The sequence below is a fragment of the Lygodium microphyllum genome, chromosome 25 (assembly GCF_053477565.2).
Source record: "Lygodium microphyllum isolate KBCC chromosome 25, Lygodium_microphyllum_v1.1.10, whole genome shotgun sequence".
Taxonomy (NCBI): domain Eukaryota; kingdom Viridiplantae; phylum Streptophyta; class Polypodiopsida; order Schizaeales; family Lygodiaceae; genus Lygodium; species Lygodium microphyllum.
The window spans coordinates 32,502,382-32,574,470 of record NC_141159.1 but is presented as its reverse complement, the minus strand read 5'-3'; the positions used below and the strand labels follow the sequence as shown (position 1 = coordinate 32,574,470).

Genomic DNA, 72,089 nt, shown 5'->3' with positions numbered 1-72,089 from the left:
GTCTTAAGGGGCAAATGGCCCCCCTAACCAAGGGTTTGAGCACAACACCTTGACCCGACAGTAATGGAAATATTCCCCTAGAATATTTCCTAGCTTACTAGGGAAGATCCATAATATGGTCGGACAAGTCAACTTGACTATCTCCTCATGCTATAAAAGAAAGATGCCTCCAAAGCCCTTGTCAATCTATCTCTTACCCAATCAGAGTTCCTCAAGCTACCCTTAAGCTCTTCACCTATTATCTTTTTGGATCACCATCTAAGCTTCACACTAGAAGTATATGGGTGGACAGAGCCATCATTTCATTTGAAACTAAAGTAGTTTTTAGTTCTTCTCATATTTGTTGTGTATTCTCTACTCATTGCTTACATTCTATCTACTACACCATGTAATTTTTACATGGTATCAAAGCTTGGGGGGAGTCTGAGTGAAGACTATGCAAGAGGCAAGGGCTTCAATACCAAAGAGGAGAAATGTTGTCTGTTGCATTAGATAACAGTGCTAGCACATCGTGGTGGTGCTATTATACTAACAATTCAAACGTTGAGGATTCATCCACCAACCTTCAACAAAGACAAGTTAGATTGTACAAACTACACTTTATGGAAGTTTACAATTACAACTACCCTTAATTCTTATGAGCTTCTAGAGGTGGCGTTGGAGACTGACACTCCTAACCCATCAAATTCAAGTGTTATAGTTCCTCCAAATGTGGATCTCCTCTACGGGCTTGGAAACAAAGAAACACATATATGTTATGTGCCTTAGTTAGAAGCTATTTTGAAAGTGTTTTGATCTTAATTCAACATCATACAATCAAGACATCAAAGTCTTGGAATGTACTAAGGAGTCAATTTGGAAAATCAACTACTGTAGAGAAATTTAATGAAGGAGAGACAACTAAAGCATTCATCACTCAAATCAAGAACTTAAATAATTAGATAGCTAGCACTAGGATACAAAAGAATAGTGAGGAGCTAACTCAGAGGTGTCTTTAGATTTGTCCACCAAAGTTTGATAAACTCATAACTTTCCTAAACACTTAGGTGAGACCCCAAATCTTGACGTTTGAGGAATTCTGTACAATGGAGGACGAGTTGCGACTTAAAGTCCAAGAAGGTAGTAGCAATGGAGATGTTGCATTCCTCACCAATGAGAAAGGTAAAGGAGTGGTTCCTCTACCAACGATGACAAAAAGAATAAGAGTGGTAAGAAAAAGTTTCAAGGAGAATGCTTCTACTATAAGAAGAAAGGACATGCAATTGTAGATTGTCGTGCTAAGAAGGCAAATGAAAAGAATTGTATTATGAAGACTAAAGGAAAGGAGACAACCAATATGGCTAAATTAGACTTGGAGTTATTTATAGTGACCATTGAGAAAGTATCTTCCTCGACAAAGAAATATTTACCACTAACTCATGGGTATTGGATAGTGGCACCTCTTGTCACATGACCAACAAGAAAGGTATGTATAGTTTTATGTAGCCTCTACAAGAATACATCACTACAACAGTTGAGAATGATGCAAAATACCCTGATGAAGACACATGTATTATTTTCTTTGTTGCTAAAAATAGTGAACTCAAAAATCTTTCAAATGCATTGTATCTTCCAAGGATTAAGAGAAATCTATTATCAATTTCTTATATAATCGATTTTGGCCATGAGGTGAGATTCACCATGACGAGTGTAGAAATTATCGACAATGGTGGCAAAGTTTTCAGAAAAGAAGAAAGAATAAACAACTTTTATGAGCTAAGTGCTCTTATAGCCATCACTAGTGTGGACACAAGTAAACTTTGGCATGAAAGATTTGGTCACATTGGTTTTGCAATGTTAAAGAAGATGCATAAACAAGGTATGGTTGCTCATCTACCTACAGTACTTAAAATGAAGAAGCCATGTGAAGCTTGTATGATGGGGAAGCAATAGAGAAATGTATTTCTACAAGAAAGCAAAAACAAAGCAAAGGCTCCTCTAGAGTTGGTGCATGATGCCTATGCAGTAAAATGCCTACACAAGTCTTGGGGGATCTCCTTATTTTATGTTGATCATTATGCTAGTAGCAACTCAAGGCAAATGCATCGAGTTGCAAGGTGTGGGAGATATTAGGGACCCCTATTTTGTGATTTGGGGGCTACGAAAATGGCTCTTGGTTAGGGGTCTCAAGGGAGCCAACAGCCCCCTGATGAAATTCTGGGGGCACCATCCCCCCTACCGGATAGTAAAGGGAATATCTCCTAAAAGGAAATATTCTTTAAAATAATTTCTAGAATATTCATTGGCTGACTAGGGAAGGTCCATAATATGGTCAAATAGGTGGACCAGACTACCTTCCCGAGCTATAAAAGAAAGACCCTTCTAAAGCCATTGTTAATCTCCAGTCAAAGTTCTTCCAACTAGCCTTAAGATATTTGCTTATCATTTATACAAATTACCATCTAAGCTTCACAATGGAAGCGCATGGGTGAACAAAGCCATGTTTATATCAGTTCATTTGAAATTAAAGCAGTTTCTATTCTTCTCATAGCTGTTGTCTATTCTCTACCCCTTGCTCAAATTGTGTTCTTCTCATATTTCTTGTGTATTCTCTACTCCTTGCTCAGATTTTGTCTACTATATCATGTAATTTTTACATGAAGCAGTAGGAGTTGTTCAAGAAAGCTATAATGACAACATGCATGACTCAACTAAAGAGAGTAGAACTCAAGGTTTGATTGGGATTGCTTTCCAACACTTTGGTAAAAATGGAGAAGATTCAAGAAATCAACTTCATAACACATGGTTCCAATCAAGAAGACTTAATCTAGTAGCTAATACAAAAGGGTTATTGTCATAATGAGAGTCAGGCTCCCTTTTGTGCATGTTGTACTCATGATTAAAAGACACTAAAATGCCAAGCATGTGCAAGATTGTTTGTAATTAACTACCCTAACTAGATATAAGAGAAATGACAAGTCACAAAGCTAAAAAAGGGGTTGGATACCCAAGGGAGATGGGAAATTTCTGAACCTTTAAAATTTTATTTAAAGGATGAGTTTGAATACAACAAGCTATTCATGTGTATGCAAACTTATTATTCTTACCTTCTTACCTTTTGTCATTATGAGAGAGGGAGGGAGGGAGGGTGAGATTGAGAGCAAAAGAGTGAGAGTGTGAGGATGAGGGACAAGTGATAAATCTGCCTTTCTTCTCTCTAGTGCTCTCTCATGCCTATGCCCATGCCCATCTCTTACATATGAAGGTCATAGAGGGTCTGAGAATCAAGGGAGTGCATTGTGGATTGTGAAGCTTGCAAAAGTGCATATTTCATGTTCGAAGGAAGGCCTTGCATGCTCACTACAAATGGATTGTGGCACTCGTGGCATATGAGAGGCTAAGTGAGAGATAGCCGTCAAGCTTTGTGATCAAAGCTTCTAAAAAAATAGGAGCATATCCAATGTCCCATTATTGAGCACATGTTGTCCAATAGGAAGGTTTGGGCTTATACTCTTCCCAAGAAGAGTGACTTTTTTGCATTTCAAAAGTTCTTGACATTTGTAGAGAATCGGTCTTGCAAGAAGCTTAAGTGCTTGATCATAATGATGGAGAATACACCTCATATACCTTTATAAACTTTTGTGCAAGCTATGGTAACAAGAGAGAGTTGACAACTCCTGATGAGAATCTTGCTCAAAATGGTGTGACTGAGAAGAGAAATAGGACCATTCACAAGAGGGTCCATAGTACGCTCTGTAATGCTGGTCTCACTAATGGATTTTGGGCTGAAGATGTAAAGATAGCAATGCATTTGATCAATAGATCTCCTAAAAAGCCATTGGATTGCAAGATACCATAGGAGTTATGGTTTGGAAAGAGACCTAGTTATGATCACTTGCTTGTTTTTGGCTGTGAGGCATTTATGCATATACACTAGGGATAAGCAGAGTAAGCTTGATCTTAAGTCTAAGAAATGCATTTTTCTTAGCTATAAAAAATCAATTGAAATGGGCTATTGCTTGTGGGATCCTAAATCAAAGAAGGTACGATGCAACCATGATGTTATCTTTAATGAGAATAAAATGCATAAGTAGCCCATTAAAATGGTTGAGATCCATGGAGTAGTGTTTTAAAACAATGGGCAACCAACATATAAGCAATTTATACAATCTATTCCACATGATGCATGGCTTGAAAAATTGGACAATGCTAATGGAAATGCCACGAGATGGTGGACAACCTCATGTTTTACAAGCTCCTATTGAACTAGTTTTACATAGGTCTACACCTCTAGATAGATACACTCCATCTCTAGACTATGTTAGGTCACTGATTGTGGTGAGCCTTCTTGTTATGAAAATGTTATAACTAGGTATGATACTCATAACTAAAAGAGGGCTATGCAATAAAGATGGATTCATTGAAAAAGAGTGCTACTTGAGAGCTAGTTTCTTTGTCTAAGGGCAAAAACATATTGCTATGTAAGTGGATCCACAAGTTGAAGGTATCTCCATCTAATGCATTGCCTAAATATGAGGCAAGATTGGTGGACAAAGAATTTGAGCAAGAGAGGAGGGTCGACTTTGATAATATATTTTCACCAATACTCAAAATGACCACCCTTCATATAGTTCTTACTTTGGTTGCTAGGGAGGCTATAGAGTTGGTTCATATGGATGTAAAGACCACTTTCATGCTTGGGGACTTGCATGAGGATATTTACATGTAGTAGCTTGAGAGGTTTGTTATGGAAGGCAAGGAGCAATTGGTGTGTAAGATAGATAAGAGCTTGTATGGTTTAAAATAGGCTCACAAGGAATGGTATCATAAGTTTGATGCCTTTATGCGGTCTCAAGGGTACACTAAGAGTGAGACCAATTATTGCCTTGATATGTACATTATGCAAGATTGAGACAAAAAGATACTCTATTCGTCTCAAAAGAAATACATTCACAAGGTATTAGAGGGTTTCAATATGGAGAGATGGAAGGCTATTAGTATTCCGTTACCTCCATATTTTAAACTTAGCTAAGAGGACAGCCCCAAATGAGCAGAAGGATGAAAATGGCCAAGACTTTATATGCATCTACAATTGGTAGCTTGATATATACTATGATTACTACATGTCCAAAAATTGCCTATACAGTGTGAGTAGCTACCACCAGAGAAACCCTGGCAAGAAGCATTGGGAGGTAGTAAAGAGTATCATGAGATACTTGAACAACACTAGGTCTATATACATATGCTTTGAAAGAAAAGATGCATCTATTCTTGGGTATGTAGTTGTTGTTTTTGTAGGGAGTGTAGACTTTAAGAGGTCTACTATAGGTTTTATCTTCACTTTCACAAGTGATGCAGTCTCTTGGAAATCTCGATTATAGCCATGTACAACTGTATTTACTATTGAGGCAAAGTATATTGCAAATATTGAGGCCTACAAAGAAGCTATAAGGCTTAGTTGTCTAGTGGGAGACTTAGGCATTGCAAAAGAGGTACCTACGTTACACTATGATAGTCAAAGAGCCATTCAATTCACATGGAACCCTATATTTTATATAAAGTCAAAGCACATTGAGGTGAAGTATCACATCATTAAGGAGGTACTCGAAGATAAGCGCATTGATCTTCTCAAGATCCATACAAATGATAACAATGTAGATCTTATCATAAAGAGATTACCTCCCGAGTGCTTTTCACATTGCTGAGTGCTAATGGGCATTGGATAGGATCTTTACTTTCTTTTTATACTCGCATAAAGGCACGTTGGCCATTAAATGGGAGGTTTTTGGGGTAGAGGCCAATAGCCAATAGTAGTCAGACAAGCATCCCTTATATATGTACACATTGTATAGTCATATATAAGTAAAGATAATAAAGAATAAGGACACCACTCATTTTGCACCCACATAACTCTCTTGTTTTCTTCTCTCTCTCAACCCTCTTACACTCCATAGTTTGTATCTCAAAACCCACCATTGCTTCCCTCTTAGTATATTGGCCACATCGCCATAATGTGTATCTTGTCTTGAGATGCAAGCATATTGAATTCTTTTTGCCAAGATCAAAACAAGCATACATTATGATAATATCTTCAATAGATTTGAAACCACAATAACCCCAATTATTATTATTATGATAGGTGCAACTCTACTAAAAAACCATACTAGCCATGCAAAAATAACCTCAAAGTGCTCCCTTAAGAAATTAACTTCATTGAAATGAGAACATTTGGGATTATCCCTACTATTGAAGCACAAAACCATTTTGGTTGTCCCTCTCCATGACTAGCATAAGCCTCTTTTAGTTCCCTATGGGAGCTTTCGCTCAACCGCCAAGACCCACGGACCGCTTATTGTTTCAAGCGTTCCAAGCGAGCTCTAATGGCTATCTCTCAACTAGCCGACGCGCCGTCGATCCTATGAGTGTAGTGAGCTTACCTTAGTGCCGATATGAGTTTCCTCCTCTCTTCCACACACCGGTAGCTCCACGATCCTAGATGCTAGCTCAAGCATCCTCAAGCCTCCTCCACCTCCAAGCTCCATCCTCCATAGCCCCGCGCGCAAGAAGAGGGAAGGGAAGAGAAGAACAAGAAGAGGAGATGGTGAAGAGCTTCACCCTTTGATCCCTCACTCTCTCACACACTCACTCCCTCACACTCTCACACTCCCTCTCTCAAGAGCACACACAAGCAAGAAGGTGAGAAGGAGAGAAGAAAAAGAAGACTCCTTTTGCCACACACCAAAGAATGATCTCTTATTCACTTTTTGAACTTTATATATACAAACCCTAAAATCCCATGGGCACCCATCCCTTTTGTGGGGGGACCTGAAAAAGAAGGTGCGGTGCGCTATTTAGGGGGGTGTTGTCCTCAGCGTGTTGGTGCAATGTGTTCGTGCTAGTGAAATGGGGAAGTGGGTCTAACCGCAGGCGAACCCGGGTGATGTCCCACACTTGAGGATCCCATTTGTGTTAAGGGGGTGGTGCCAGTGGCTTAGGGTGACAGGTCGAACCATAGGTGAGTGTTACCTCCCTAGGTTTGTCCTGCCGTTGATGTGCCCTAAGCATGACGTGGGGGATTAAAAAGGGCTAGGGGGTTAGGAGTGGAGCCAGCCAACCAAGGTCACTGGACACGCCTAACTTAAGGACCCCTAGGTGCAGTGATCGTGCATTTTTTTTTAAATACAGTTCAGGGTAGGATTACATGAGGAGTAGGACAGCCAAAGCTAGCTCTCATCGTCGAAATGAGGGGGGGAGGGCGGGCGGATGGATTTGCGTAAAAATTGATGGCTCTACATGTACCCTTTCAAGTTCATGCAGACATGGAGAGAGGTGGTGGATAGGAAGGGGTGATTGCACCTAGTGAATTGGCTATCGCTCATATCCTCTAGGAGTGCTAGGCAAAATGAAGGTAGAAGGCTAGCCGCATCATTAAGCAGGTCATAGCGCAACTATCGATAGCATTAGGATCAAAAAAAAGGGGAGGAAAGCTACTTTCTTGCGGTGCCAGATCTTGCTTAAGTAGGAGTTTAAGGAGTCTAAGATAATTACAGGTGGTTATGAATGCGGGATCTGGGCAGAAGGAGAACTTAGCAAGAAAATGCATCATAGAGACGGGCAGACTTCCTAGATCAAAAAGTCGAGAGTTCTCAAAGGAAGTGGTGTTGGCATTGTAGATGATGGGGAAGTCGTGCCTCCCATGGAGGGTGGCAACAAAATCCACACCTACCCTACGGGGATACACCATAAGCGTAGGGTCGTTCCGCTCATAGGGTAGGGTGTTACAAAAAGCCATCCAGGCAAGCATGTTGGTATTACATATTCGCCTCCTCCAGAGGGGTTGGCAGTCGTAGCCCCTTACAGTGTGTGGCATCTCGTATATCTTGTCTTGCCAGACTTCGGCCTCTTCTGTGCCCCACAAGGTGGGGGTCCCTGCCCTGTCCTCCAGCCATCTTTGGCCTAGTCAGCTGCCAGCCGCGATCACCTCCTCCATCACCTTGATCGGCAAGACCCTTCTCAGGCTATCAGGCATAAGGAAACTGAAGGAGAAAGGGTCCTTTTCCAGTTCTTGCCGTTCCTAGACCACCAATTCTACGTGGAATTACATAGGTAGGTCTTCGGGGCATGGTGGGAGGGGAGTGGATGGCTGCACGACGAGCTTGGCTTGCAGCCGTTTTCTGGCCTCTTCCACCAGCTTTTTCCGCTGCTCTTTAAGGATGGTCTATCTGTCCAGGGGCGGGTCGGGTTGTTGCTAATGTTGTTCGTGTGGCGAGGGGGGCTGCGGGATTACATCTTCTCTGAATCTGTTCATGTCAATTTTGAATTCGACTTTCTCCCCCTGCTGGTTTTCTTGTAGTGTTCTTTCCTCAAAGCCGAGGGCATCTACCTCCTGGGGGGTTAGGTTGGCTAGTAGTAGATACTTCCGCTACTCCTCTAGGCCCAGCCTTACCTCTGCAGGTTGGGGTGGCATCTGCAGCCCCGCATGCAGAGCTCTGTGTGCGATGCTTAATTTCTTCTTTACCATCTCTAATGGCTCCATTCCCTCTGGTTGAGTTGTATCCAGCAGCGTATTGAGGAAGGCTTGTTGTTGGGTGGTGAAAGGCTGTCTGGATGGCGCCTGCTTTGCTTTCTGCCAAGATTTTTTCCTTCTTCGCCAAGGCGAGGCACCGCGCCAGAGCCTTCACCGGCGCCTCATTCTGCGTAGCCCATTCCTCGGACCTTTTGCCCATTCCTTCCATGCTCTCCCCCTGCTTTTGAGCTAGGGTTACAAGCTTTGCTCCTGGGCCCTGAGCTCTTTGCTCATGTTGTCTTGTTCTGTCTTCCCGAGACCTAGCTGATCGGAGATAGACTTGATCTTCTTTCGTTGTTGCTCCCTCTCTTGGCTCCTCTCCTCTTCCTTGGCATTCAGCTCCTCCATCATTTGCTCAATGGTGGCGGTCTTTGACTCCAGTTCCTTATACTTTGACTGCAGTTCCTTATATTGCATCAGGAGGAGCTTGTACTCCCGCTGCATCTGCACGAGTTCCTGATTCTTGTCTTCCAGTCGCTGCTTGTAACTTTCTTCCTTATTCTCTTTGGCTTTCAACTCTTGCTTGAGTTCGAAGATTTGGCATTGCTACATGGCGATGATGTGGGTTTTTTTCAATTAGAAAGCCGCCACTTACTCTTTTTCTGCCATCAACTCGGCCATAGCCATCCTTTTCTCCTCCTTCGCTCTCTCCAGTTGGAAGAGCAGCTCAGCGACGTATTCATCGTAACCGGCCGGTGGCGTCATTGTTGTGTGGGTGGGGGTGGTTGAGGCCTCCATGTTGTTGTGGTAGGACTTCAGGAGCTTGCAATTGGGTCGCTGCAATGGAGGCTAGGTTAGCAGCGGCCTCGAGTGATGGCCTATTGCTTTCAGGATAGAGTTAGAAACCCGGATCGTTTCTTGCTTGTAATGATACTCGAGCTGACGGTTTGCTGATTGGTCTGACAGGCTTGGGTGATTCGTGTAGGTTCGCGTGTGGATGGACTCGATGGTTGCGGGTCGGGGAAGCTCTGCGGCTCGTGGTTTCGAGGTCTTACGATTTTTGGGATGATCGAGCTTGAGGTTGGCATACGAATGGTGCCTCTGGCCGTGTGGGCCTTAGGTATCCATAGCCAAGCATGGCCCTCATAGTAGCCTTGTACGCGCAAGAGAGCCTTGGGGGCCCATCTCTGACTGATTACATGTCTATTCCTGTGGTTGCATTTGGGCCTCCTAGGTTTAGAGTTTCTGGTCTTCTGAGGGTAGGAGTGTCGACTCCTAAGCGGTTGTTGAGGTTGTTTAGGCACCCATTGGAGGCAAGATTGTGGGGCCTTAGCTTCGGCTGATATGGATTGCGGGCGATGAGACTCGAGGAGTGGCGGCCGTACCCTACCCCCCCTAGAATTGCCTACAGGTGCTTCTATCGGTGGTTAGGTGGCCCGGGATGAGGTCGCGCAGCCCTTGCTAAAAGCTGTAACAATGCGAACATTGCCTATTGCTAGGTGGATGTGCTGCAACGCATAGTTGACATTGCAGTGGGTCTACTTTTTGAAGGTGCGCCCCAGCAGTGACTCTGTACCTGCGTTTTTAGCATTTGGCAGCACGTAGAAAAGCATTGGAACAGTCTCATACTCGATAGAAATGGTTGCCTTGCACTTGCTGAGTAGTGCATAGAAATGAGACAAATACGGGCTTAATATTGTAGTGGTGGGTTGAAGTTGTGGCTGGCAAAGTTGAGTCTAATGATCGTGGGTCAGGACGTTGAAGTCTGCTCCCTTGTCGATCAAGGCGATGAAAGCACATGTTTGTTTGACCGTGACCTTGATAAGAAGGTATGTGGGTTCCACGGCTTCCTCATCCTCGTCGTCGATTTCAGTGATTGTGGCTACTCAGACCTTGACAAGCAGTTCTAACATCGGTCGTTCATGCAAAGGATGCGTAGGAGGGTAGTACTTCTTGACACGGCTGCCATTAAAGAAGCCTATTCCTTCACCGTTTAGGGTCTCGAGTTTGATGTTGCCTGTTCGGCTGATTGCACAAACCTTAAATGGTCCAAGACCTCTAAATTTTATCTTTTGCTTATGCCCTTTAACTGAGTAGAGGAGCACTAAGTCACCCTGTTCGAACTCGCGCTGCTTGACGTGCTTGTCAAACCAGCTCTTGCGTCGGGCTTTTTCGCATATCAGTGCATGGGTGGCAAGAAGACGAGTCTCTAAGAGACGTTCGAGCTCAACTAGTCGTTGCATCCATGCCTCCTTCCCTTCCCATTGCTCTTGAAGCGCTATTCTCAAGCTAGGGACAAAGAACTCTACCGATAGAATCACTTCTGTCCCATATGTCAGCCTAAAGGGAGTTTGACCGACAGCCGTTTTATAAGCGGTTCGGTAAGCCCACAGAGCTGCCATCAACTTGTTGTCCCAGTCGCTGCGTGAAGCAGAGACGACCTTGGTTAGGACATTGATGAGAACCTTATTTGTTGATTCGGCCTGGCCGTTTGCCTAAGGGTAGTATGGCGAGGATTTGCGATGGATGATGAGGAAGGTGGACAAGAGGTACGCGATCACTTCATTGATGAAGTGCGTGCCTTGGTCATTGAGACCAGTTCGATGGGGCAACCGAATCGTGAGATTACTTTCTCCCATAAGAACTTAGCCATCGTTCTAGCGTCGTTTTTTCATGTGGCTCGTGCTTCTGTCCACTTAGTGAGGTAATCCGTGGCCACAATGATGTACTTAGCCTGCAAATACTGTGCTGCAGGACTGATGGGCCCAATGAAATCAATTTCCCATTTTTCAAAGGGTTGTCGAGCAATAACCGGGGTTAATTCCATTCGATCTTTGTGAATTGGGACCTTCGTCCGATCGCTGGCACTCGTCACAGTGCTTGACGAATCATGCTGCGTCGCGGAAAAGCGTGGGCCACCATAGTTGAGACTGCAACACTTTTTGTGTTGTCGTGTCTCCACTAAAGTGCCCCCCGACAATGCCGCCGTGTGCTTCTGAGAGCACATCGTGCATCTCATATTCGCACACGTATCTGTACAACAATCCGTCTTGCCCCAGCCTGTAGAGTTGGTCTGCAATCAGCTGATAGGGCTGGATCTTAAGTATTAATCGCCTAAGCTGGGCTTTTTCTATTGGTCGGTCAGGCAGTCCATGCTCAAGCACTTGGACTATGTCATCTGCCCAATACAGTGTTAGATCAGCCTTAAACAGGTCTCTCTCACTAGAGAGGTTAAATAGATAGGCGTCGAGCAGTTCATCAATAACACCTTGTCCAGCGGCTTCTCCGGTGGGAACGCGCGACATGTGATCAGCCATGTAATGCTACTTTCCCTTTCGTACCACTACAGAGAAGTCGAACTCTAAAAGCAGAAGGATCCATTGAGCTATGTGTCCTATAGCACAAGGTTTTTTTTACTAGATATAGCAAGGCTTGATGGTCCACAAAAAAGGTGAAGGGCATGGCCAAGAGGTAATGCCAGAATTTCTTCACTGCGAATACCATAGCTAGTCCTTCTCTTTCCGTCACTAAGTAATTCATTTCCGTCTTAGTGAGTTGTTTGTAGCAAAACTCACTGGATAGTCTAAATTGTGTTCGCCAGGCTGGCACAACACTGCCCCCACAGCAAACTTAGAAGCGTCGATATGCACGTAGAAGGTGATGGTCCAATCTGGGGCTCGTAGGATTGGTGCTGTGGTTAGAGCCTTCTTCAACTCTTCGTATGCCCTTTGGCATGCTTCAGTCCATTTGAAGACTATAAGCAGCTTGTACAATGGTCTGGCGATCAATGCATAATTGAGTACAAACCGCCGATAGTACTTGGTATGGCCTAGGAAGCATTGAACTCCTTTGTAGTTGCTCGGGGGTGGAAGGTCAACAATGACCCTGACCTTCGAGAAGTCAGTGGGCAATGCCGTTCTTTGACACCACGTGCCCTAGAATGCATCCATGCTTCACCCAAAACTGGCACTTTAAGGGGTTCAAGGAGAGGCGGTATAAACGACACCGCTTAAAGACTGCTCGGAGTTTGTCTAAGTGTTCGACCCACGTCGAGTGGACACAGAGGTCGTCGACAAAGACTTCTAACTCCTTACAAAGCATGTCCTTAAAGATGGTGCACATGAGGCATTGAAAAGTGGCAGGGGCATTAGTCAACCCAAAGGGCATGACTATGTAAGCAAAGATACCCCACTCAGTGGCAAAGGCAGTCTTATGCCTGTCCGTAGGATGCACTTGCACCTGGTTGCACCCTAAGAAGCCATCCAGGAATCTGTAGGCTTCCTTGCCTGCCACTCTCTCCAGCATGTGCTCGGTGTACGACAACGGATAGTTGTCCCTCTTGGTGGCAACGTTCACCTTCTTGTAATTGACGCACACTCGGATTTTTCCATTTTTCTTCATCACGATGACTATGGGCGATACCCAATCCATGTGCTCAATTTCATAAATGAATCCTGCTCTCATTAGCTTATCAATCTCCTCCTTGACAGCATGAGCATGTTTAGGATTCATAGGGTACAGTCGCTGCTTAACCGGTATTGCGTCCGGCGTCATGGGTATGTTGTGGGTCACGACACTTGGGTCTACCCCCTTAAGCTCTCCTAAGGACTAGGCGAACACGTCTATGTACTCTCGCAAGAGAGCGACAAGACTCATTTCTTCTTCATTAGTCAAATCATCAGCAATGAAGACTGGTCGGGGTGGTTTCCCCTCTTAGGCTAGGTCCACCTCCTTGATCCTGGCTGGTCCCTTGATTGGTTCCTTGTTTATGCTTGATGTTTGGCACCTAACAGCACTACCACCCTATCCCCCTTTTTGAATTTCGTGAATCGTTTAGGGAGGTCCTGCAATTTCCACTGTTCTTCTGTTCGGGCCTCCCTGGGTTGCTTTGCCTTTTCCTGTCTCAATCGCCTGCACCTCAGGTGGATCGGTAGGTCCCCCTTGGTGCATTTGGTTGTGGGTGGCCTAGAGATCTCTGGATCTCTGTCCGAGCTAACTTCTAATTCAAAGTCGAATCCCCCTCCTTCGCTAGAAGAGGTGGTCTCTCCTGGTGGGCGCAGTTCAGATGGTGATTCAATTCTAAAAACCGACGTCATTCCTGGCTGGGTTAGTCCCGCTTGCTCGAGGTTTATGGCTCCCATGTATTCCAACCAGGCGCAGTCACATTCCATGCTCATGACTCCTCGCTCCCTCCGGAAGATACTCTTTCTCTGCGGCTTGGAGTCCGCTCGTATTTGCTCTATTTCTTGTCCTTCAGTGTCGTATTTCACAGTATCCATCTCACCGTCACTTCCATCACTGAAGGACTGGCAGTCTTCGTATTCGTCGTTCGAATTTTCTTCATCAGACTGCTCATCATCTCCTAGGACTCGATCTATCCCTGGTTGTTGGTCAGGCACCAAGGCCCAGCTATACATGAGGTTTAAGTCATGCACTCTGGTCCATTGCCACTTGGATTCATCTAAGAGATCCTGGAGTGGTTTGAGATTTGCAGCTGGATTGCCAGCTAGCTTGTCCGATAGATATTCCAGTATCTCCTGGAGTTCCCTTTTTTTGGTTGGAACGTGGGAGTTGACGGGCTTCGGCTTCCTTTGAAGGCTTCCTGTCATCATGTAGACTGGCACGGAAGGTGTGTTGTCAGCCTTGCCGATTGTTTTGATGGCTTGCTCGTATGCTTCGTGATCAGAGAAGGGTAGGTCGATTGTAGCAAAGACATGCATCCCATCCCGCTCGTCCTCTAGGCATGGGATATACCTGGTCAAGGGCCCATAGAACTTCTTGGCCTGAGCATTACGCTTGAGCATAGCAGAGATGGCATCTAAGTCGACGAATGAGATCTTCTAGGTGTCCATCTCTACTCTCACGGCGTCCGTCCTATTGCCAAGGAAGATTAAGCCGTTACCCCAATCTTCGATGACCCTAGCGTTGCACATCCAGGGGCGGCCTAATAGGATGTCGTAGTCCACTCCCTTCATGACTATAAAGTCAACAGAGAACTGGACACCTACGATCTTCACTAGCCAATTCTTAAGCACCCCGAATGGCTTAACTCTCATATCGTTTGCTAGTGTGACATTAAACCTAGCAGTCTCAATAGGTGGGTTTCCCCAAGTCTGAAGCATTGTGTGGCTAAGCACACTAACCCCGGCCCTCGTGTCTACGATTCCCTTCCTCATTGTATCGCCTAAGGCTAAGACCGGTAAGACTGCATGCATCTTGGAGCCTTCCCAAAAGGCATTGACGTGCAAGGACTTAGGCATAGAGTGCAGCGTCAAACTCGGTATTTGCGTTTCTGCCTCATGGTCATGAGGGTCTGTCGTGACCTGCTCTTGTGTGCCTTCAACCCACTGCTTAAGGTCCTGCCATAGGGTGGGGTGCTGCCTAAGCAGATCTCCCAGACTGAGTGTTACAGGGGTAGTCACTAGTGTGGTTAGGAGATTGTTGGGTGTTCGTCTCTCTTCTAACCTGGATTGTCATGGCCAGTGGCCGTGACTGAACCGCGGCCCTATAGCAATGCCGAGGCTTAGCCTTAACGGTACCGCTTATGGTACAGTTGCTTCTGTTGACTTTGGTTATGGGAGTGAGGTCGGCGTACTTATGCTGGAGAGGTCATCGATCCCATCCTCTATGATGGACTTAGTGTCCTTTAGGTGTTCTTGGGCTTCCTTTACCCATTCTCTCACCTTCTCTATGGCCTCTAATTGTCACTTCGGTTACGGGTATTGCCCTACCCTAGCGCTTCCCTTTTCGATCGTCTTAGGGGCTGACATCTCTGCTTCTGCATCGAATACCTTTTTTTCAGTGGGCAGAGTTGTGACACTCTCCGTCTTTAGTGCGATTTTGGCTTCCGACTTCCTCTTCCGCCGTCTACGGCTCTTCTTCCCAATTGAGGTTGCATCAAGATTGCTAGGTCCTGGCAGAGAGATGCCACCCTGCTTCGTTTAGGCACAGGTCATGACCCGCAAGGGGATAGGCGTGGCCTCCCCATCGTGGTTCTCGACACTGAACAGCCCCAATGGGACCGATGGTTTGTTGGCTGAGCTAGATGACGGTTTTCGTCTTGGGTAGTCGACAAAAAGATGGGTGATTCCGCACTCGGCACACCTTTGGTCAGCCTTATCTCTATTTTGCTAATCCCTCTCAGAGCAATGCGATGAGACATGACCTGGGTGGCCACAGGTCCAACAGGTGATTGGGTCTTGTGCCTGCCCTCCTAGGCCCTTACCTCGTCCTCTTCCCAATGCCATCACCGGGACTGGGTGATAATCCATAAGGACAACATTGCCCTCGTCGTCATGTGAAACGTAAGGGCATATGTAAGCTTCCTCCTCGTTTGGTTCTTCCACATAGTGGACAAGAGCGTCACTCGATGGATGGGTTACGTAAGGACCAGGCGGCCTAGGAATGCTTGTAGGATTTATTTCCATCCTAGGAACAGCCGGCTTAATGTTGTTGGGCGCGGGGAGGGCCAGTGGGGCTCCCCTTCCGAAAAATGGCTGCGGCTTGTTTACTAGGTAAGGCTGGCCATATGGTTGTGAGTATGAAAGTCTCCATGGCAGTCTACAATGCACGATGTCATGACCGAACCTACCACAGTTAGCGCAAGGTTGTGACCTAAGGTCTTGACACTCGGCTAGCAAGTGGTTTCCGCCACAGTACATGCATTGGATGTGTGGGCGCATTGGTCGTCTAAATATATCTTGCAACTTGGCTAGTTCCATTCTAACGTCATCCAAGTCTTGATTTGTTTCAGTGGTTTTCCCCTTATCCTGGGATGATGGTGCTGATCGCTCACTCAAGGCTGATGCTCTCTCTGAGCTTCGCTCCTAGAGCTCCGCTCCTTCAGCTGGTCGTCAACTCGAACGGCCTCCTAGAGCTCCGCTCCTTCAACTGATCGTCAACTCGGATGGCCTTCTCAAAGACCCTGGCTAGCGCATCCCGCTGCAAGCTCGAGTTGCCTGCCAAAGCTTTGTATAGTTTCTCGTTCTGAATCCTGCTGATGAATACAGTTGACACTGCTCTTTCAGTTGGTCACTCTCCAGTAGGGATTCTCTTGAAGAGACTCCGTACATGGGTCACGTAATCGCGAATGTCCTCCTTCTCTTTCTGCTTGACGTTCATCAAGCGTACTAGTAGATTATCGGAGTATCCGGGCTCGGCAAATCTCTTAATGAAGAGATCCTTGAGGCCATCAAAGTTGGCTCGCTCCGCGTTATCTAAGCTCGTATACCACATCCTACCCTTATCGCCCAAGCAAAGCCCGAACGCTTGCGAGCGTTGAGTCTGGTCATTGAGGCCGTTGGCTTCGCAGACTTGCTCGAACTGCTCGACAAAGCTGTAGGGATCGTCATAGGGCTGGTACTTATCGAGTTGCTTGGCAACAATAGGAATTTTAGCCTGGCTCTTTGAGCCTTGGTTTGCTCCTAATCCTGCGCGAGCAACGATGTCGCTAGAGCCGTGGCACTTTGCTCTGCAGCCGTGTTATCGAGCAATCGCTTCGTCAGAAGCTCACTCAGCGTTAAGTCTCCTTCTAGTGCCCTCTCATGGTCCGTTCGATTCCTGCCAGCCAAGTTCAGTACCCGCTGCACCTCTCGCAACTCCATGCCTTGCCTTTGGTTCCTCGCCTGTTGATCCCTATTGTATTTAGCCATGCTTTGCAATGCCTTGCGGGCCAGCTTTCTCTCCTCCTCTAGATCTGCAATGATAGCGTCCGCCGTCCTACCGCGGTGCTCGTATATAATTAGGGTTTTGGTCGGACTCGGCACCGCGGTAGGACGGCGTATCAAGCATGAGCATCGTAACTACTGACCGATTAGGGTTTTGGTCGGACTCGGCCCAGGAGTGGCCACTCGGACGGGCCGAGCGCGACGCACGTAAACAGCGGAAACTCGATTTCGATCGTTTCTCGTGCTTCACTCAATCATACCAGGCATAACCTTCCAGATCCAACCTAAGGGAGTAAGAGAAGGGATTCATATACCTGGATGGAGTGACGGACTCGTCATTGGTGCGATCGAATCGAATCGGTCGGTAGCTCTCTCTCTCTCTCTCTCTCTCTCTCTCTCTCTCTCTCTCTCTCTCTCTCTCTCTCTCTCTCTCTCTCTCTCTCTCTCTCTCTCTCTCTCTCTCTCTCTCTCTCTCTCTCTCTCTCTCTCTCTCTCTCTCTCTCTCTCTCTCTCTCTTTCACACTGAACTATTGCAAATGAGTGTTTCCTTGGCCTTTTGGCTCTTATACCCCTTCTCGGGTATGGTGTTGACGCCCTTAATCACTCACTTACCATTCTTAAGCATCGAAAGCGAGCTTTTTGTCATTTTTGCACGATTTTTTGCCCTATTTGCCCTATTTTGCAACAGTAAACCCTACCCTTCTCCGGTGCGATTTCCTAATCCTATCCTACTCTAAATGCAACACGAATCGAAAGCAAAATACTAAACTGATTTCTCCATGTTTCCTAATCATTAAACAACCAAAATAACCCAAAATACTTACTTGTTTTGAAGATAAAAAACACCCAAACTTCCTACCTATCTCAAGCTCCGTTTCGGGGATGAATCCCTTACTTCGATGCTTGATATGAGGCGCACTAGTGCTCAAGCTTGAATCCGTTGGTCCCGGCAACAAAACCAAAATGTGGGAGCTTTCACTCAACCGCCAAGATCCACGGACCGCTTATTGTTTCAAGCGTTCCAAGGAGCTCTAATGGCTATCTCTCACCTAGCCGACGCGACGTCGATCCTATGAGTGTAGTGAGCTTACCTTAGTACCGATATGAGTTGCCTCCTCTCTTCCACACATCGGTAGCTCCACAATCCTAGATGCTAGCTCAAGCATCCTCAAGCCTCCTCCACCTCCAAGCTCTATCCTCCATAGCCGTGCGCGCAAGAAGAGGGAAGGGAAGAGAAGAAGAAGAAGAGGAGATGGTGAAGAGCTTCACCCTTTGATCCCTCACTCTCTCACACACTCACTCCCTCACACTCTCACACTCCCTCTCTCAAGAGCACACACAAGCAAGAAGGTGAGAAGGAGAGAAGAAGAAGAAGACTCCTTTTGCCACACACCAAAGAATGATCTCTTATTCACTTTTTGAACTTTATATATACAAACCCTAAAATCCCATGGGCACCCATCCCTTTTTTACATGACCGGCCATTGTGGCAAGGTCTTTTTCCATTTTCCTCTTTTAGCCCCGTGCCTCTAGCCTACACCTGTCTAATATTTCACAATGGGCACAGGAGGGAGCCTGGCGCTCTTTTACAAGGATTTTTCGAGTTTTTTGAGGCGCCTTTTCTTTTATGGTTGTGCTTTTTGCCCCGGTCCATCTTTAGGGGCCGCTTGCATGTCTTCGCTCTTTTTTCATCTTCCTTTGCTTGCTTTTCCTCCATCTTTCACCTTCTTGACTTGGGGTTAACATTCCCTTAGAGCAGCCTCAAGTTTCCCAAAAAGTTTGCAAAGCATGCCTGTACATGTGCCATTAATACAAATTAAACATACTAATTTGTTATTAAATGTCAAACAAGAATGAAAGATACAATATTTCATCAAAACCATCAATAAAAATTACTCATAATGCTTAGAAATGGATCTAAAGGTTGCACTTTAGTCTTTTATACCAATTCAATTGTTGATACAAGTAAAAGGTAGCCAAAGAACATGCATGCATTAATATCATGCATATACATCTAACAAGTATGTAAGAAATTGTAGAAAGACTACTCTATACCTTTGTTGATACTAGGGTCAATCTTCATATGTATCTCTTTTCAAGGCTGTTTCCATGACTCTCTAATGCAAACGAGTTAGTCACAAAGAGAAAGGAGGGGGGAGAGAGACATACATAAAGAAAAAATATTCATATGAATTGGTTGACTATTAGACACATTTGAAATTCTATTGGTCATATGAGAAATATTATTTGCTATATTGTCTTGAAGTTCTAATTTATAGACTCTCCAACTTTAGTTTCTTTTACTATTATATATGTACCCATTCACCATTATCATGACATGAGAAGCCCTTAGGTACAACACCTTCAAGTGCCTTGCTTATAATGAATAGTAAACACATAGTCATGACACATTTTGTCATGTGGGATGTATACCACTTTGTCTTATTACAAGATACAAAATGTATTACACTTCACTTTTAAAATATGAATGTGATGTTGTGTAACAGTCTAGTGCTCTATGTGATCACTATTCAAATAACACAAACAATGGCATTGTTTCCCAACCTCGCTCAATTATTTGATCCACCATAATAACTAATGCCCACTACTTTTGTCAAATGGTTAGACATAGACTTATAACATTTTTGTGAGTCTTATGTCCAAAACTAGCCTTGATAGATTTTATGCAAGTGATAAAGTCCAATACTTTGAATTTATTTGCAAGGGACTATTGACTTGCTTTCTAGCTTACTCCCACTAGGTGTTATTATGAAGTAGCTTTGTGCTAGTTGATGCAAAAGGCGCATGCAAAGTTTATTGGTACTTGAGCACATGTAAAGGTATTACACTAAAGCATGGCCTAAAATATTTGGATTAGTGGCTCCTCCTTTTGTGTATTGCTTCAGCAAAGAGATTTGCTAAGCTAGCAACCCTTTACCACTATTGCAACATTGCATGCACAACATTAATGATTTGTCTCTTAGCTCTATCAAAACCAAGGTAGCTTTGATCACATTTGGAAATTTGGAAACATGAGCAAATTACAAATGAGAGACTCAATAAGAGTCAATAGAAATATTCCATGGATGACATGTTGGCAACACAAGAGATGCTTGATAGTCAATATACAAGAAGGGATGCATAACATAGTGAAGAAATCTCTATGATCATGCTCTACAAAACACACGATTATAAAGATTTGTGTGTCAATAATAGGATGCATGCAAGATCTTATCAAAAGTGGGACTATGACAAGGGAACGCACGGATAGCATGCATGCAACAAGAGAGATATATCATGTAAAAGGGATGAATAACATGTTGAGGGCATGCATGCAGCAAGTGGCATGTATGATAGGAGAGGCATTTTTCACGACTACATCAACTATGACAAGAGAGGCATTCACTATAGATATGGCTGTGCTAGTTCTAATAGGATGGGTGGATGTGATCGAGCTTATGCTAACATGGATGGCTACAAAGGTCCTCCAAGGTATGTGCATGTTTATCTACAACGTGATGGATCACCTTGTTATGCATATCATGATGAGGATATGACTTATGTAGGATCTTTGTTGATCGGTACTAGAAGGCCAATATTTATACGTGAGATAGAGATTATAAAGACACTTAGAGATGCACTCATGTTAGTCATTTTCAAGATATCGAAGTGTTATCTTTAAGAAGCGATGTAGCATGAAAGTAAAAGTAAAAGTATTGGAAATATACAAGTAAATTCTTTGAACTTATTTTTAGAAATAGATAAAATTTATGGTCTTTATTGCATTAAGTTTGGCACCATGCATCTGTAAGGTGCAATTCTAGTTTATTCCATCTACTATATATAGATGAAAGGATAGTTATTTTTTGACACATCTTGTGAGATTTGGCCTCACTCTTGTGCAAGTTATAATATCTCTTGAGTCTTGGAATCAAATTAGGAGATCCACAATGGATATGAGGATTGCAAGCAAACCATATTCCCTTGTACCTAATAGATCTATTTAAGCTAATTTGTATGTATACATTAATAGAAGGACCAGTCAAGAGCCACAAAATAGGGTAGGGTCCCCAAGAAACCCTAACTTGGGTGGGAAATCCTAACCCTAATGTAGAAAATGCGAAAAAGTGAATAGAAGACTCGTACTTATGTTTGCAACTTTGTGATACAAGCTTTCTTCTCCTCCTCTTGCTTCCACCATTACTGCACAAAGAGAGAGAGAGAGAGAGAGAGAGAGAGAGAGAGAGAGAACATGTTCGAGGAATTTGGAGAGCAAAGCCTCCTCTTGCATTTCATTTCTCTCCTTCTCTTATTTTTCTTATTTTCAATGCAATGTGTGCATCTCAAGATATAAGAGTTTGCAAGAGAGGAGATTGCGAAGGAGAAACACTTTCTCCTCTTTTTCGTATATATGTTCTCATGGTAGTTTGAAGGGAAGCTTGAATTGAAGCACTCACATGGATCACATTCCCATCTAAATCTCCCTTCAACTGTGGAATGCAAAAGACAATGTAATAAATAAGCGAGCTTACTATAGCTTTAAGTGTTCATTCTAGTTAAAATTTGGTTGGAGAGAGCCATACCTTTCCTTCTCACCACCCATCCTAGTGTTGTTCATGCCATTGTACACTTAATTGAAATATTTCAACAAATTGGAATGACCATCTAGCCCCAAAACGTTAAGATGATGAATGATCTCTGACCTACCCAATTATGGAAATCTTCATCCACTGACCTAGCATTCAAACCTAGTCTCACCACACTGCTTTTGCTACACCAATGGTGAGCTATTTTTCTCTATAATGGCCTCCCTTAAGCCACGATAAGTCTCGTAGGAATGTTGGTAGAATTTAGCCTACATTCCATCCACTTGAGAATTGTCCATGCTTCATGCGCATCACCAGTTTGCTAAAGCTCTTCTATGGTAAATGGCTTAGTAAGGGAAAGAGCTTGACCTTGGGGAATCTGCATTTCTAAAACCCTATTGAAGGAGTTCACAACATCTTCCCAAATTGTGTCAATTTGGTGATCTACACCCACAATGGATGACAAGTAGTTAGTGAAAATTGAGCCAATAGCAACATCATCTCTATGGACTACACCATCGCCATTGACAATCATGGTGATAGCCCCTTTCTATTGCTTAATTTTATCCACCTTGATGTAGTATATTGAACGAGTTTTGCCTTCCAATAGCCATTGCTCTATGAGTTGTGGACTTGGGCTCCTGCAATTTTCCTAGCTTGCATCTCCCGAAGCTCTTCCTCTGCAACATTCAACATTCTACACAACTAATTTTAAAGGCTCTTTCTTCTCAGTATATCTATTCTAGAGCTCTTTTCTTGCTATGTTCCTTGGTAGTCTTAGTCATGTGATAACTATACATTTCTCCCATCCTTTTAGGGGATTATGTTTGAGTTTCACCACTTCCCTCCATGCTTTAGTGATATCTTCATCAAATCGCTTGTTGTCGAAGAAAGAGGTGTTCATGTGGGAGAGGACTCTAAGACTAACATCTTGGAGAGAGCCAACATCCCTATTGACTAGCATAGATTCTATTTGGTTGTGTCCATCTCCACGTAGCAGCTTCATATCGATTGTGTCAAGTTAGTTTTGCAATGTTGTTGTTGCGACTCGATTGCGCCACGTCGATTAAGTTGTGAAAAGTTGTGAGCTCTGCCCATGACTCTTTCTCATTTGTGATCATCGTGGAATGCCCATGTGATTAGTTTGAGGCACTATATGTCATATTCCAATCACCCATGAGAAGTATGTATTCGCAATGCATAGAGTTTCTCATGTCTACCAAACATTCAACTCTTGTTGCAGAGACATTTGGGGTGTAGAATGGAACCACTTCTATTTCTAGGCCTTCAACAATAGCTTTGGCAGCCACATCAACACCTTCTTCGCTTCTCTAGCTAAAGGATGGGCTAAGATCATTTTTATTAATGAGTAGAAGTGTGCCCCCAATGCCTCTAGCTTTGGTGTTCCAAAGCATGTACAACCTTTGAATTTGACACCTTCCCTGTCCTCCTTGTAGAGTTTAGTTTCTTGTAGAGCAATGAAATTTGCCTTGAAAGATCTAATGAGATCATAACAAGCATGTCTTCTCTTAAGGGAGCAAAAACGAGGAACATTCGAACTAATGCATTTGACTTTCCTTGATAACGTTACCATCTTAGAAGACATCTTTAAACCCCTTCTCTCCTAAGACCACAAAAATGTTGCGTTTGACTAGAGGCCTTCTTGGGAGTCTCTTGATGGAGATGTTTTTCTTCCCTTTAGGCTTTCTACCCTTGTTTGGAGTTGTTGTTGCAGTGTCTAAGAGGACTAATTTTCCTTATTAGAGGATTGGGTCTTTGCTGCTAGCTTCGGTGGGCTAGGTTTTTGAACATCATCAAGTTTGGCATTAAAGGCAGTTGCTCTCCTATTGGGTTTTGCATGTTTGTCTTTGGAAGTTGTTAAGGCCAACTGTTGCTAACTTGCCACTATAGGGAGCTTTGGCTTGGGTGGAGAGCAAGGTTGCTACTTTAGCGAGCATTGGCTGTTGTGCCTGGTTTAGCATTGTCGCCAAGTTGGCCTCCTCCTCCACTTTGTGTTCTTCATTACGCTTCTTTGGGCAATCTTGAGCAAAGCGCCCCAACTCCTTACAGACATAATAGCTATCGAGAAAAGCTAATAAATGGGCCTTCAGTAACAATCTCAATGCCATTGGCATTAAACATTTCTAGTGCATCTAATGGGGTCTGTTGGTGGTCCCAAAGCACATAGGCCCATTTCTATGATTGAATAACCCTCGAGTCCTCTTTAGGTACATAAAAGACTCAGTCGAGACATTTTGCAATGGTGCCAACCTCACCATCCAATAGGTTGGGGAAACTTGGGAAAAAGACCCAGACTAGGCATTCATGATTTGAGAGTATCTTCTAAAGCAAACGAAGCCATCCACATGATAGAATAGACAAGATCCCCTTTGTATGCAAGCACATTGTGCAAAAGCAGTTCCCTTTTAGCTTCTGAGCCCAAGAGAGCCAAGAAAAATCCCTTGCCCACAATTTGATACTACTATACAGACACTTGAGCTTCAAAGGACATTGCAAACCATCTCTCGAACTCCCATTTAGTTTGCACCTTTACCATGAAGTATAGGTATACTCCAATAATAGAATAAGAAAAGCATAGCACATCTTGAGGTGGCCCAAACTAAAGGCTGCAATGGCTTTGAGAATCTTCTTACCCTCTCTTTGCAAATAGGACTTGTGCCTATCAACAAAGCTTTTGAGATCCTTCCGCAACTCTTCCTCAACTTTCCCCATATCCACCTATTGATGACGTACAACTTTGGCGTAATCGAGCTCCAAGCTCCATAGCATCATTGTTTGTATGCTGGGCCTTTTGCGAGCTTAGGGTTTCTACATGTTCTTGGTTCTCCTATGCCCCATCTTGGTGTTTCCACTCCTAGCCTCCCTGCGTGTAGAGCAACTTCTTATGGCATACGGTGCACTAATCTTATGCATTCAAAAGGAGCTTTTCTCTCCAAATTTTACATCTTGAGCGACAACCCGACAAATAGAGAATGAGCTGTGATGTATGCATCTCTCGGTGTAGGTGGGGTGTTTGTTTGTGCATGTAAGACGTCATATGCATGGTGTATCAGGCTCTAAGCATATGTGAGAGAGAGAGAGAGAGAGAGAGAGAGAGAGAGAGAGAGAGAAACAATGCGCTTTTGCACATAAATTTGTGTTAGGCTGGTTACACACAGGCGCCCAACTTAAAAGAGGACAAACTTGTTTTACCTTTATCAAAAAAAAAATCGTAAATATTTTGACAGAAATTGAACCTTGCGACCGGCGGGATGGTTGGCGAGAGCCCTTAAGGCTTACGAGTGGACCAACCACTCCTTTGTAAAAACTTTTGTGCGCCGCGTTTTTTAGGGCGGCCGGCGTTGGCAAATGTCTGGTGCGTAACCGCCCTCAGAATCAGCAGCATAGTTTGGTAGCACATGCAGGCGAGAGAGCAGATGCTTTCATATAACTTGGACGAGCACGACTGTGCTATGCATGCCACGATGAGGCAACGATGATCTATCGCTACGGCGGGCAGCTGCGTCCCTTTCTCACAAGCAAGCTGCGTGTGTTCAGGCGCTTCTACGCAGAGAGGCCTCGAGCCTTCCTCGAGCACGATAAGAGGAAGGAGGGAGACGCGGATATAGGCATCAGTACGTAACCTAACCTTTTTATGCGCAAAGACCTGTTTCCGACAGACATCAAAGCCGTAAAATGTTTGTGTCCTTAGCTAAAAAAGGAGTAGGCGGGGCACAGGGATCGAGAAGGCGCGTCCTCATCCCTGCTATGGGATGCAAGACCCTTCCAAATGGCATTCCCTGCCTCGATCTCCCTTGTGGAAGGGCAGGACAGGCAGCAAGGAGGCCGTGCTAGTGGTTGGGGAGCTGCGCCGCGCCAAAGGGAACCATGTCAGGCTCCAGGAGCTGCTGCGGACTAAGGTGCATCGCCTCCTCAAGCTTGACCTCGTTTCAACCCTCAATGAGCTGCAACGACTCGAAGAGGTGGATTTAGCTCTCATGGTCAGCTCTGCCGGCTTCTCATCTCATCAACCCTGTGGTTTCATTACTGGTTTTACCAATCCGTTTCTGCATTGTGTACTGGCGTTTTTCAGTAGTTTGGAAGTTCAGGGTCAAGAAATTACTGTTGAAGCAGCTTGTAGCTTATCGTTCATTATCACCATGTGCTCGTGCATTGTGCGACTTTGAATTGGTACATTGGTAGTTGTGAAAATACTGAGGACTGGCTATGATTGGAGGGGGTTGCATAAATAACAAGGACCCACTATGGTTGGAGCTGTTTGTTTTTTCCTATGGAAAGGGTTGCACTCATATTTGGTGCATCTGAGTGCCTGCAATATACAGAAAGACCAAAGGGTAGGACTATATAAAACCTCAATCTATGGTGCTTAGAATGGTTGGTTTGTATGTTTGGTGACTTTGAGTATGCTTGGAACACAATCAATTGGAAGACCTAAAAGAAGGCTTGTTGAGAGTTTAAATTTGAGACGCGAAGACCTGGGCCATGAAGCAGAGAAAATTTGGTTTGTTACAGTGAATGCTGTATTGAATTGAGCTCTTTGAGCAATAACAGTTGTATTGACAATTCATTGATAACAATGGAATACTGCAAGGTGCGCCATGCTTTGGGGCTAGTCTTTCTTTGTGTCTAGGTGTAGGAGCATTCTAGCTCCACTTGATTTGTTTTGCTTTTTGTGAATTTCTTTTCTTAAGTGTGTGCTTGCAAGTTAAAGCTCATTGCCCTTTGATTCATCAAAGGCTGGTTTTATGGTCTAGTTATTGGGACATAAACAACCTCTCTAAGAAGGCAAGTCTCTGGTTGCTCAAGGTGCAAAAGCTAAAGTCTTAAATTCAAACAAACATCAAAGGCATTCAGGAAGGATGTCTCACAAGGAATGGAACAAAGATTTTTATGAAAGGATAGATCTTTGTTAGAAGTGGATGCAACAATGGAAGCATAGAAGAATGCTGAAATAAACTGCTGAACACAAGACAAAGGAGAGAGCCAAAATAATCATCATAATGACAATAAAAAAATACCTAAAATACTCAGTAATGTTTGCCCCATGAAGGCACATCGGAGAGTCACTCATGAGTTGACTATACTGCCAACAATCTTTGGGATGAGATGTTTCTCAGCATGTTATGATATACAAGAGGGATCAAAGTTTGGTTCTCTTGTACATAGGGACTAGATAATGATGCCACTTCACTCAACTATGTAGTTGAGACTTTTACCTAATTTATGAAGAATCCTAAGTTTGTTGCATTCTTGGATTCTTTAGAGCAAGCAAAGGGGAGGTAATGGGATGTGCCGATTTGGGATCCTAGTGTGGTTGAGAGAGACAACCCATTGGATTTAAACTCTCGTGGAAGGGGCTAGGTGTGATGGGGAAATGGTTGTTCAAATATCATGAGTCTCTTGTTGGACAAGAAGGGCTGTTCTGCTGCCATCGAGGGGAAGTTACTAGGATATGAAACTCGTCATGACCTTTGGGGAAGGGAGCTTGGGGCTAGAATGGGTGTGGGTGGTGTAGCAGGGAGTGGGCTGGTGGGAATTTAGGAGGTTAGAAGATGGTATTGAAAAGAAATATTTGAGCAAAGAAGATAAACACAAAGTGTATGACAAAACACAATGATATATGTAGAACTCAAAGATGAAGAGTAACTCAAAATGAAAGAAGAATGAATGCTGAAAAGCACACTACGCTTGTAGCTTGTTAATTCTGCCCATGTAGTTGTTGCCTATTGTTAGAGAGGCCCAAAATTGTCGTCACCAATCTCAAGACATTGTTGCCTGATCTTGATGGTGCTTCTTCTATTGCCGCTTGATCCCCTAGGGCCTTTGGCTGCCATTGCTTGCAGCAAATGGCTGAAAATTGGTTTGAATTTTGATCTGTAGCAACTTCTTTTTCTCTCTCACAGGTTGAAAAACTTTGAGCGGCTGAAACTAGGCCCCAAAAACGTTTTCTTAGTTTGCATGGGTATTTTTGCGAGATAATAACCTTCTAAACCCATAGGTGTCAATGTAGGTACTAGGAGAAGGATGTAGAGGGCAGTAAATTAGGGTGCCATAATTGGTGGAAAATCAATAAAACAAGGATTGACAAGTGATTGGGTAGCCTCGCTATTTATAGATGTGGATTCTCCCAAAAGTTTAGTGTTTGCTCATGGGGCACATAAACTTTGGTAATTTTCACTTTTGGGGCTGTAGGAGGGATTGCAAGCATAGCTTATCCTAGAATACCATGAGGTGTTCCACCCCAAAGTAGCTAGGATATTTGTTCATGGGTGCACGATGACTGCCTAAGAACCTACCAAGACTATAGAGGTGGTGGTTATCTTTCTTGCAGAGCCAAAAGGGCCATTGCATAGAGGCCAAGGTATTAGATAAAGGATGTTTGTCAGTTGCCTTATGGCCTATCAAGACCTGTAAAGGCGATGAAACCGCTTTGAACTATCTTTTACTTTTTCTTTTCAAAGAATCTGTGCCCTAAGTAGTGATGGTGAGATCAACATCACAAAGCAAGAAGAGTCAAGACTATTTCAACAATCCACCAGGGTGTTGGTGACAAGGAATAATATAGAGTTATGTGCTGTATGTTGCCATAGGATTACTATCAAAGGGAGTGCCATATGGTGTATAATTGATTCGGAATTGATAACTTTGTGTTGAAATGAAAACTTTGTATCCCCCCCCCTCCCAAAAAAAAAATAAAATCACCACACAAGTCACCCTACATCTTCAATCTTCTTCAATCACCCTACTTCCTCTCCCCCACTCTCCCTCCTCCTCCTCCTCCTCCCTTTCTCTCACCTCTTTCGAGTTTCTCCTATCCCTATCTGTCACAAGACTGTGACAACTATTACCTTTTTGTTGATTTCTTTATTACATATTTTATTTGGTTTTTTCTTTTTGGAAGGATCTCTCTTGAAATCTAAATGCCTGAGTTGCATGGCCAGTATGTGAAACGGACAGGAATGTCTAGTGAGTCAAGACTAGACAGTTAAGGTCCAGTACAAGTCTGGAAGAGACTGATGGCACTGTAGATTGACAAGCCTGGAAGAGACTTGTGAAAGTGTATATGGACAAGTGTGTTGAAGAACTAGCCTGGAAGAGACTAGTTCAAAGTGAAGATTGACAAATCTTCAAGAGATTAGTCCATGTGGGGTCATCAGTGGAAATTCACTTTCAGCTGAGCTACATTACAAATTTGGATGTAGCCATAGTTTGCAAAGATGGTCAGAAGACTAGTGGGGATGCAATGGAAGCAACTCCTAAAATTTAGGGAGTTACTATTTTTGGATCCCAGAATCTGTTCGCGTCATTATCTTCGTTTTTGCAGGAGGATCAATCCTCTGGTTTGTGCCGAGGTCAAATTTTGCACCGAGCATGGAGAATTTTAGACCGGAAGGCTGGAACGGGAAATATCTTCCAGTGCTGCCACTTGGCACAAATTGGTGCACTTACCTCTTTAAAGAGGGGCTGGCGTGCTGTTTTTGGGTGGAAGGGGCTCATTTTGTGAAGGGGGAGAAGGATTGCTGCAGATGGAGAGCTCTTGAGAGCTGGCCTACCTTGTCTATGATGCACAAAAGGCTGAGCTTGCTTCCTACTCTCTCTCCCCCTGACAGTATGGTTATGCTGCAGAATCAAGGGCCTTTCTTCTGATTCAGGTACAACTGTGTGGAATATGCTGTTTTTGCATGAGGCAAGAGCCTCCTTTCTTCAGGAATAGGAGCAGTTGTTTGCAATTCCCAGTAGGGACAGGTGACGGTGGTAACCTCACCAAGCAAGTGTTTGGAACAGCACTAAATCAATACTGATTCTGGACTGTTCAGAGGTTATTTCAGAGTCCAACTGATGTCAGAATCAAGGGGCACTTGGCACAGATGATGCAGAACAGTGTAGGGAACAATAAGAGCTGAAAACATGTTTCAAAACAGGTCTGAACCAGCAATTACAGTGGGCTGAACAGTACAGGGAGCAGTATGAGTTGAAAATAGGTTTCAGAACAGGTCTGAACCAGTAATTACAACAGACTAAAATGGTCAATTCTGCATTCCAACCAGAAGTTTTAGACTTGGGCAGAGTTTCCCCTCCTGGTCAACTTGTTTTGGGTCAGTAATTGTATTGTTATGCTACCAAATTTCACCCAGAATAGGTGAAAGACAGCCCATTGTATTTTCCCTCTTTTCAAAAATAAAGAAATACCGCAAGGGGCGCCTAACTTAGGGGCCAACAGGGTGTCTGTGTTGCAACAGGAGCATTCTAGCTTCCTGTATTTCTTTTTGATTCTCTGTCTTTAAGTTCAGTTTAAGTGGGCGACTGTGAATTGGGTGAAAGCATTTATATATTTTGGTTGTACACTACCGCCCTTCCCAGTGAACAGGCCGGTTACATGGTTCCATTGCCGGGATCGAATCACTTTTTCCCTAAAGAGTGAGCCAGGGTTTGTTTGGGTGTAAGACACAAAATTGTGCATTATGGCTGATAGAAAGTTTGGTATGGCTGGTTATCAAAACCAGCAAGCAAGTACTGTGTCTACAAGCCATGTAGTTAGTGGTCCGGCAACTCCTATGCCACCTGTTAGTGTTCCTATGTTACAGGCATATCCTACGGATCCCTTGATGGCTCATGAGAAGCCAAAGCCATACAAGGAAGGGGGTGCAGCCGTATAGTTTGATATCTTTCGAGGGTTTGAAGATAGGGCTAAGGCACTCTCTTTCTTATAGCAGTTTGATGCCGCATTTGCAGGAGGGAACTTTACAGAGCCTTCTAAGGTCCGGAAAGCTGCCACTTTTCTTAAGGACAATGCTAGTCAGTGGTGGAGTACACTGTTGATGCAAGGACAGGCTCCTGCCACTTGGACTTACTTTAAGCAAGTATTTGCTTCTGTTTGGTTGACCAATGAATTTGAGATCGATGTTATGTCAGCTTGGCACAATTTGGATGCATCTAAATGCAAGGATCTGGAAGACTATAACAAGAAGTTTTGGGAGGCCTTACTTCCAGTCACTTCTTACAGGGTTGTGCCATTGACCGAGCAGATAGAGAAATATTGCTACGGGCTGCCCAAGGAACTCCGGAATTATTGTACAAATACAAAGGTCACCACTTTGACTTAGTTAGCTGAGAATGCCACTACAGGAAATGCATTATTGTTGGGACAGTCAAGTGGTTTTGGGGGCAGCATTAAACAAGACAAATCTGAAAAATTTTCAGCAAAGAAGCCATTTGGTAAAGAGGTTTATCAGAATTCTCAAAGCACAGGTAAACCTTGGCAGTTCAAGAAGAAACCAGCCAAGTCCTTTAGACAGCAGTCAAAGGACCAGAAGAAACCTTTTGTGCGCAAGTCTCTTGAAGAGAGAAAGGCTTTAATGGTTGAGAGGAAGTGCTTTATCTGTGAGTAGACTGGTCATATTGCGTCAAATTGTCCGGACAAGAATAAGAGATCAGCTGATGATGATAAAGAGGACAGGAAAGGAAAGAAGCCCAAACCTTTAGCAAGTTTAGTGCCAGATATGCTGGGAGACAAGCCACACTCGGATGCTAATGAGCTTTGCAGAGCTTGGGGTAAAGTTAGGGATCAACATGTACTTTTCTTTGATCTTGGAGCTAAGGCAAACTTTATCTCACCAGAGTTGGCTTCTACTTTGGGCATCAGAGCAGATGAGATGGGCTACACAGCAGAGGTAGGATTGGCATGTCCTGGTCACTCAGAGTCTTGACACCCATTTTTGGAAAGCTGCGTCTTCATGTACAGTCTTATGTTGATGGAGAAGAATTTTATATCATGCCACTTGAAGGCTGTGATGTCTTGTTGGGAATGCCATGGATGTTCAGAAAGCATGGTGTGTTGGATGCCTTTAACAAGACACTGACTTTGGAACATAGGGGAAAGACTCATGTGCTTGATGTGAAGCTTAAAGGAGAGTCTGTACCTGTTGTATCGGCTTCTGCCATTACATTTGTAATAAAGAATCATCTCTTGCGTACTTGATTTTTGCACGTGATGTCAAGGATAATGATGAGTCAAATTTTTCTATGTTAGATAGAGACAGGTCTGCTTTCTTGTCTCAGTTCAGTGATTGTTTTTCTGACTCATTACCATCACAGTTGCCACCAGAGAGGTCCGAGGATCATGCAATAGATTTGGTGCCAGGCAGTAGCCCACCAAATAGACCTCCGTATAGGGTTAGTGCAGCCCAACAGAAAGAGATATTGAGCCAGGTGAATGAGCTGTTGGAAAAAGGGCTGATTCAGCCAAGTTCATCTCCCTTTTGCTCACCAGTGCTCTTAGTGCAGAAGGATGGCTCTTGGCGCATGTGTATAGATTATTGAGCGTTGAATAAGAGTACCATCAAGAACAGGTTCCCCCTTCCAAGAATTGACGACATCCTTGACCGTTTGGAAGGAGCGTCAATTTTCAGCAGGATAGATTTGAAGAGTGAATACCATCAGATCAGGATTAAGCAAGAGGATGTGCATAAGACTGCATTTAGGACCATCGTTTGGTCTCTATGAGTTCTTGGTAATGCCATTTGGACTTACTAATGCTCCTACTACGTTTAATCGAATGATGGACAGGATTTTTCGTCCATACAAGCAGTTTGTTGGTACATTCTTTGATGACATGATTGCCTTTTCAAAGAATGAACAGGAGCATAGAGAACACTTGAAAGCAGTCTTTGATGAGCTTTGCAGTAATAGGTTGCTTATCAATGGCAAGAAGAGTGAGTTCTTCTTGGAAGAAATCGAGTTCCTGGGGCACATAGTGTCAAAGGATGGTGTCCGAACGGATCCTGCTAAGGTTGAAGCAATTAGAACATGGCCAGATTTGAAGACTGTCCATGATATTAGAAGCTTCTTGGGTTTGTGTTCTTATTACAGGAGGTTCATTCACAATTTTGCAGAGATTGCTTCACCTTTACATGCTTTACAGAAGAAAGGAGTCTCTTTCCAGTGGACACAGAAAGAGATTTCAGCTTTTAATCTTCTTAAAGAAAAGATGACTTCTAGTCTAGTGATCATTCTGCCAGATCTTAGGAAGTCATTTGTTGTCCAGTGTGATGCCTGTGGCAATAGCATTGGTGCAGTGTTAATGCAAGATGGCCGGGTAGTGGATTATGAAAGCAGAATCTTGCGAGGGCCAGAGAAGACTATGCAGGTCTATGAGAAAGAATTGCTGGTTTTGATTCATGCGCTTTCTTGCTGGAAACACTACTTACTTGGGGCAGATTTTGTTGTCCAGACAGATCATCAGACAGTGCGTTACTTCTTAACTCGGACTAAGCTGTCAGAAAAGCATATGCGTTGGGCAAACTTTTTGTCAATGTTCCATTTTTAGATTGTGCATGTGGAAGGCAAAAATAATGTTGTGGCTGATGCTTTGTCAAGGAAGCCACAAATTTCAGCTGTGTCAATTCCTTATCATCATGAGCTTGATGATATGGAGGAACAATATGCTGATGATGAAGATTTTGCAAGGATCTTTGATTAGCTTGTCAATGGACAACACCATGAGCATTATCTTCTCAAGGATGGTTTCATGTTGATGCATGGTAGACTATGTGTGACTATGCCATTGAGACGGAAAGTTATGACAGAGAGTCACTCTCCATCGTATGCAGGGCATCGTGGTATTGATGCAACAGTCAAAGCAGTAGAGACATTCTTTTATTGGCCTACTTTGAGAAGAGACATGGATGCTTTTGTGCGGCAGTGTTTGATTTGCCAGAAGGTCAAGTTTGACAGGCAAAAAGCACCAGGGCTTTTACAGCCATTGCCTATTCCAGATAAACCATGGGAAAGCATAGCTATGGATTTTATCTTTGATCTTCCAAGGACACAGACAGGAAATGATGGGATATGGACTATTATTTGCAGGTTTAGCAAACAGGCTCATTTCATTCCTGTCAGGAAGAAGATAAAACCAGATCAGATGGCACGTTTGTTTATGTGCAATGTCTTCAAGTATCATGGTATGCCACAGTCTATTGTAAGTGACCGTGATCCATGGATGACAAGTCTATTCTGGAGAGGCATATTTGAGAACATGGGCACAACGCTTAAGTTCTCATCGTCATTTCATCCACAGACTGATGGACAATCAGAAGAGGCAAATTCTACTGTCTTGGATCTGCTTAAGTGCTATGTGTCAGAGCACAAGTCAAAGTGGGAGCAATATTTGCCTTTGGTCGAGTATGCATACAATAATACTATGCATTCGTCAACAGGCAAAGCCCCTTTTGAAATTGTTGAAGGTAGTAAAAAGGTTCCTCCCATTTTGCATACAAAGGATAAGATCTTTCAGGCAGATCAATATGTGCAGAGTATGGGGGAAATGTATCAGAAAGTTAAGCGTGCCCTTGAAAGGACTCAGGCAAAGCAAAAGAAAGCTTCTGATCATCACCGTCATGAATTGATATTTTCACTTGGTGATTGGGTACTGTTGCGGTTTGAAAAGGCATGCTTAAAGAAGCGGAAAGGCAAGGAAAGTCTTTTCACTAAGCTTAGTATGCGATACTATGGGCCTTTTCAAGTAACAGAGAAGATTAGTGATGTCAGCTATAGGCTGAAATTGCTTGACAATTGGAAGATTCATAATGCTTTTCATGTAAGTCTTCTTAGACCCTATGTGGGTGATGCGCCAGAAGATATGCCAGCTGAGAAATAGCCCAAAGTTGAGGAACTTGATGAAATTCTTGTTCCAGAACAGGTACTGGCACACAAGGAAAGGAAAGTGAAAGGCAAGGTTGCTAGAAGGTATTTGGTTAAGTTTAAGAACTATCCAGCTATAGATGCTAAGTGGATGGACGAAGGTGAACTTGTAGAGTCACCTAATGTGTTGGAACTTTACCTTGAAGCATTTCGCTTGCAACCTACCTTGACCCCTTGTATCTTTAAGCTGAAATAGATTGTCAAAGTGACAATTGCTCAAGAAAGAAATTATGTATAGAAACAGATTTTGTACAGGTTAACACTTATTGTGTCCATATGGTTTTCTCAGTGCTAAAGAAGTAAGTATTGCTTGCAAGAATACAGTTTTTACTTCTATTGAATTGAATATATGTTGTAACAATGGTTACTCGATTGGGCATGTATTCTGTGAATTGACTCAGTGGGGATATCATTTTGATGTACCGGCCACTAGATCTCTAGTCAGGGTGATGTGGAGTCATCAAATGAGAATCTGCCACTATGGGGATATCATTGTGGTGTACCGGCCACTATATCTGGAAACAGTGATGTGGAGTCACATGATGATAGTCTGCCATGTTTCACAGTTAGAACCATGTGTTAACAGTGTGTTCAGTTCACAATGTTGACTGATAGCATGCATGTGTTGTACATGTGCTGCCAAGTGTGAGTTCACTAGGTTAGCTGGAAGCATGTATGACATTCATGCAAACGAGGACGTTTGCAATTTCGAGAGGGAGGTATGTCACAAGACTGTGACAACTATTACCTTTTTGTTGATTTCTTTATTACATATTTTATTTGGTTTTTTCTTTTTGGAAGGATCTCTCTTGAAATCTAAATGCTTGAGTTGCATGGCCAGTATGTGAAACAGACAAGAATGTCTAGTGAGTCAAGACTGGATAGTTAAGGTCCAGTACAAGTCTGGAAGAGATTGATGGCACTGTAGATTGACAAGCCTGGAAGAGACTTGTGAAAGTGTATATGGACAAGTGTGTTGAAAAACTAGCCTGGAAGAGACTAGTTCAAAGTGAAGATTGACAAATCTTCAAGAGATTAGTCCATGTGGGGTCATTAGTGGAAATTCACTTTCAGCTGAGCTACATTACAAATTTGGATGTAGCCATAGTCTGCAAAGATGGTCAGAAGACTAGTGGGGATGCAATGGAAGCAACTCCTAAAATTAAGGGTATTTTTGGATCCCAGAATCTGTTCGCGTCATTATCTTCGTTTTTGCAGGAGGATCAATCCTCTGGTCTGTGCCGAGGTCAAATTCTGCACCGAGCATGGAGAATTTTAGACTGGAAGGCTGGAACGGGAAATATCTTCCAGTGCTGCCACTTGGCACAAATTGGTGCACTTACCTCTTTAAAGAGGGGCTGGCGTGCTGTTTTTGGGTGGAAGGGGCTCATTTTGTGAAGGGGGAGAAGGATTGCTGCAGATGGAGAGCTCTTGAGAGCTGGCCTACCTTGTCTATGATGCACAAAAGGCTGAGCTTGCTTCCTACTCTCTCTCTCTCCCCTTGACAGTATGGTTATGCTGCAGAATCAAGGGCCTTTCTTCTGATTCAAGTACAGCTGTGTGGAATATGCTGTCTTTGCATGAGGCAAGAGCCTCCTTTCTTCAGGAGCAGGAGCAGTTGTTTGCAGTTCCCAGCAGGGACAGGTGAGGGTGGTAACCTCACCAAGCAAGTGTCTGGAACAGCACTAAATCAGTACTGATTCTGGACTGTTCAGAGGTTATTTCAGAGCCCAATTGATGTCAGAATCAAGGGGCACTTGGCACAGATGATGCACAACAGTGCAAGGAACAATAAGAGATGATAACAGGTTTCAGAACAGGTCTGAACCAGCAATTACAGTGGGCTGAACAGTACAGGGAGTAGTATGAGTTGAAAACAGGTTTCAGAACAGGTCTGAACCAGTAATTACAGCAGACTGAAATGGTCAATTCTGCACTCCAACCAGAAGTTTTAGACTTGGGCAGAGTTTCCCCTCCTGGTCAACTTGTTTTGGGTCAGTAATTGTACTGTTATGCTGCCAAATTTCACCCAGAATAGGTGAAAGACGGCCCATTGTATTTTCCCTCTTTTTAAAAATAAAGAAATACCGCAAGGGGCGCCTAACTTAGGGGCCAATAGGGTGTCTGTGTTGCAACAGGAGCATTCTAGCTTCCTGTATTTCTTCTTGATTCTGTCTTTAAGTTCAGGTTAAGTGGGCGACTGTGAATTGGGTGAAAGCATTTATATATTTTGGTTGTATACTACCGCTCTTCCCAGTGAACAGGCCGGTTACACTCTCCCTCTTCCTCTCCCTCTCCCTCTCCCTCTCCCTACCCCTTTTCCTCAAATCCTCTCTCTCTTCTCTCCCTCTCCCTCTTTCTTTCTCTCCTCCCTCTCTCACTTTCAAGTTTCATTTATACATATTACATCCTCTCCCTCTCCCCTTTCTCTCCCTCTCCCCTTTCTCTCCCTCTCTCTTTCCCTACCTCTTTTCCTCTCATTCTCTTTCTCTCCTCCTTACTCTCTCCTTCCTCCTCTTTCTCACTATCAAGTTTCATTCATACATATTATATTCTCTCCCTCTCATTTCTTCTCATTTTTTTCCACAATGCTTAGGTCTCTTTGTGAAGCTTTTTGTCTCTACAACACGAACCTTGAGAAGACCATAGGCTAGCCAAATTGCTATCGTTGGACTTGTAAGTTTTGTGGGAACATGATGACAAGTAGTGTTACAAGGCTCATCATCCATTTGACTAAGGTGGGTGGTCAATGGGGCCCATGTTATCAAATCCCTCAATCTGTGGCCAATGAAATCATGAAGTACTTTCCCCTTTCTAATCAAAGTGGTCATGTATCATTGAGCATGGCAAAAGCTTAAGAGGAGGTGGTCACGTATGACATGGAAGTGGATATTTCCGAAGCTCCTAATCCTAGTCCATGCGCATCAATGGCCTTGGGCTCCACCGCCATTATCAAAAGCAAAAGGCTTTGTAAACAAGCTTTACTACAAGAAGCTATGGGTGGTATTTTGTGTTCTTTGTGTGTCCTCAAAGAGAGGCAAAAGGAATGTGGAGATAGAGATTGCATGCATTGTCATTGAGTGCAGTCTCCCATTCCATTTGTTTCAAGTGTAGAGGTGGAAAAGAAAGGTCAAAGCTAATGTCACACTTGATTGTGTGAGAGTGTAACGGAAAGAGGAAAGCGAACATGGAGAGAAAAAGGAGACAAAGAGAACATAAGCATTGTGATTCTAAGATCTTCATTGCCCTTGATTTTGTTGGTAGCCATCACCTTGCTTTCCTTATTGGGGGTGTCTTTGAGACTGATTGAAGGGGGCTTGATTTGTTTTGGTTTGGGTTGTGTACCTTTTGTTAGATTTATTTATCCTTGTGTGTGAGCAGACATTATTGTGTGTAAAAGTGCACGTTTAGATGTGAACACCTTTCACACCACTTAGAATTTAATAAGGGTCAAAGGTGTAGGTGGATACCTCAGCTTACATATTTAGGCCCTATCACTTGTACTTTCATCACAAACTATCACATCAAACTATTCAGCTTGTTGTGCATTGACAAGAGTTCTCTCTCTCTGTCTCTCTCTCCATCCACCATGGAGCTTCATTCTCCATAGCCTGTTGGTCTATCTTCATGAGATCCATACCAAACAGTGGTATCAGAGTAGTCCATTTAATTAGTCCTGGTATTGTCCATTATACAACATCAGCAACAACTGAGGAAGAAGCTGAAGAAGGAGAAGAAAAAGAAGAAGTTTGCCTAGTATTTAAGAAGCAAAAGAAGAAGAAAAAGCTTACGTGGCCTATTCCGCTTGTCTATCTATGTGCTTCAACTCTGATGCGTTGTCTACTCTTTAGCTCGCCTGTAGCAATCGCCCTACTTCTATCACTTGCCCCACAACACCACATCAATCGCCCTACTCTTGCATTTGGATTCACGTTGCTCAATAATCCATTACTTGCCTTGCAGCAATCGCCTTACTCTTGTCAATTGATGATAGCTCTTGTGCTGTCAGATTCGATTTATCTCATCACCAACGTGGCTTGTCATCTAGAGTTAAGCTCAAAATTAAAAGCTTCAACTTTAATTAATTAAATTGAAATATTGGCTTGTTAGAGACAGTTCACATGAAATTGGGGATTTTTGATTTTTATCAAAAGTTTCCATCATTTATTCAATAAAAATTAGGGCTTTTCAAAATTGAGCTTACTTGCTTCAAATTTCTTTATCAAAATTTTGTTCTTTTTCAATTTGAGCTCTCCCCATGGCATCTACCATCGAGATGTTGAGATATGGCATTACAATTGAAAAATTCTTGAGTGTTGGCTTCTCCATTTGAAAGACAAAGATTGAGCTCATACTTATGTGAAAAGGCGCATGGAGAGTCGTCTTTACTAATGAGCTAGAGCATGTTCAGGGCAACACACAACTTTATCAAAAATGGCTTGAGAAAAACGAAAGTAAACTCGCCATCATTGGGTTCAACCTCTTTGACAACCTTCTTTATCACCTTGATCTTACAAAAATGGCAAAAGAGGTATGGGATGACCTTCAAACCATATTTGTGGGAGATATTAATAATTTCACATTATTTATAAAGATGCAATTGTTTAGTATATGCTACAATCCTTTGGAGGCTCTTAAGTAGTATCTTGATCATTTAAGTCTTCTTTACCAACAATTGATCACTCTCAATAGCTGTTTTGATGATGATGATAAAAAGGCTATACTTCTTAATAGTGAGATGAAAGCAGTACAATTCCATGAAAGTGTGACAATTCTCAAGGTGGCTTGAGAGACGAAATTCGAAGAAATGGTTGTCATCCTTTTGGACAACGAAAGGTGCAACAAAGATGTTGACATAGTACAGGCAGACTTTTACACCAATAAACAATCGCCCAAGTCTCAATATTGCAAGTGTATTGGCCACACTATTGACCAATGCTACAAGAAAAAAGACGAGTAGCAAGACCAGCAACATGCCCAATATACTATTGCTAATACCTTATAATATAGTGACCCTAATGAGCTACCTACTAGTTCTGACAAGGCCCTTAATGTATCTGTTCAATCATTTTTTCTTGGCAATGCTGAATCCTATCAATATGCTTTTCTAATCAAATCCTAAATAAATAATGTGTTTTGGAATTAGACATTGATCGCCAATGCATGTATTAAGACCTTTCCAAACACTTATTATGTGGGGTACTCTACTTGGTTTTTTATTCAAAAAGATTTGTATTTTCCTTGTATGATTAATCATATTAGGAGCTATATTTTAGAGGGGGATTGTAACCTCTTATCAATCTCTGACTTATCTTGAAAGCTATACCCATATATTTGGCCTTTGGTCATGTGCCCAGTGTCTTTGAGCCACACTGGCTTTTGATCAGCCTTTGAGCCATGCACATGCATTCCTAAACCATGCCTCACTTTGGTTCCTTGAGCTTTTTGGTAGATCAAGTCAAGATCTTCCTCATAGCGCATCTCTCCCTCTCTCACTTATGTGTAACTAGCTTTCATTCTTGGATAGGGTGGTAAATAACTTGATTAAGTACTAATTACAGCAAGCATAAAATTCACATAAATTGAAAATGCATACTTATCACTTTAATCTTGGACATTGGACATCCACTTGACCCCAAAACTGGCGCCTCTTGTGGTATTTCTTTCTTATATTGCAAATAGGAGTATAACTAAGATATTTTGATCTCCTCCTCTAATCCAAATGTTTGTTGCTGTCAAAACTGACCAGCAAGCCTCCAAACCAATTTGCCCATTGATTTACTTGGGGATTGGCCTTCACCTTGCTCCTTGAAAGACAAATTCATTCTCGGATCTGATATTGGTTGGTTGGCCTCTTGAATCTCCTTGAAATTCTTCAATTTCAGCGGCTGAAATTCAAGTCCTAAGCTCTCACTTTTGAGCGTGCATCCCGAGGCAACTATTAAATTCCTAATTTTTATTGTAAATTAGGGTTTACAGCAGAGATTGACTGAAATCTCTTTCTTTGATGGTTCAAACTACTGGAAAATGCCAAGATAACTTGAGAAATGGTCGGGGGATGGGAGAGAATGTTGTAGAGAGAGGAATTTCAGAGTTTCATCGCGATAAATATTGAAAAACTGTTGCTGCCTCGCTCAAACAACCATGGAAGTTACTATCTATAGCTTAGGATCACCAAAAAGACTATTGCTCCCTCCTCTATGTTGTCATTTGTACCAAAAGGACCTTGGGCTACTGTCACTTGCTCCTGGAGGGCTCCAAATTGCCATCACATGTTGTAGGACTGATCCTTGGTGGCTACAAATCATATCACCACCGTCTCCTTGCTCTCTAACAGCCTCCTTCTCTCTCACAAATGGTTGAAATGGACTCCATCAGCCCCTAAAAATGTTTTTTTCACTTGTATGGGCAAGTCTTGCAAAGTGACAGCCTTCTAATCCAATTTTCTAGCATTATTCAGCTTATTAATAATTATTCTAGTGCTAAAAAAATCAATTTCACTAGTCAATAATGAAATTAGCTAGGCCAATTTTTCTTCCAAGTATCTCTAAGTAGTTATTAGCCCTTAGATTGGCATTAATTAATTAATTAATACCTAGTCTCTAATGTCACCACCAACACTAGTGGCCAATAAATTAGTCTAGGCCCAAATTTGACTCGTGTTAGACATAACTTATTACAACTTATGCCTTTGGCACACCCACTGCATCCTCGGGATCCTTGGCCTATTACCAAGAATTAATTGCCATGTGTATCACATGTGCTAAACAACCTTGTACATTTGATTAATAATTCAATCAAATGTTATTAGCAAGATTAAAGCATTTCAAAATTTCACGTCCTTGTGACATATGTATCTCCTTTCTAGAATCATTGTATAGGATTAGACATTGCCTCTTAGATGTAAGGCCTTCTCTTTTTCTTTTTCCATACTCGAGGGGGGATTTGTTAGATTTATTTATCCCCACGTATGAACACACATTATTGTGTATAAAAGTGCGTGTTTAGATGTAAAAACCTTTTACACCTCTTAGCATTTAATAAGGATCAAAGGTATAGGTGGATACTGCAGTATATATATTCAAGCCCTATCAATTGTACTCATCGTAAACTATCACATCAATCCATTCAGCTTGTTGTGTATTTGCAAGAGTTTTTCTCTCTCTCTCTCTCTTCCCCCCCCCCCCCCAATCCACCATGGAGCTTCACCCTCCATAGCTTGCTAGAAACTTGGAATACAAACGGGAATGGGAATTTTAGGGGGCGAAATAAGAACGAGAACGCCACATCATCAAGGAAAGACAAGGATTACATGATATCCTGATTAATAAGATTTAATGTTTTACTTTAAAACGTAAAATTGTTAATGGGAATGGGAATTTTAGGGGGTGAAACAGGAACGAGAATGCCACATTATCAAGGGAAAACAAGGATTACATGATATTCTACTAAATAAGATTTAATGTCTTGCAATATGAAAGAATTTGTAGTTATAAGTTGGAAGATGTTAATGAAGCTATGGTTGAGATCGTTTTGTTGGTCATAATTGGTAGTCATAAGTGTTGCTCTTGATTGATGGATTGTAGCTGGAATCAAATTGTGGCCACAATCCGCATTTTAGTCATTCTTTTTTAACGTTTGCATGTGTCAAAATCATAAATTTTATTTTATGAAAGTTCAAAGGTCATGATTGAAAGGGGCAGGGGTGGATCCATCTTTTCTTTTAACACATTGTATTGAAATGATTGATCCGATCTCCACTTGATCAACACTCAAAATGTCTCGTGGAGCAAGTTGCGAAGCCCACTTCTTGATTGATGGCATAGGTTGCTCTAGAGATTGAAGTGGTGAGGAAGTGTCAAAAGTCTTATGAGTCCAACATTCCTTCTTTGAAAAGGTGGCAAAGGACTTGATTATACACTAATTACAGCAAGCAATAAGTTCACATAAATTGAAATATGAATGTTACCGATTAATCTTGGACTATAGACTCTAGATTGTCCCCGAAAATTGGTGCCTCTTGTAGTATTTCATTAACTTGTATTGCAGTTGAAAGAAGTACATTGGATTGCTTCAATCTCCTTTGAAATCTGATGCCTCTTGTTGTCATAAATGACCAGCAAGCCTTGGAACCAATTTGTCCCTTGGTTTGATAGGAGATTGGCCTTCAATTGACACTTTTTGGATGGGCTGACCTCTTGGAATCTTTGAAAATGCTCAATTTCCAGCAGTTGATTCCAAGTGCCAGGCTTGCAACTCTTTGGCACGGGACTCAAGTTATTGGTAAACCCTAAATTCTACTATAAATCAGGGTTTATAGCGGCAAATATACTTAGTGTCCACCTTCAATGGCTGAAATCTGATGGTTGAGAACTGTTGAGAATGGTTGAGAATTAGCTAGAGAATGGAAGTGTATGCTGAGGAAAGAGCAAATTTTGAAGTCTGCTGCTGCCCTGATTGACGACAGCAATAAATGCTGCTGGCACCTGCTCTAGATGCAATCACCCTGCTCTAGACAGCCTCTTCAGGCTGTTGCTTGTTGCAAATGAGGTCCCTGATCAGGTTGCTTGTAGCTGGTTATTTGATGATGTGGGAGGCTAACAGCAGCAGTGGACATTCAACAACAAGCAATAGTTGCAGAGTGGGCAGCGGCAAAATGCTGCCTGTAGAATGATGACAATGGGCTGGAAAATAGTTGCCATCTATGGGAGACAATTTAGATGTAGAGTTTGTTGAACAGCAACCTTGAACCGAGATTTCCATCAGAAGGGGTGTGGATAGTATAGGACATGTGCCAACAATCTACAAAAGAAGGATGGGCTAAGTGGTGGGCAATCTATCTATTTATAGATGAGTGGATCCTCCCAAATTGGGGTTGGCTTATGGGACATAGACATTCTCTAGGAATGTGTTTCTTTTTTATGAAAGTTTGATAATAATGGGACCTTGGGGCTTAATAAAGAGTTAATAAGTTTATAATGCATTTTTAAAGCTGAACACCCCTCTCTTAGGCCCAAAATTGGAACTAGGGACTATAAATAAAGCCTGAACCCCTAATTACCTGGAGGTGTCCTAACCCAAAGCAGCGAGGACATTGGGCCAAGGGTGCATGTCTATTGCCTAAGGACCTATCAAAGCTATAGAGACAAAGGTTATCTTATCAAGGGAGCCTAAAGGGTCTGTGAAGATGTCATGAGGACGTGAGATTTTGTTTGCTTTCCTTAACATTTGGATTAATTTTTCATCAAATGTTTAAGTATGTGTTGCACATGTATTTCATATTCACGAGCCAAGGACCCAAGGAAATTAGTTGATGTCAAAGGCAAAAGTTGTATTTCATATTCACGAGCCAAGGACCCAAGGAAATTAGTTGATGTCAAAGGCAAAAGTTGTCCTAAGTAATGTTGCACAAACACTAGGTGGTATCTGGTCCATAAGTGTCAGTTGGTGATATTAGGGATTTGGCATTTATATGTACTTAATGCCAATTCGGGGGACTAAAGAATACTTAAGAACACTTGGGAGATGAATTGGCCTAGTTAATGTAATTGTTGGTTGGTTAGACTAAGTTTTGGATATTAAAATAATTATTAAATTAATTTTCAGATTTCTAAAGTTGAAAATTAATTTAGTAATGCAAATAATGTTGGAAAATGGGATTAGAAGGTTGCCACTTGGGCAAAACTTGCCCATGCAAGTGGAAAATATGGTTTTGAGGCTAGGGAAGAGAGAGAGGGTCATTCTAGCCTTATGCAAGTACAGAGAGAGAGAGAGAGAGAGAGAGAGAGGGAAGGTTGCCATAGCTGCTACAATAGTTGATGGGCCATTTCTAGCTAGCAAGAGACCCTTCAGGAGGTGGTGATATGTCTTGAAGAGACTATAGTGGTACGTGATAACACTTTGAGGGTTATTTTAGCCGAACAAATATCCTACATCATATTTGGTATGTTCTATCAATGGAGATATCTTTCATGGCTATCTAGACAAGGCTGCAGTTGATTTCTCCCATTTTCTCGCGATGGAAGTATGGATTTTCTCTCTATTCAGCATTCTCTCTGATTCTCCAACCATTTCCCAACCTTGCTTCGAAGATCTAAGCATTTTAATCCTTGGAGATTGAGAAGTTGTATTTTTTCTCTGTTGTAAACCCTAATTTACGGCAGAAATAAGGGTTTGACAGCAACCTCGGAAAGCGTTCCGAAATTTTGAAGCCTTAAGACTTGAATTTTCAGGGCTGAGAATTAATTCTCAGCAAGATTCGAGTGAGAGACTGGCCATCATTCGAGTTTGGGGCAAATTTCATTTCCTGAGGAGTCGGTGAAGGTTGATTGTTTAAGCAAATCAGTTTGAAGACTTGCTAGTCATTATTGACAACAAGGGGCTTTTGGATTGCAAAGGGGATTGAAGGAATCCCATTGTATTCGAATTCAATTGCAATTAAAGATAAAGAAATACCGAAAGGGATGCGAGTTTTGGGGCCAATAGGGTGTCCAATGTCCAAGATTGATTGGTAAATGTTTGTGTCTCAGTATTTCATTAATTATTGCTTGTTGTAATTAAGTAATAATTAGGCTAGTATCACCCCTCCATGGAAGGAAGGTTGGTTTTAGAAGATATGCTATGGTTTGCACTAAGGAAACATAGAAAGTACTACCACAACTGAAACACAAAGCCTTAGATAGCGATGTGCAAAACTCAAATTCTAAATGCCAAAGGCAAAACTCAAACATAGAAATAAACACAAATAGGGAAAGAGAGGAAGGAAGAACTTTAAAGTGAATGAATATTGTAAATGAATGTAAGAATATACAGAATGCTAAAGGATAGAGTTGAGGAGTATTGGAGTATGACATCTATTGGAGATGGATCCTAAGTGCTGTAACCACCAATTAGAGTGGTTAGAGTGTGGGGAAGTGCAAAACACTGATCACCAAGGTAGTAGGAGACCTAGGTGACAGTAGAGGAAGTGGAGGATGATGCAAGCGATCACATTAGCTACAAAAACGTAGGCTGATTTAGTTGCGAGATGGAGATTAGCTTGTCACCAAGTTTGCGGTTGTAAATGCAAGTTGATCTAGATGTCGATGATGAGGAAATTGTAGGTGATAGTTGGTAGCTGAATAGGCAGGAGCATGAGGCCTCCTTGCATCAAGGTGACAACATGGATGGAGATGACATGTGCTGGGGAGGATGGTGCTATAGTTGATAGGGGCTGGATAGTAGAGGGAAGGTGGTTGATAGCTGAAATCTGCACGTGGGAGTGAGAAACTTGCACACAAGGATGGGCTGAATGGTGGGCATTCTGTCTATTTATAGATATGGAAGTATCTTCCCAAATTAGGGTTTTGCATATGGGACATAGAAACTCTCTAGAACCGCTCTTGTTTAATGAAACTTTTGGTAATTTACTATTTTGGGGTTATTGTAAAGAGCTAATTAGTATGTAATGAATTTTTAGCCAACACCCCTCTCAGGCCCAAAATTGGAGCCAAGAAGGGATTGGAATAAAAGCTCAAGTCCATTTGTATCCCATGGGATCCCACCCTAAAGCAGCTAGGGCATCGAACAAAAGGTGCACATTGGCTGTCGAGTGGACTACCAAGATTACACAGGCGATGGTTATCTTATCAGGGAGTCCAAATGATCACCCGAAAGAGGCTAAGGCATCAGATAGAGGGTGCTCACGTCGGTTGCCCAGTGGCCTACCAAGTCTTGCAAAGGCGAATGGAACCACATTGACCTTTTGTTTTTTGGAGATAGATGTGGTTTGCGGCCTTTGAAGTTGTTGAGCGCGGTGGAGAGAATGAAAAGGGATGGTTGCATCCAAGACATCACAAAACAAACAAGCTATCCCAACCACTTGAGGGTGTCGATGATGAGGGAAGCGGTAATGAAGTAGATGAAGTAGGATGGTGTGGTGGGAAGAACCATCGGTTGAGACTGCTTAGGAACCACTCTGCACAAGGAGATGCAAAGAGTAGTGTGTTACATGATGAGAATGCGCATGTAGTAGGTGCCATTTGGACAATGTTCCTCGTGGGAAAATCGTTCACATGCGTAAGCGCCCTTGTATAAAGATTGTGGATGATCATGCAATGTAAAGGGAAGGTACAATATGGAGAGGCTGATGTTGAAGACAAGTGCCAAAACCTATAGACTACTGAGAAAGGGTAGGAATCCTCTCATGTCCTCATCAGACTCAGATTGAGGCTCACGGGCAGAAGATGACCGCACAAGACACACATGATTGCAAACATGTTCACATTGGCTGATCCAGTTATCCAGCTCAATGCGTTTCTTTTCTAGTGGTTGGAGATTGGTTTCACATTGACTAGATAGGTCGACCAGCTTTTTCTATTGGCAACACCATTCCTTGATTGTTTTATTGCTGTTTATTAGGTCAGCCAGCTTTTTGGGCATAGTTTGGCCAGTTTCCACCTTATTGATTATTTGTAGCCAGTCTCCAATGGTTGGTCACTTATTCTTATTTTGCAGCTTCAGCACACGTTGACATTTGGGACTCTCCTTTGTCAACTGGTGCTGCCTTCTGCCTTTTTTCATCAGCCTGTTCCAGTGCCCTTGTAGACGCTTTGGGTTGCATGTAGGGACTGATCAGTCCACATTGCATTCAGCATCCTCTTGGGGTTTAGTGCATATTTTCTCTCTTCCAGGCTCTTCCCTTCTTTCATTGCACTATTCTCTTCCCTTCTCGTTGTGTTTTGTGTTCTTGCATTGCATGCTCATACATTATACCCAAGAGGCTCCCCTGGTTAAGGCAATACTACACTAGTGTGCTTGGATTGTGTAGAGTAATAGGGTACCATGGGAACATATGGTGGAGCTTCAAATTGTGGATTGTGAAGCTGCTATACCAAGGAACCATGTAGATAATCCACTTTGGACATCACTAGTGAGCTATCTAATAGTTCCCGTGTTGCATTTGTGGAGTTGAGATGAACTGTAAAGATACCTTGCCCCATCAGCACGGTCTCGGCTATGTGTGATGTGCCATTGTGCAAGGTCAAATGGAGCCAATCATGGACTTGGGTGCAACCTTGGGTTGTGCCAGGTTGCTACAGAGGTAAGCAGCAGAACGAATACAGCCAAGAGAAGGGCTGTAGGGTGAGAGGAAGAGTGCGGCGGTTGCAGCAATGCAGGAAAAACAGGCTGGCACAGGGGTGGTGGGGCAGAACAGGCGGAGAGGAGATGCAAGAAGGCAGAAGGGGAGTGGTGCAAGTAGTCGTGTGGCTGCCACTGGTTGCATGGGCAGCACTGGAAGCTGCATTTGCAGCAGCAGGCAACAGCAGGTGGGGGAGAGGAGGGAACAGGAAGGGTGGGTGCAAAGGAGGCAGGGAAGGTGGCAGTTTGAGGAGGGTGATAGGTACGGGTGTGATCGCGACTGTTAAGGCAGCGACAACAGCAGTTGTGTGTACCTTATAAGTTACCAGGGTACAGTGATGAAAGGATTCAGCTACATCTTTTAGCCGATCATGTTGATGAATAGTTTCTAACTTCGTTTGTTAGAGCTCTTGAAATAAGCTTGTCCAAGATTAAGTTAGCATGAAAGTTTACAGTCCAATGATCAGACTGATTCGAAACTGTACTGTAGAAGTTGAAAGATTCAAAGATGGCTGTCTATTAGAGTTTGCTAGACTGCCCAAGAATAAATGTCAACCATCCACAGACATCTCCGACCAACCAATGTCACAAGTTCCATAGTATCCTGCAATTCGCAGGACCAATTAGATTAGTGACCTTGTCATTGCATAGTGATGGATCAAGTAATGCTCATTAAAGAATATTAGGACTGATGGTAGCATATGAGAATCATTTGCGGGTGGTTTTTCATAGGGTAATCTGTGTTTTATAAAATGCTTATTTTTTGTCTATACACCGGATAAATCTATACATGATATGCACAGTAGCTGTTGATCAACGGTCCTGTAACTCCTTTAAGGGTGTGACAAAAATATAACAATCAAGCGAAGTCAGTTTTCATTGCACTGGAGCATACAGGGTATAATCCTAAGTTTGGGAAGCTAATGTTTATTCAGTGAAACAATGTATTGTTTGAATGGTTTTTGAAATGCGTAATGTGTTGCTTGACTGTGTCTTGCAAGCCATTAGTTTGATAATGAGAACACCGAGGATTGCGATGTGTGTATGCTTAGGCTTTCTTGTGAATAACACAGTGAGTTCTTTCGACATTATATATATTTTTGGTCATGCTCCAGAAAGTTTACATTATGCAAATCCAAGAAGGTATCCTGTATTATACATGCAGATCTTTTGTGTTGCTAGAAGAGAACTTTGGTACAAGCCCGACACGTACCTTTACCGGGACATGCTGAATTGCTTGGGGAGACATAAAAGAGCAGCTCAGTGTCGCATTGTGATGGATGATTGGAAAAGGCAGGGAATAAAGCCAACTGTAGCACTCTGTTCAGAGCTTATGGCTGAATTTCTATGTCATGGCATGGCCATAGAGGCTATTGAAGTCTTTGAGGAAGTTAAAGAGGCTGGCACATGTGATGTGCTGATGTACAGGATCCTCTTAAAAGGGCTTGATAGACTCAAAGAGTATGATCTATGGTTGAAATACAGAAAACTGTACAAAGAAACATATCATGTTGAGGAACCTGATGAAATTCTTAATATGTGCTACAATGCCAAAGAGGCTGATCATCATGAAGCATACAAGGTTGCAGAGCTTGATGAAAGCTCCATCTCATGATAAATATATTTTACCAGACTAGTATGCTCTATCAAAACTTCTTGTATGCACACGTGCATGTGGGCACATGCAGCAAATGCAAGCAAGAATGTGGGTATGTGTTCAACATGTGTGTGTACTTGGATATGTGCATTCATGCGTGCGCTGTGCAAGAATCTGATGTTTGTGAAGCGTGTAAGGTTGTGGAACTTGATTTAATTTGTAACATTAAATGTTCATCTAATGATGAATATATTCACTACACTGATATAATTGTGTGTATGCACATATGTGGGCACATGCCACATGCATGTATGTGGGTATGCATGCATTGATGTGTGTAAAATTTTGGATGGAGCTTTTGGTTTGTATTTAGTAGCCAAAGAGCCTCAACATGCCTATATCTTGTCCAGAAGAGGGATTATTATAGTTTAGCTTGTAATCACAATTGAAGGGAGAACTTGAAGCTAGAACATGACTGCATCCTTTTGAAATTGTTTTGTAACATCTTGAGAATTGGAAATGGAAAATAGAATTAACTTTGGCTATGTCTACACAGTTCATAGTAGCCACAACACAAAACTTGGTTTATTACATTGTTCTTAAATCTTATGGAGTAAAATTTGCATAAATTTTGGGACTTCATGTTACCTTGAAGCAAGGTCCTTGTTTCAAATGAAAGAAAGCATGGTTTGCTTGTAACATTTTGCATTTTTGGTCAGCCAAATTTGAACGTGTACATTCCTTCAGTAGTTGTCATTGAGTAATTGCCCACATTCTGTTAGCCCAATTGCTTTGATCAGAAACATGAGACATCAAAGCAAACTTAGAAAAGACCTATTATAGAGATTTAGGTCAATTCAATGTGTTGGTAAAATTGTAACATTCAATGTTTGTTAAATGTTACCATAATGTGAATTAATACACAAGTTGCTAAGGCACGAATCCCCCCAAAGTGGACTACATAGTAGAAACATTGCACACACAATAAGTATACTTTGAGCTAACAAGCAACCAAGGAAGAAATGGTGGGAAGGCCATTGTAAATTGTAAATGTTACTTTAATTTTGAGGCTTGAGGTGCTTCGTTAGAGTAAATTGGAACCCGCATGTTCACCTTTTAGAGTCATGTAGAAAATAAAATTCATAACTCATTACCTTTGATTTTATAGTCATATTGAATTGGAGGGTCCCTCTCTCTCAAGTGTTTGTTTTCAAGAATGCTTGAATAAGAGCTTCTTCATGTTGGAGGCATGTAGTTACCATCAATTAAGTCACATTTGGTCATACCTAATTGTAACTAATTTATTATCCTAGTGATAAGCTTGGGTGATACTAGCATGTGGAACTGTTGTGTTGGAAATCCATTCACATGATTTATCCATTTTTTTTTCCTTAAGAGATCAACCTTCAATCTTGATTTAATATGCGAAAAATCAAATCCCCTTTACTAGCTTTCAACCCCACACACACACACACACACACGCACACACACACACACACACACACACACACACACACACACACACGTGGGTGCCATCCAAGCATGAAGAAACACGAGGAACTAGAGGATGAAGGGCCCCAAGATTGTTTGGAGTCATACAAGTTAGAAACCAAACTAAAGACTATTGAAAAATCAAGATTTCAAGTGGGTGACATCGTGGTGCATCACCAAACAAGAGAATAACCAAGGGACATTTGAGTTTGGAGATGTGTAATATAAAATTGAAGCACTAAAGCAATCAAAATATTTTGAGGGAACCAAACTATGGATCACAATAAAGCTTACGCTAACACAACTTAAAGCGTGATTAGATGAGATCCCCAAAGTTGATGGTAGTTAGAAAAGAGGGCAAGTCGGTAGTTTATCAAGGTTGCAAAGCATGATTGATGAAGAATTAAAAAAGCTTAAGGATTAAGCTACTTTAGGGTCACTAACTTATATATTAACTCTTGTAGCCTTAGTAATTTGCATTCATTCATGCTTTTGGCACCTTGAAGTGGATTGTATATGGATCTTGAGCTTGTTCTTCTATGCTATGCACCTTTTTGAGGACATTAATGTTTTACACGCGCGTGCGCGTGCGCGCGCACACACACACACACACACACACACACTCTCTCTCTCTCTCTCTCTCTCTCTCTCTCTCTCTCTCTCTCTCTCAATGCAAGCACACACTCATGAAAAGAATGAAAGAGAAGTCAATCTAGTATATATAAGTTAAATTCTATTTTGTACATTATCTTGAATAAACTTGCAATCCACATAAAAATAAAATTCTATGAAGAGAATAGGTTTAATGAGTTAGAGAAGATAAATTAGTATAAAACACAAAGCTCCAAGAGAATTGTTGGACTACTAAAACAAACACATGCAAAACATAGAAAGCACATAAGTTAAATTGGGAGAAAAAGTAAGAAGAACTAAGTAGCTTGAGCTCAAGGTTTAGGGTTATTGTCTCATTTGAGGTGGAGCTATAGACAAAGCCCATAGAGTGACTTATGTACTAAATACTTAGACATAAGCCCAAACATAATAAAAACAATTTTTCTTTTAGCAGTATATGCTCGAAGAAAGCACGCAAAGCACACAACATGCAAATAGAAGAAAGAAGGTGACCTAAAATCAACAAAAGCATACACAAAAGAGGAGGAAGATGATATAACTTGAAAGTTTTAAATTCTATAGGTAGAATAAGAGTGTGGTAAAATAGTTACACGAAAATGAATGTTTTGCACATGTGTGCACATGCAATGTGTATTGCCACAATGTGTACATTTACACTTATAAATAATTTTTGTTAAAAACTCCAATGGGCAAGAACATGTACAGACTTACTAGAACTTCTCTCTAGATTCTACAATGATTGGTAAGACAGGAAATAGTTGTGGTGACTAACACCCACTTAGCGCATGTTGTAGTGATGAAAGAGTGGTTTGTTGCAATTAAATGTACGTTTAAAAGAAAGGGTATGGTAGATGTTGTAGGTTATCACGACAAGATAAAGAGATTTGCAAGGTGTAAAGCCAACTTGGAAGCAATAGGAGAGGAAGCACCAAGAAGGCAGGAATAGAACGTGAGTGCATGCATCTCTTGGGCTCCTCCAAGGAGATATTATAGTCATTTAGGCTTGGATGCCACCGAGTCAAGGGTAGCGCATATGTGCAAAGTCGCGGTACTCAATCATCATCATTGCAAACAGCTTAAACAAAAAAACAGTAACACATACATGACCTTACGCATGAGTATCCCATCCCAAAGAAAAGCTATTTGCTATCTTTAACACACATACGAAGATTCACCAAGGTAGTGTGGTCCTTCCAAAGGATGCATTGTGTGCTCGTTACTATGATTTTACTACTTTAGGTCCCTTTATGTTCTTTAGGGAAAGACTACCAACAATAGATGCATTTATCTCTATTAATTAATCACTCTACAATCATATGGGATGTTAATCAAACACTAAGTGTTTAGTAGGCTAACCCATAAGGAACATGGCAGAAAAAAACTCGTGGTACTATTTACAAAAATAGAAGATAGAAACAAGCTTTGAAGTGGAAAAGTTAAAATAGAGGGGTTTAAAAAATTGGTATATTGCAGAGAAGGTACACTTAACAAAGCTAGGCTCATTAGAGTACTTGAAAAAAGAGAGAAAAAAAAGTATGTTAGAATCTCTCTCTTTTTTTGCTCCTCCCCAAACATCTACATAAACCTTCTTCTTTAGGCAAAAGATTATATATTTTCTATGCCACAAAAGAGGATTAATTGCTATTGGCGCTTGATCTTGAGGATGAGAGGATTCTTGTGATGTAGATAGATTGGGATGAAGTGCCTTGCATTGATCGCAATCCCCATGAAATCTCCAAAAAGTAGCACCTTTCTTTTGCTAATCTTATGTTTATACTTAGTGAACATCTCATGTGACGTTATTTTTAAGTATGCTTGTACGCATTTTCTTTCTCCTAGCCACTTACTCTAGTCTTTGTTTTTGCCAACAAAGTTTAGGAGGTGAACTGAATGTTGAAACAACTCCAAATATTATACAAAAAATACATAAGTGCTATCATTCATTTGATTTAGTTTGAGTAACAACAAACTTGAGTTTTGGAGAATGTTCATGTGTGTTCATGAAATCTGCATCCTGAAGACTAATTTCAATGGTCTCAAAGGGATGTGCAGAGAATGCTCATACTCCTATCCATGACAAACCATTGTTAAAGCTGAGCCGCCTTATCTCAAAGCTAAAGTGCAAGACCCACACAACTGGAAAGTGTTGTGGTTGCATGTCAATCCAAAGTTGTGGTGGTTCTACACAACCAATAATGGCCAAACAAGGGTAACCAGGTTTGGTCCATAGAATATGATTAATTAACTTTACATCAACATACTATTTAAAATCTTACATTATGTGGATTTTAGTATACATTTAGTGAGATTCATAAAAATAAATCCAAGATACACAAACAAGGCATACAAAATTGTTATTTTGGCTTTAAGAATTATATGACTAAAAATTGATTTGATGAAAACTTAAAAAACCTCATAACTAACATTAGTGAGTATTTTCTTTTTAGGAATAGAACATGGGATAAATGTGAGGGTAGTTTCATGTAAGGTATGTTTAAAAGTATTATTCTATGGTTTAGATGTGATAATTTTTTTATTTTGATTCTGATGGTTTGCTTGGCTTAGAGATTTGTGCTTATGATAATCAGATGGAAAAAAAATCATGATGGTTAGGCTATTGGGATCCCCACAATAATGCATCTTAGCATTTTACCAGATCCGCGAAAAACTCACCTTACAGGGTAAGGGTTCTATGCTTTTGAGGGAGCTTGGTATTTTGATTTTTTGATAATTTATCTAATAGAGAAAAGGGCTTAGTGTAAGCGCTTTCATTATATAGGATATCTTTGGAGGCTTAGGGAAGCTTAGTGGGACTTTGAGCTTATAAATTCATTGTGATCATAGGAGTGCAATCACATATGACTCAATCTTGTGGGGTTGGAAGTCATAAAATTTTGATAATGAGATGTCGACACTTCAATTGACTCACTTGAAAATAGAAAACAAGAAGGTAATTTAGAGAGTTGATGATGAGAAGCCAACACTTCAATTGACTCTCTGGAAAGAAGAAAATAAGAAGGTAACTTTGAGAGTTAATTGGAATGAGCTCACAATCAAGTAGACTAGGGAAACAAATAATGGGTGAAGATGACTTGGGTACCTAGCTATGTAAGACCATGGATAGACAAGAGGTTAAAACCCAAATCTGGTACATAGAGGACTTTGGCTGAAGCAATATGCCAATTGTAATAGGGGAATGGTTTCCACTTTATGCACGAGGATGGAAGAAATGTCACCAATGGTGCTGGATACCCCTCTAGATCTCATGTCCTAAAGCCAATCTTGGTGGTAAGTCATGTGGGAAGAGGCCCCACTATCCATGAGCCAAGACCTCTTCTAAAGAGAAGAAAGTGTTTTATTCTCTAGCTCAAACAAGTATATGAAGATGGATTTTGTGGTAGTGGGTGTGGTCTTTGAATCCTTGGATCCCTCCTTAGGCTAAAAAAGGGAGTACGTTTGCTCTAGCACTTCTCCTTAGGATGAGTGTCCTTGCCACAATGGGGGCACTTATGCTTCTTCTTGGGATATTTAGAATCATCATTCTTATCCTCCTATTTCTTAGCTTGGGGCTTCTCCTTCTTCCCTCACCCAAACTTGCTATACAAGCCTTTGTGGAGTGGATCCACTAGTACCTATATCTTTGAGGTGCTCATCATGCTCAAAGTCTAGCGAGACAAGGTCCTCCAAAAGAAGTGTATCTTAGGTTCTCAAAGTCAAGACTATTGTAGGATATATCAAACTTTGAAGATGGTAGGTGAGTCAATAGAATCATGGCCATGTCCTCATAAGATATAGTATGTGCGAGAGATGCAAGCTCATCTCTCATGTCCTCCAATTTGTTAATGTGGTTCTTCATGGAAGGAGAATCATCGACATTGAGCATCCAAAGCTTCTTCTCAAGGGATATGCGGTGAGCAAGTGTCTTTTGATGGTAGAGAGATGCTAGCTTCTTCCAAACCTCTATAACATTCTTCAATTTGGAAACATGCACTAGGACAGAATCTTGTAAGCTCTTAAAAAGAAAGAATCTACCTTAAGAGTTTAGCAAATCCAATAAGAACACACTATTAGTGAATTTCAGAATGTTCCACAAATTTAGTAGGACTCGTGGTCAAAACTTTCTCTTTGCTATAGATCTGACACCATTGCTCCAAATTTATTGTTCAATAGCTCAATAGATTCCATTTTTCATAAGGTTTCCAATGATTGTCACATGATAGCTTTGGGAAGCTTAAATATGTCTTTTTGGAATCCCAATATTCTAAATAATGAAGAATGGGACTTGAAAGATTCCCAAATTCACTAAAATTGTGTTTAAGGTTGTTGAGAGGAGAAATTTTATCACCTACACCAAAACAACAATATGAGCATCAAAATGTTGAGGATGACAGTCAACAAGCACCAGAAAGCTTGCATTTTAAAGTCTAGCCAATTTGTTGAATAATATCTTGGGGCTACAATAAATGCAATTCGAGGCAAGCACTGGCAAGGGGTGTTAACCAATTGATGAACATAGAAAAAGTGAAAAAAATAGAAGAAATACACACTTAAATGCCAGGGCTCCCATGTCTTTATCAAACTCTAACAAAAGCTCACAATTGTAGAAGATGAAAAACTGACAATCCTAAAATATACAGGCTAACAATCACAACATGCTAAGGTGGATTAAGCACAATGAGAAGCTATGGGGGTTCGCTATATATATACCCTCATATCACATACATTTAAGGTTTATTTATAAATATTCTTATCTATGATTTTTTACTAAAGAAAACATGTCCCTTTTCTATTTAGTTTATAAATAGCTCTCTTATATAGGATCCTTTTATATGTAAAAAATAAAAAAGCCCTTATGTTGAATCCATGTGATACACACATATATTAATGAGTGATGTTAATAGGAGAAGCAAGTGTGTTTCTCTAATGTGTTAGTTGAAGACTTGTTGAAGACCAAAGACGCTATGATCATTGGAGCTAGGGTGGCCTTGAAGAGATCAATGATATGGCATAGTATATAGCCATGCATAGTAGTAGGCTATGAGGTGATAGTAGCTATACCATAAATATGATTACTAAGGGTTTGAAGTAGTCTAAGGCCTATGTAGTAGTGGATTTAGGTGTCCTTGCTATTGCCATTGTGGGCTAATTGATAGTTGTGAATGGATTTAGTCAAGTAGGCATCTTAGCTACCCACACCAGTCTAGTCTAATCTTTTATATAATTGACTAGAAAGATGGCCAATTCTTATTCAAATGTCATTGAAAAGAATGAAGTGGCAATAATGGATGCACACTGCCTACAGTGTATAGGTATGTGAATATTATCAGTGTAATGAATACATGAGCGATTGCATAGAGGTTTCTTTACCCCAACAACCTCCACTTAAAGGCAAATGTGCCCCTAGTGAGGAGAGAACAAGAAAAAAGTGACAAAATATAAATGTACATAAAGTACAACATGATGAGAAATAGACATCATCTCACCCTACGCCCATCATCTTTCTAAGGAAGGCAAAACATTTCATGGAGATACTTTTAGTGAGTAGATATGCAAGATTCTCATCAGTAGAGATCTTGAAAAGCTCAACAAACTTGTCCTATACTACCTCCTAGAAGTATAGCGCACCTCAATGTGCCTCATCTTCGTATGGAAGATCCGATTCTTGGAATGGCACTCATAGAATCCAAATGCAGTAGTGTAGGGGCCACATCAGTAAGACCAAGGTCCCTGGCCTAACCAGAGAGCCTTCCTACAAGTCTCAGTGGCTACAACATATTCTACCTCTGTAGTGGGTAGGGTTATGCATTTTTGTATCTTAAATATTCAAGAAATAGCACCTCCAGCAAAGGTGAAGACATAGCTAGAGGTGGACTTTTTACTATCTATATGTCTTGTATAATCAAAGTCAATGTATCCTATGACTCCTATATCTTGGCCACCATAACATACACACATATCTACAATGTCCTTAAGGTACCTCATGACATCCTTCACAACATTCCAATGCCCCATGCTATGTGTATCCATATAGCATGCCATTACTCCCACTACAAATTCTATGCCAGGACGAGTGGCTATCATGGCATACATCAAATTGCCCACTATAGATGTATAAGGGATCTTGGCCATTTCGGTATTTTGTTGATCAATCTTCTTGACTAACCTTCACATGAGAAGGTAAAGGATAAACAATAGGCTTAACATCTGGCATATGAAACTGCTCAAGAACCTTCTGGATATACTCTTTCTGCGACAAGTAAAGGAGACCCTTAGAATGATCACGCGTGATGTGCAACCCAAGCATATATGAGACATATATGAGACCTATTCTATATCCTTCATCTCAAATATCTTCTTAAGTTGATTTTTAAAGGCATCCAACTCATCATGAGTTCTCCCAATAATTAGCATATCATCCACATAGAGTACCAAAATCATAAGGAGTTCTCCCAATAATTAGCATATCATCCACATAGAGTACCAAAATTATAAGGTTGCCATCATGGGCCTTCTTTGTGTATAAAAATGGATCCATATCGCTATGAGTATATCTCTATGAATGCATGAAAGCATCAAACTTGTGGTACCATTTCCTAGGTGCCTGCTTAAGCCCATAAGGCTCTTTCTTTACTTGCACACTAGGTGTTCCTCGTATTTTTTCCTCAAAGCCCTTAGGTTTCTGCATATAAATCTCATCATGCAAGTCTCCATTATTTAGGGAAGCTATCCTGATATCCATCTGATAGAGGTCTAGATCTAGTTGCGCAACCAAAGCCAAAACCAAGCATAGGGTAGTCATCTTGACGACTCAAAGTTAATACCATGCTTCTACTTAAAATCCTTAGCAACCAATTTGGCATCATAGGTTGGCTTGGGGCATCTGAGGGTACTCTTCAACTTGTGCATCCACTTACATAGCAAAGCAAGTTCTTTACTAGGTAAAGGAACCGAATATCATGTATAATTTTTCTATAGTGAGGTATACTTTGACTCCACATGGACCTTTCCTAAGAGTGACTATCACCTTTGTGTATCACCTCATCATAGGTTAGAGGTTCACCAACATATGTTACCATAATATAATCTATAGAGGGTGCAAACTGATCACTATCTCTAGTAGACTGCCACAAATTAGGTTATAGGACCTACATATCCTATTCAAGGTCCTGTTCCACTAAGGCATCAACTGTTGTAGACTGTGTAGTTGGCTATAGAGTAATAGGAGGCTCCTCCTAAAATATCACTTTGCATACCTCAACTACCTACTCAATATGCTTATGCATTTTCTCCTTATGGAAAAAAACATCATGGATGTAGATGACCTTTCGACCTATGGATCCCATACGCAATAGTCCATCTCACTTACATCCCCATAACCAAAAAAGATGTATTTCACGAATAGGATCTAGCTTATTGCGCTTATCTTTGGGAATATGGTAGAAAGCCTCACAATCAAAGACACACAAATGAGCATATAATGAAGGTTCTCTAGGCTATACCTCCTTTGCAACTTGATAGTCAAGAGCAGTGTATGGGGATTGATGAATCAAATGTATGGTAGTGGTACCCAAAAGTATTTCGGTAAGCCTACCTGACTAAGCATACTACAAACTTGCTCTTGAACAATCCTATTCATGCGCTTAGCCATAACATTTTGGGGTGGTGTGTACAGAGCGTCAAGTGATACTTAGCCCTCTCATCACAAAATTGCTCAAAGGCTTTAGAGATATACTCTCCCCCATTTACAGAACGTAGGCATTTCATCCTATACCAAGACTAGTTTTTAACAAAAGCAAGCTAATCCTGAAATGCCTATAGGCATTTCATCTTATACTCAGATTGGTTCTTAATAAAAGCAAGTGAATGCTGAAATGCCTATAGGCATGAACCAATTGAAAGGACCTACAAGAGTTACATAGGTAAATCTTAGCAAGGAAGGGGAAAGCCCAAGCTTGTGTATTTAGCTAATGACCTATTTAAAAGAGATGAATCTCCTTGAGATTCTCTCAGACTTCTATGCCATGCCCATTTGGACAAATATAGAACTCAAGAGAGTATCTCCACATGTGGTAATGCACAAAATTTAGATAGACTCTAATGTCAAGCCCTACTTAACAAAGACTTACCTAATAAATCCAAGATATACACATCTCATTAGACTTTGGCATGCTTCTCAAGTCAGGGTTCATCTAAGAGATAAAGGATACATACCAGCTATTTATTGATAATAGTGGTAGTCAATAAGAATGAAAGATTTGAGTATGTGTCAACTACATGAATGTGAAAATAGTCACCAAGAGAGACTATTATCCAATGTTGTAATTGAGCACATGTTGAGATATTATTGCACCATTGGCCAGATAGTGAGATGGATAATTTTGTTGCTGGAATTTGATTAATTGTGATCATGAGGAGGGGGAAGAAATGGTATACATTCAATTATATGTCCAATGTAATAAGTGAAAAAAGAAAACTAGAATTGATGACAACCTTTTGGACTCTCATTTGTTAATGGTACAAAAAGAAGAATGTTTGAGATAGGGGACTTAATCCTACTATACTCTCACTGAAAGGACACAAACAAAAAAAATCATTTAATGGGAGAAGATGACCTTTTTGAGAGTCATATAGCCATCCACAATTTCAAGTAACCTTTGAAGGTTAGATCACATTGATAAGTAATTCTAGGTCATCCATTCATTGGTTGAACTACCTTATCCTTTATTTCTTGGGAGGATGATGAGCTTTAGAACGACTTGTTTAGGCTCTATTATCCCCTTTACATCTACCTCTATGACCTTTTTCTGCCTTGATCTCCCAACAAGGGAACACTCTTGCACCTCTACATTCAATGCACGACTATCTTTTTACCATGGTAAAGAATATCACTATTGTAGATATGATGTTGGACTCTAGAAACAAGTGTGCACATGTTGCTTATACATTTGGATGTGGTTTCTACACCATAATGGCATTTCTACATGAGTTTGTGGAAGCCATAATGCCACATGGTTTTGACCTTATTCAATAGAGCCATGAACTACACATGAGCTAGTTAAGGTCAAATAAGATTTCAAATTTCATGGTCTTTCTATGCACACCAGCATAATTTTGCCACCTAATGAGAGTGGAGGTGTTTGGTTTGATTGTTACTCCAATTACAATAGGATCTGCAAATCAGGATTATCTATTTTCTTCTTCACAGTCTCGTTTCCTTCTTTGTGTGGCCATCTCTTACATACAAGATCTTAGAGAGAAAGGGAGAGTCTTGTGAGAGATTGTGAGCTTACTCTTAGTTACTATAGCAAAACTCCATTACTTCACCTCACTTTCTTGGGATCTTTCCAGTTTGAGAGATGGAAGGGTAGATACTTTGTTATAGAGACAAAGAGCTAGAGGGGGCTTGGGAGAGAGAGAGTGAGAAAGGGAGAGTGTGTGAGAGAGAAGAGGCGGACTTGCATCGGCTTGGAGGAACAAGCGACGAAGACAGACTCTTTGTGTGCGAAAGATGATGGAGACTAACTCTTTGTGTGCGAAAGATGACAGAGCAAGAAGTATAGAGCTTGTGGTAGCATGCGTCAGTGGAGTCATTGAAGCTTAGGAGCTATCAATGGACATCTAGACTACATACACTGAGTTTCCTTACATCGGCTATTTTTTATTTGGTTGTCTTCTTGCTTGACGGGTTACTGATTCTCATCCATGTGACAAGTTGAATGAGTGAGACGAGATGGTAGGAAATCTCAGGGAGTGAGAGACTGTAAGTAGACTTAGCTTGAGGGAGTGCATGACTGATATGCATCTTTCTATCTAGATCTAGTACATAGGCAAAGTGACCATACACCACATGCGTAAGACTATGAATATAATTCTAAAATGAGTATACTAGGCTACTAGATAAAGAGAAAATGAATAATCAATAGAGTGACACTTACACCATAGCTTGTAGACCTCACATTAAGAATACAACATAAATAAGGAAAGTATAAAGAATCTACTAGAATGTCAAGGAGAGAATTGAGAGGTGAGAGAAAGAAGAGTAGAGGAGAGAGAAATACTAGAATGTTAGGAAAGAAAAGAGAGAAGACATAAAAGTTGTGAGCAAGAGATGAGGTAGGAGACAATAAACGTATTAATGTTAAAATATGTGAGAATTTATATGTCTCACCCCCTTTAAACCTATGTCACTGTAACAAGGTATTATTAATAATTCTACAATAAAATATATATTCTTCTGAGATTTTTACAATCCATCCCTTCCTAAAGGTTTTTGCCCACAAAAACAAACTTACAATGGCTACAAAGGATGGATGAAATAGAGTAGTACTCTGATTCACCTATAAAAATTATGGAACATGAATAAAAGGTTAAAAGTATATTGATTGAAATGAAGAGTGCAGCCAATCCTTGATATATACATGATCCCAATGTCTGAAAAAGAGTTTGGAGCCTTTAAGTCTTCGAGAAACAAGCTCAAGAATGAGAAGATAGCTTGCTATAAGAACAGACATTGTTGAACAAAATTTGCCCATAACTTCTGATAGAAGTGCCCAAATGAAGCATGCCACATGTCAAAATGTAGCTATTGAAGAGAAATTTGATCAATATAGGTTGCATACTTTTAAAAATTTGGCAAATTAATATTTATTATAAAACAAGTTGCTATTAAGACCCTATCTCTGGCTTCACTATATTTATGCTTCAATCCCAATGCATCTCATGGGTAAGAAAACTCATCTAATATAGTTTTAGGTCTCTAACAATCTTCTTTGGGTGGAAAACCTCTCCATATAATCAAATATTCAATGATAGAATGAGAGCAAAGCTTCTTCTCATGCTAACCTATGATTGCCTAACGGATGTACTAAATAAGACATTCTTCACCTATAGGTGGTAGCTCATCAACTGTATCCAAAAAAGTTTCATAGAAGGGCTTGAGCTGACTAACATGGAACACATTATGAATCTTAGTAAAAGAGGGTAGTTCCAATCTATATGACAAGTCTCCAATGCACTTCATAATCATATAGGGTCCATAAAACTTATGAGCAAGCTTGTTACTGGATCTATCCTTCAAGGTAGAGTGATGAAACTTGGATACTTTCAACAAAACTAATTCTCCTTCTTGGAACTCTAAAGGTCACTTCTTCTCATCTAAAGGCCACTTTTTCTCATCTATATACATCTTCATTTGATCTTGGGCCTTCCTAAGATTCATCTTACACTACTAAAGAAGGGTTTGCATTCTTTCCAATTCTTCTTTTCCATGAGGATTGATTTTCTAATTGAAAATGACTGTGGGTAAGGACACCTTATAACCATATATAGTCTAAAAGGGTAAAACTCCAATACTAGCACGAGTGGAGTTATTATAGGAAAATTCAACCAAATGCAACAAAGAATCCCATGCATGCCACACATCATGATAAAAATGGCAAAAGTAAGTCTCCAACCACTTATTTACTCTTTCTGTTTGGCCATTAGTTTATGGATGATAGGCTATAGAAGGAGCCAATTTAGTGCCCATGGAGTTGAATACCACATGCCAAAAGTTACTCATGAACTTTGAATCCCTATCATGTACCATCACCTGTGGTAATCCATGTAATCTAAATATTTTCTCCATAGACTGATTAGTCACCTGTGAAGTAGTGAATTGTGTCTTGGTAGGGATAAAATGGGCTATCTTGGTGATTCTATCCACTACCACATAGACACTATTCTATCCCCTTTTGATAGCAGGTAAACTAGTAATGAAGTCCACGGTAATGTGCATCCACTTGCCCTCAGGAAATAGGTAATGCGTGCAATAAACCACCTAGTTTATGGGTATTGTCCTTATTCCACTAACAAGGCATACACTTCATAACAAAATCCTTAACATCTCTCCTTTGCTGATCTTATCATAGGTTTTAAAAACTCCAAAAGGTCTAGCTAAAGACAAAGAATACAACTCATCTATAATTTATGTATGAAAGAAGAAGCAGAGGAAATAGCTATCTTGTTATTAAGCCAAATTAGGCCATTTTTAAGTTAATAATATGAGCTTTCCTCCATGAGACCTTGCTATAATTCAAAAGATAGGCTTCCTATAATTCTTCAATCCAATCACCATGTAGCTTGGTCATAGTTGAAACTTTACATGCCCACATTTAGGAAAGAGAATCAGCTTACCACATTTCTTTGTCCCCTGTATGAGTGATGTCAAAATTATAATTTTGTAGAGTAGCTACCCACCTATGTTGCTTAGAGGTGAGATTTAGCTGAGTGAGAAAATACTTTAGAACCATGTGATCACTTTGAACTCTAAATCAACTGCCATATAAGTAATGGTGCCACTTGTTTATCACATTTAAAATAGCCAACATCTCTTAGTCATAGATATTCATAGCCATTTTTTTATATGTAAGCTTGCGACTTTCAAAGGCAATAACTTCATACTCTTGTAATAAAATAATCCCTATGCCATAGCCACTGGCATCACTGTATGGTAAAATCCTTCAAAAAATCTGAGCATACTAGAATAGGAGCAGAAGTAAGGAGTTTCTTTAATTGGGTGAAGCTATTATCTGCAAGTGCATCCCAAAAGATAGCTTTTTTCTTCAACCTATCAGTCAAAGGAGCTACTATAGCTTGATAATGCTTAATAAATCTACGATAAAATGATGATAGACCAATAAACCCTCCAAGTGAAATAGTGGTAGTAAGTGTTGGCCAATCTCTAACACACTACACCTTCTTAGGGTCAGTCTATATCACTTACTCATTGACAATATGGCCCAAGTACTCCATCTCAATCTGTATAAAGAGCACTTCTCCTTAGCAAAGATTCTGTGATGTCTTAATTCATAAAAAACCTCCTCATATGTGATAAATGGTCCTATGGAGTCTTACTATAAATCAATATGCCATCAAAGAAAACTAGGACAAATTGAAAGAGAAAAGGTTGCAAAATCTTATTCATCACATTATAGAAGGTAGTTGGAGCATTAATAAGCCCAAGTGGCATCATTAGGAAATGGTACAGCCCACAATCAGTCCTAAAGAAAGTTTTAACTTCATCATTCTCTCACATACGGATTTGATAATATCTTGACCTCAAATCAATCTTGGGAAAGAATCTAGCCCCTTGAGCTCATTAAGCAATCAACTCTAGGTATTGGATACATGTTCTTCACTGTGATCTTATTTAGATCCCTATAGTCAATACACATATTGAAGAATCCATCTTTCTTATTCACTGACAAGATTGGAGATGCATAAGGTGAAGAACTAGGCTCAATGAACCCCATCTCTAAAATATCCTTAATTTAAATGGCTACTTCTAAACACTCACATTTAGACAATCTGTAGAGTAGCTTATTGATTGGCTTTGAGTTTGGCTCCAAATCGATAGGGTGATCCATTGCACTCTTAGGAGGTAATGAAGTAGGTACTTCAAACAAATCATTGTACTCCTCAAGAAGAGCTTTCTTACATGGTCACCTGTATACTTCTCTCCACATTTGAAACATAAGTCTTTTTCTTTCCTTTCTTTGTATCGGTCCATAGGAATAGAATTTGGATTTGACATTGGCTGAATAAGTTTTAAACTTGTTATCCCCTTGTTTAAAATCCACTCTTGGACTATTTGCTATCTTGAAATTTCCTTGAGGTCTTGAAGCATTGAATGATGGATAGGTTGGGACTCTAAAGCTCTCAATTTGTGCATGATTATTTCCATAAATATTGTGAACTTGTCCCTGACCTTAAACAATCCTTGGCTATCTAAAAGTAGGCTGAAACGAGGACTCTCTTCTATGCTTCTTTTCGTAACATTTCACAAGTTCAATGGCTTTGAAAAGAATGGTGGAATTTTACAACATAACATCAGTTGATAAATAAGGCCATTTTAATCCTTACATATATTTACGGAGTTTAGCTTCATTGCTTATAGTCTCTATATATATGGTGAGGTTGAGGAATTAGTTTGCATAATCCCATACAGTTAGGCCTCTTTGCTCTAGTCCATACCATCTTCATATCAAATTCTCTTTTTGAAGAGGAGAGACAAAGATATCAACCATAACTGTCTTGAATGCATCCCAACTCGCTACTAGTATGTTCTCTTTCTTAATATATCTCCACCAAGTATGTGCAAATCCTTCCAAATATAATTAGGAAAAATGAATCTTCATATCATCATTTCTAAGAAATATATCAAAATAGGACTCTAATTTTGAAATCCATTTCTCTAGGTTGAATGGTGAAGATGATTGTCCGTTATACCTTGCTAAAATAATTGTCTTTCAAATCCTTTTCATCATGAAAAGGTTGTTGTCCCAAAATAGATTGATCATGATTAGTAGGAATTAGACCTCTAAAATGAGATTGTATCCTTCCAAAAGATGGCTAAGAGTGAGTGTGGAACCTTCTCAATAGAGGACCTCTAGAAACATCAGGATTAAGCCCATAAGCTTGGGAATTAGCACCATTCATGCTGCCTAAATAGTCTTCATGTCTTTGTGAAGTCTCTCCTACTTTATATTGACTATTGGGAATGCCCTTTCATCCAATCATTCCTTGACTTTGACCATTTTGATTAGGCGGATGAAGTGGGATTGATGGGTCACTATTTGATTGTGCTTTCTCCCTAATATCCTTGGTTCCCATTTGTATTTGCATCCATCAAGAGAATTGAGATATGATTTGTGCATTGTATTCTATCAATTTGTCGATTGAGGCCTTCGTTTGGGTAGTGGAATCCACCAACTTCTCAATAGAAAACTTTGTTTGATGACTAGACAACACCATTTATTGAACTTTGGATAGTAGCTCTATATGCCTTTGAGCATGTCTATTCTCATGTTCACACATGATATGATTAAGATCACTAAGTTTTTCTTGTATTTTAGGCTCTTCAATCCTCTCTTGAGGTGTATTTTCAACAAAGTATCTTTGATTTATTGGGCATATTCATCCTAGGCCTTACTCTTCTCTTTATGACTTGCCATAGTAGTGTAGGCTTGTAGGACTCCTTGTTAGTGAATCAACTATAACTTGAGCTAGAGAACTTAGATTCCCAAAATCTTTAATTAAAAATGGAGCCAACAAGGCCCTCTTTGAGATTAGATCTATCATGTTATAACAAGTTTAAAATAGAAAATTCTATAACCCAAATTTGAGGCTAAATGGTCCAAGCCTACACCTTGTTTTAACATGTAAGTATCATGTTTCCACCTATAAGAGAACCTAAGGGCTTCCAAACCCTATGGGGAGCTGAATAGGACCTGTGGAAAACCTATAGTATCCACACTTGTATCTCAATGATGAAAACGATACCTGTAGTTAGTGACATGTTTATACCCTATAGTGTCTTGTAAAATCCCTCCTATTTTGATCTTCAAGAGACTTGAATATTTGAGAGTGCTTGAATATTCAATTCTCCACTCAAGGTAACTATGTGAGGCATAAAACAATAGGACATGCTCCCTACATGGGCTCCAAATCACCAGGAGGTGGGCAAAGTTTTCCCCGAGTCGGTTGATTGCACCCCTTGGGGATCTTTAATAGTGGGGGAGGGTTACCTCTCTATTATCCCACTATCTCACCCGGCACCTACCTTTTTCCTCACTAGGAATCTCAATGTGGCAGTGATATGCTACTCTAATAAATCAGCATGATATGCATTACTGAAATTTCTATTTAGCTCATTCCATGAGATGCAATAGGATTGAAATTGGCAAAATTAATAGGGAGAGGGTCTTACCAAGTAGTGACTCACTACTGACTTATCCTTTACAATGGATTATGATATATTTTGCCATGAATCAAACAATCATAAGAAAGTGATTGGATTAGAGTGAGAAATTTAACTAATCAAATTGTCTTTAACAAATAGTATTGAATGTAATGTTGAAAACTCAAGCAAGAGCATCTAATTCACTATTTGAATCAAATAAGCAATGCACTCCATGAATGTGCTTATTTAATCAATGATGCGTTGAAATAAATGGAAAATTTTCAATTCTTTTATCTCTCAATCAAATATATAAAGTTCAACAATTGCATACATGAGAGAGATCAAGAATTAAAGAGAAATACCTCTTATATAGCTCAATCAAGACTTAAATTATTCCCAAATGCTTGATTAAGCATCTAGTTCCTCAATGTTGCTGAAATAACCTTCAATCCTTGTTCCTTGGATGCTCTTGAGGTTGAATCTTGGACAATCTTGCTCAATCCTTGCAATTCCTTCAAGAAATCCTCACTAGAATGAATCCCAGGGTTAAATGATGAAGAATATTCAAGAAATTTGAGAGAAGTTGAATCTTGGATTGAAGCTTTCATGGTATCCATGGACTGCATAGTTAGGGTTCACAAGAGCAAGAAATATACCAAAAGGACTGGAAAGGATGCTCAATAGAGGAGGTTTTCATTGCCTAGTGAAGCCTTGATGTGCAAGATTGATGCAAAAGAAAAGGAACAACAATAAGTGATCAGTCGGCCCCCTAAAATTGTGCCTTTTTTTAGGATGCTTCTGAAGCACTATAGATAGTTGAAGCTCCTTTGATAGGTTATGTCCCTACTTGGAATGAAGAGAGGAAGCTTATGCAAGTGTTAAATAGCCTTTGGAGGTTAAGGTCTAAGAGGCAAAATGAATTCTTTGTTGAAAACTCCATAAAACCTATAAGGAAGCTTCACCAAGTTACCTTCAAAATAGCATGTAATAGATGCATGACCTACATTTTAGCCACGGTTTTGGCCAAATCTCTCAAGATCTTTCTCATAACTCCAATATTAGTCTTTGCCCCAAGTAGAACTCTTGCAAGTACTTGCCATGTGGCTCCTTTACTTGCTATCCAAGATTTAATAGTGAAAAATTAGAGAAAATGTGTCTAAAAATGAGAAAATCAAATGGATCAAAAGCCTAAGCTTTGATACCACTTGTCAAGGAGAGAGAATTGAGAGGTGATAGAAAGAAGAGCAAAGGAGAGCGAAAGGAGTGACGAGGAGAGGGAAAGACTAGAAAGTTAAGAAAGGAGAGAGAAGCCATAAAAGCTGTGAGTAAGGAGGTGAGGTAAGAGACAATAAATGTATTAATGTCAAAATATGTGAAAAATTACATGTCTCACCCCCTTTTATACCTATTTAAATGTGACAATATATTATTAATGATTCCATACTAAAATACATTTTCTTTCCATCTTCTTATAGAGAATTCCTAGAGTTCTATAAAAATGAATAACACCATCTAATCTCCCTCAATACAATCTCCATTTAAGTGGCACTATGGAGGAAGAGTCACATAACTATCCAAATCTTGCACCACATGTTCACTAACAACAAGCCTCACTCTTCCATAACAAGGATCCCATAGCACCTTGTAGAAGATATACTCTAGAAGACATCGTAAACTAGAGATTTGAAAAACCTTTGGATAGAGGGATTTCATGAGGCTGTCATCAAGGCCAAGAAGGTACTAACTCAGGCTCCCGATTCATAGTCTTCCAAGTTGATGAAGGGAATGCTTATGTGTTGCAAGTGCACTCACTAGAGTAATTAATTTAGGATTGAGACTCTCTTTCTATCAAAGCACAACTTGCCTTAGGAATTGTCACACCGACAAGGAAGGTTGTCACTAAAAGAGACAACACAAGAATAGTTGCTCACAAAAGAATCTATGGAATCAACTATAGAAAATTAAGAAGAGAAAATAAAACTAGCTTAGCCAATAAAATGAGAAAAGAGAACAAACTAGGGAAAGAGAGCAAGAAGAAAGGAAATAAGTTAAACTTCTAGTAGGAAAAAAAAAGATGTCTCAATCACACCCTGTAACCACTCCCAAAGGAATATGAGCACTACCAAAAGCAAAAAAAAAAAAAGGGAACAAAAGCTCCAATGTAGATATATGCACTACATGATCCTTGCACCTGGGGATCCTTGACTTTGGAGCATCTCATGGCCTCAATTGGCCAGCTCCATATCTAATATCATAGCCCTTTCCCCCATACCACTAACTTAAGGCACACCAAGGGTAGGATGCCCTAGGCTTACTCACATGGCCTATCATACTAAGATTTTTGCCACACAATAAAACCACTCCCTAACTAACTAAGTCCTCAAGTGTGGAACACCACCTAAGCCTACTTGAAGCTCAACCCATCTCACAATTACACTTCATGAGTACTTGCATCACACAATAAAACCACTCCCTAACTGAGTCCTCAAGTGTGAAACAACACCCAAGCCTACTTGGAGCTCAACCCATCTCACAGCTACACCCCTAGGGGAGAGCAATTTCATTTTATGTTATTGAAGATTGCCAATGATATTAGTGGTCATTTGTTGTTTGCATTGGCTCTATATCCATGGAGCCCTCTTCCTACTTGGGTGCCATCTTTGGAGCCACAATGACAACTTCAATGCACCCTCAAGGAAGACCACAACCACCCCTTAGAAGAATCACCTCACCACAACCATCCTTGGCACTATGTTCTACACTACTACATGCCATGGGGTTAGCGCACCTCTAGGGAGGGGTTAATGTTAACCCTATCATGGAGAAAATGGAGCTAACAAGAAACTGAAGGAAGCACTAACAAAGATTTTACATTATTCCTATGCAAATGTTGCTTCAAAAGACATGTTTAATGATGTCGAATTGAGATCTAGGCTCATTCCCATGAAAATTGTACTTATTTTGTTGGATTTTAGTCTCTCTTGAATTCCAAATCTTAAATTCCAAAGTGCATGCAATGTAAAGGCTATTCAAAGGGCCATAAGCATGGGATGGATTCCCAAAGAGGGTGGAAACTCTATGATATATTGTGTAAAAGGGATGAAAAATAATAAAAAAAGCTATTCATGTGTGTGTAAACTTGTGGCCTCCTTATTCCTTCTTATCCTTTCATGCTATTATAAGAGTGAAGGAGAGGAAGTGTGAGAGATTATGTGCAATGAAGGACTTGGGCATGATGAAGCTTCATCTCCATCCCTTCATGGTAATTTGAGTGCTTGAGTAAGAGTATTTGATATTGAGTGTGTAAAGGACTGAGGAACACATGATGTGAAGCACTTCTCCATCTCTTCATCTCCTCTCGATCATAGGGACGATTCCTCTCAAGCACGTGGATGACAATAATGGAAACAAGGAGGTGAACAAGTGAGTGCATGCATGGATTAGGGAGCATAGCTTGTCCATGCAAATGATGATGATGATGTGGTAAGTATTGGTAAGTTATATCACATTGAGTCATTAGATTTGTGTGTGCATGTGAGTAGATGAGGTAAGAATACTCATAGGCTTCATGCATCAAACCCCTTGAAACAAGGGTGTGTCCAATGGTCCTAATGCTGGGCTTGTGAGTGCAACAATGTCCAAGGATGGATCCCTAGACAAGGCCACAATGGTCACACACACACACACACACACACACACACACACACACACACACACACACACACACACACACACACACACACACACACACACACACACACACACACACACACACACACACACACACACACACACACACACACACACACACACACACACACACACACACACACACACACACACACACACACACACACACACACACACACACACACACACACACACACACACACACACACACACACACACACACACACACACACACACACACACACACACACACACAGAGAGCAATTAGACTCTAGAAATTCTTGTAGGATATGTTGATTGTATGGGCAACTTTTTTCATGTAATATGATAGATTGAGGTAAGCCTCCCCATTACCCCCCCCCAAAAGAAAAGAAAAAACATGTAGACTCTAGTTGGAGTGGAGGAGGAATATGGGGGACACAACCATAAAGATGGAGAAGGAGAGCAAGTTGAGGGGATTTCCACCATTACTAATCCCAATTGAAGACGCAAAGAAGCACAAAACCTAGAAAGAATAGGTGACAAAAGCCTTAGTTGATCACTAAGAAAAAGTTGTATCATTTAGAATGAGGAATTTAAGACTAGTGTAACTTAACGAATTGAAATTAAACTTAAGGCTTTTACTTGTTGCTCCATAAGAGAAAGACTAGACTAATGGACCCATGTCTTGACAACAAAGGATCTAGTTTCTCAAATCTCTTAAAGTATTGTGTTTATTCCTAGTAAAAAATAGGTCTCTCGGAGGTCCACACATAATTATTAGTTTATGAAAACTAATTCTCACTTTTAAGCCCTAAATTACTGTTTGTTGCACCCTAAGAGTCATTGGAGACATGTTTCAAAGAAGGGAAATTAACCCAAACCTTTGAGAATGTCCAAAATTTGGCACTATTCACCTTTGTCACATGGCATGGAATTTCAAGGTAAATTTGTTATTCATGGAGTGATGAGATTTATATTTAAAATTTGTAAAAACAAAAAGGGTTTCTAAATGGAATTGCCAGCCAGTTTGAAATCTTATAACTAGGCTCAAGTTATTGTACTTGTTAAGCCTGCAACATTTAGATTTACCAGGTTAGAAAATGTAATAAAGCTAAATTCCACATCAAGCTTTTAAACTGAAAATACAAGAAATAGACATAAAATGCCAAGAAGCCATAGCCAAGGTGGCTTGGAAAGAAATGATATTACCAATGTTGGTTGAGAATCAAATGATGAGAGGCTGCAGCAAGGTATGCACCCCAAGCTATGGTGGCCAAGAGTATTCACCCTCTTAGTTGGTGGGAGGTTGAGACCTCAAACAAGTAGTTTTTGTAAAATGGCAAAAAGATTCTACACATGTTACACCTCCACCTTTTATACTTACCCTAGACTAAAGCAT

The 72,089-nt window shown here is 41.0% G+C and overlaps 1 protein-coding gene across 2 annotated transcripts; it reads left to right on the top strand.

Moving 5' to 3' along the window:
- Nucleotides 1–25,054: 25,054 nt before the first annotated feature.
- LOC148014055 (pentatricopeptide repeat-containing protein At1g62350-like) lies at nucleotides 25,055–49,573 on the top strand. 2 transcript variants are annotated; one of them, XM_087666337.1, is made up of 3 exons: nucleotides 25,055–25,372; nucleotides 25,476–25,720; nucleotides 48,742–49,573. In XM_087666337.1, the coding sequence occupies exons 1-3, from the start codon at nucleotides 25,234–25,236 to the stop codon at nucleotides 49,189–49,191; spliced, it is 834 nt and encodes a 277-aa protein (XP_087522463.1). In that variant the 5' UTR covers nucleotides 25,055–25,233; the 3' UTR covers nucleotides 49,192–49,573. The 2 variants fall into 2 exon arrangements, with proteins under 2 accessions (XP_087522463.1, XP_087522462.1); XM_087666336.1 differs by having other exon boundaries at nucleotides 25,061–25,372; nucleotides 25,476–25,738; nucleotides 48,742–49,547.
- Nucleotides 49,574–72,089: the final 22,516 nt, after the last annotated feature.

What these genes read in the sequence shown, in the direction of transcription:
- LOC148014055 (XM_087666336.1), top strand. Translation starts at nt 25,234, where the DNA reads ATGATCTATCGCTACGGCGGGCAGCTGCGTCCCTTTCTCACAAGCAAG. An exon ending in AGACGCGGATATAGGCATCA is followed by an intron (nt 25,373 to 25,475) that starts GTACGTAACCTA and finishes GGCGGGGCACAG; the next exon opens with GGATCGAGAAGGCGCGTCCT. An exon ending in AGGTGGATTTAGCTCTCATG is followed by an intron (nt 25,739 to 48,741) that starts GTCAGCTCTGCC and finishes TTATACATGCAG; the next exon opens with ATCTTTTGTGTTGCTAGAAG.